The sequence below is a fragment of the Haemaphysalis longicornis genome, unplaced genomic scaffold (assembly GCF_048455015.1).
Source record: "Haemaphysalis longicornis isolate Haplotype H1 unplaced genomic scaffold, Haemaphysalis longicornis Haplotype H1 scaffold_4, whole genome shotgun sequence".
In the NCBI taxonomy this organism is placed as follows: Eukaryota; Metazoa; Arthropoda; class Arachnida; order Ixodida; family Ixodidae; genus Haemaphysalis; species Haemaphysalis longicornis.
The window spans coordinates 59,324,569-59,396,258 of NW_027526361.1; the positions used below are offsets into that span (position 1 = coordinate 59,324,569).

A 71,690-nucleotide genomic window follows, 5' to 3' on the forward strand; every position below is an offset into this window, starting at 1 on the left:
TAAATTTTGCGAAACCTAGAGCTGAGAATCCAGAGAGGAGTCATTAAGGAATATAAGCAGGGCTCTAACGTTTAAACTTTCCTTCCTATTTGTCAGCCCACGAGCACCAAAATCATTTGTTCGGACAGAGGGCGACTGTCCAAGCGTAGTAATGCTGCCTGAAGGTTCTTTCGCCCACTAGAGTACCTCGGGCAAACGCTAATAAAATGTTCGATAGTCTTAGGACAACCGCACAGAAGGCAGTCTGGGCTGTCCTCTCGTCCGATTGTGTGAAGATACTTCCGAGTCAATGCCACTCCAAGACTCAGCCTGTGTAGCAAGGTCTCTTAACTTGTGCGAAGTCGAGGAGCATGAGTGAGCCAGAACGTTTGCTCTGGATCAAGCCTGTGAAGCCGCTCATGTCGATTCTGCGGGTCCGACGAATGCAAGGCTGCAGCTTGTTTACGTGCTCGGTAGAGTATCGCGTTAGCATCCTGCCTTGTAATGGGTATAGCCAAGATCGTTCCATTGTGGTGTGCCTGCTGTGCTTCTGCATCCGCCAACTCCTTTCCAGCGATGCCACAGTGACTTGGTATCCACTGAAGCACCACCGTGTGGCCCTTTTCACTCAACTCTTTGAGTAGGATAGACACATCAGTGGTGAGCTGGTCACATGCGCCTCGCTTCATTGGGTGCCTTAGTACCTGCAGCGCTGGTTTTCAGTCACAAAAGACAGTCCACTGCTGTGGCCTTTCACTAGAAATGTTGCGGAGCGCTTCGCGTAAACCGACCAGTTCTGCTGCAGTAGACGACGTCCTGTGAGCGATCTTGAAACGTTGGATCAGTTCCTTCCCACGCATAACCACTGCCGCTGCCGACGAAGACGCCGTGACCGGTCCGTCAACGAAAACATGCGATGCCTCCCCGAACATATCACTTATGTAAAAAGTGAAAGTTGTATTAAGACAGATTTTTACCGGTTCCATGAAACGATAACTGCACAAGTAAATCAGGTACAGCCTATATATATACTATGTATATATAGAGGTACCTCTGAGATTTTGGCGGCTGCATATCTGGAGGGCATCAAATGTTGTTGAGCCGCAATACTCCGGGAGTAGTTTGAGCTCGGGTGGTCCTTGAAAATACTCGACAGTAGATGACCCTGATGTCTCGTCACATGTCGGAGGTGCACAAAAAGAGGTTCTTGCGCGAGGTTGACTTGAACTTGGCAGGCTCAAGCTTCTGCGATCGTCCCACATGTTGATGTGCACCGAGGCTACCCCGACGGTTTTAGTTAAAACAATATACGCATCGATCATAATGAAGGAGTACTATAGTGTACCTTTATTTCATAAACTACGTATCGGTATACATGTAGATCGTTCCTAAATGCGTTTAATTAGTGCGCGAACAATCGTCGCATGGTTTCGTTCTTCGTTTGAAATTTGTGCCTTCGAAGGTTTGACGATTGATTTGACGCACTTTCAGAGCAGGTTGGACACACTTTTGACACAGTTCTGGTGTGAGAAAGCTTTCGTACTTCTTTCGACTTTTTTTTAGGACGGGATGGTAACTTTTTCAGCTGGCTCTAGAGACTTGTGTCCTTTTTCGATATTCACTGTTGTCTGACTGTTTATTCTGTGTCGTTCCTTCCTCATTTTTTTAACTAATTCAAGTGATTGTGTTTAGAGTTATTTGTGCGCGGCCTCGGTTATAATTAAGCCCTGCTTGTATTTTCCCTCACATTGTTACAACGACACCTCTGTCGCCATCCCAGGGCTTCAGCTCCTTTTTTCTCTGCTACCGGCACCACAGACCAATCCCTCATCATCATCATCATCACCAGCCTATCTACGCCCACTGCAGGGCGAAGGCCTCTCCCATTATTCTCCAATTACCTCGGTCCTGTGCCAACTGTGACCAATTTATCCCCGCAAACTTCTTGATCTCATCTGCCCATCTAACTTTCTGCCGCCCCCTGCAACGCTTGCCTTCTCTAGGGATCCACTCTGTTACCCTTAATGACTCTGTTACCCTTAATTAATGTTACCCTTAATAATATGATGCAGCGATGGCGTAGAGGTAGAACACCCGCCTCGCGTGCAGAAGGACCGTGGTTCGAATCCCGGTGCCGGACAATTCCCACCGGATTAAAAAAAAATCCGCGTATTGATGGAATTGCACAAAGGGGCTTGGGGTGCGGCCTGACCCCGGCGACCATTGCCGGCAATGCACTCCCTCACCAGAGCAGGATTGGCCACCCTGGTGTAGTAACGGCCACAACCTCCCATGAGTACGCCAATTAACCAATCCCTCGTCTCTGGTCAAAACGGATGATTGGTTCTGCTGCGTATCAGCTCGAAGTCGTGACGTTGGCTAACACATACCTCCGTGTCACGAATCCTCGGGTATCAAATATTCGTGGGGCCATTCGCCAACATTTGTGCAGATTATGCAGACCGGTAGTAAGCCTCGTACTTCTTAATAAGGAACACTGCCCTCTAAAATGCAAAGGACACTAACTGGTCCGACGCGTAACACCTGCAGACATGGCTGTACAGTGCGCGACATGATAGGACATGCCTCTTATATTTCGTTACGCCGCTTGCTCTTGGACCCATTGTTTTTTCAACTTTTACATCCCGTCTGCATTATTCAGCACTCGATCGTGGCCGCCAAGAGATTCGTCATTATCGGAACCATACCCAATTACCAGCTAAAACGAAAGCAACGCCACAGTGGCTCAGCGGCTAAGGCGTTGTGCTGCTGAGCCCAAGGATACGGTTTCGATTCCCGGCCATGGTGGCTGTTTTTTGATGGAGATGAAAAGCGAAAACGCTAGTGTGTTAGAGATTTCGGCGCCCGTTAAAGATCCCCAGGTGGTCAAAACTACTCCGCAGACCTCCACTACAGCGCGAGTCATCGACTGAGTAGCGTCGGCGTGTTAAGCCTTATAATCAATCAATCAATCAATCAATCAATCAATCAATCAATCAATCAATCACTCAATCAATCAATCAATCAATCAATCAATCAATCAATCAATCAATCAATCAATCAATCAATCAATCAATCAATCAATCAATCAATCATTAAATGAAACAAAAGCAATAGCAGAAGCCGTTAACCCCCTTTTGCCCTAGATGAATACTATGACAGCCCTCACGGGCAGTTTAACAATTCGCAAGCTGTTCCAGCGCACCTCCTCGATTTATCAGTCAAAGACGGTCCGCTGGCAGTCCTCGGACTGCCCTTGGACCGGAAGCGCCATAGGAATACATGGGAGAATCGAGCGGCGGATCGCGTCTCGGGTAGTCCGCGGACGATCCGGGACTGTTAATTGAGGAAGCCCAGCATTTTTGTGCTCTGTCATTCTGAAGTCACCGGACGACGTCATCGATTTTCCAGTGCTACTGCTGTCGTCTTATCTCAGCTGACGCCGATTCCCACAAATCTTTTCTTTTTGTTACAAAGTAGGAGGACGTCACCCTTTCGTGGACCGTCAGAGTTTGATTCTCGCGCCTTTTGGTTTCTTAAGCGAATCCTTCAAAGATCACCGCACGGGTTCCAAGATGTCGGCGCATTTTGAGGAACGCCATCAATCAGGAGCTCCACACTTCGGTGCAGCTCACAGCGCAGGTGCTGCTTTTTGCGACACATGTTGTTGTGTTTGCGTTTATTTAATGGCCTCAAGGTTTAGAGACATTAAGCGAGTCCTAGGTTCTTGCGACACTTGTTGCGACGTATAGGTCATCTGGCAGTTATTGAAGAAATGTGACCTTTTTTTTTTCTAATGTGTGGCGTTGCAGCAATTTTCCCGAAAGAACCACTGTGGCTTGGAAGGTTGAAGGTTTCCGATCTCGAGGCCCGCGCTCAACGCTTCCGGCGGATGCTCTCGATTCCAAGGCAGAACACGCTTCCCCGGACGACTGTAGCCCTGCAGACACAGAGGTTCGAAGTAAACAAGAGAGAGAGAGAGAGAGAGAGAGAGAAATTGGGGAAGGACATGTGGAAACTAGGACTTTTGTTACATCTGAATTGGGCTTTGGGGAAGATCTGGCAGTGACCAGCATTGCTATAGCGACTTCGTCAATCTAAGCCTAACTCAGGAATAGCTGGCGAACGACCAAGCTCGCTCAACACAGGGAATGAGAATGGGCAAGAGAAAGAGACACTATTTGCAAAGCTTCCCCGAGTTTAGCACATAAGTATCAAACAAAGAAAACAACAGATTCGGCTCCTGTTTAGATAAATTTCCTTGGTTCTTTTATAAGGATTTGCGAAATTGAGTTTCGATTTGGAAACACAGTTATAAAATGGCGTCGGCTGAAAGAGGAAAGAAGGAAGTTAAGAACCTTTACAGAGCACTGACTTTTTACTGGCTTACTGCTGCTTTTTTTTTTTTTTCAGAAACAGTACTCTCTACTAGTGTTTGACAACGTACTTTAAGCCTGGTTCACGCTAAACAGCTTGGAGATCTATTGCTAAAAACCACACGGTAGCAGGCAGGTCAAGGGGTTTCGCCGCGCCGATAGCCTTGCTCACGCGAATGAACATACGTGACCCAAACAAAACAAAAAAAATAACTACGAAATTCCACATGCCATCGGGACTGTGGACTGAAGCTTTCTGCAGTCGTTGGCTTCGCATCTTGTTATGCAGCAGCGAACAGCTTAACAATCTTTTAAGTCTCAGTGACAATTGCATAGCAATTCACGCAATTAAATTTTTTGTGTGACCACATACACCCTCATCCAGTTTTTAAAGCTCCCTCCTGTCGTTGAAGTGCTGACCGCGATTGTGGTCACCTAGCATAGAGTATAGCCGACCTCGGTAATATGACTGCAGTCGCCAAGCGCGGCTTTATACAGACGCGAAAGGTTAACAACCTCCCCCCACTTTCAAACCTCCCGTCCACGGCCTCTCGACCAATAATCTCGAACGGTTCCCTCCCACGGTTTCTTACCCAACTTGACCTTGACCTCCTTTCACCTCCTGTTGCTTCGAAGACCACGGAGCAGCCACTGCCCCAAAATCCTCAGTAAGCCTAAAAGAAGCCAATTCCACTTGCTTCATGTACCTAAACAAAACACCTCAGAAGAGCCGTGAAAACGCGGGAAACTAAAAATCTTGCACGTGGACATTCGAATTAGGGGGTAAGCAAACTGTCTTATGCATCTTGGTCACCCCTTTCTCCTTCCACTGTTGAGTGTTATACCCTAACTATGGCGAACGGTTGGTTGGTTAGATCAGCGAAGTACCCCAAGGCTGCAATTCGCCACTGTGGGAGCCCTTAGCGCAGGAATAACTCCTTTGTCCTCGTTAAGGCACAGCCTATGTAAGAATGCTGTGTTGCAAATGAATTAGGCCGGGTTCAGACTGTTGCCGCAACTGTCGTAATAACTTAAAAGAATGACGTCATTTCGCGTCTCAGCCAACCGAACTGCGTGACACGCCGTTTTTTCACGTCCACAGATCACGATATGGCTTTTGCGTGGTAGTCTGAACATAGCCTTACGGTTGCTATACCGAGCATGGTAACGGCGAGGTTTACTTCACACGCTTTTAACTGCGCCCTGTGTCTTCCCTCGCCGCCGCTGTGCAGCCGTGCAATCACTGCAGACGCGTTAGTGCCTTGACTCAGATTGATGCGGCGTGCACGCTTAAGGCGGTGCGCATAGCGTAACGACCTTTCTGGGCAAGACGCAGCGTTAATTAGACCAGATGCGTGGGTTCCTCCCGCATAGACGTCGCGCACAAGTACGCCGGCCTCTTGCGCATTCGCGAGAGTTGGCGCTCGTGGGGCGAAGATGTCTAGCGCTCGCAAGCACGATAAACATATGAGATCTAAAGGAACAAGGTTTTTGTTTTTTACGTGTGTACTGCGTCTGTTTAAAAAATCAAAAGAGATCCTTTCGGGGGTTGCGAGATGCGAAGCATCTGCTCACTCGATTTCACAAAAATAGTCGCTGTGGGCGATCGCTTGTCTTGTTTCATACAGGTACTAGTTTGTACTTGTATGAAATGAGACAAGCGCGATAACCCACACCGACTATTTTGGTTTAGTACAAATTTGTTTCCTTGTGGGTATGAGCTTACGTCCAAATATTTTGCGACCAGTCAACTGAAGATGCACGGTCCATTAGAAGACCGGCGTGACTTGAGTGGCGCTGTGTACCCTCGTCTGCCGCTGCTGTTTTCCTTTCCCGACGCGTGCTCCATGGCTTGCGGTGCTATTTTTTGTACCTCACAACGCGTTACAGAAAACATAGATATCTGGGACTTTCCCCGTAAAAGCTTCAATTCTGCGAAAGTGTGAGAATAAAAGATACGTCAATTTTAGAGAGAATCCCGTAAATCCGGCCAGCAAATCACATGAGTGAGCTCATGCTCAGTTCTTCTGTCCACACCTGAAATTGAGTTCATCGAGTCGCCCGCAAAACCATCTGCTCAGGAAAAGACAGAAAAAGAAAGGAAATGAATAATCACAAGTTCATGACGTCTTTCGGCTCATTGCGTCATAAGAGGAAAGTTGGCCATAATTTCCTCCTTCTCATTTGTACTGTGTACCACTTTCCTGGTGTTTTGATACCCGTGCCAACAGCGTTCCTCCTTTTTTATACGTAAATCTGTTGATAGAAGCGTGCGTTGTGACTCCTTTGTTTCTGTGTATCCTCACCTTTTTTTTGTGTGTTTATGATGTGTATAACCTAAATTTCAGCGAGGTTGAACAATTGGACAAAGCAGTCTTTCTAATCAACCAAACTTTCATTCTGTCTTAATGGGCCCTTTGAAACCTTCGCTCCACTACACTGCACGGTGCGTAATAGTCCTCAACTATTCCCAGAGAGTGACTGTGTGAAATATGGTTACAACTGGGGCTTCCCCTGAGTTTCCTCGCACAAATCGCAGTTTCTATAGGAGCTTCGTTTGCAGTAATGAACCGTTCCGTCTTAAACGCTGCGCGGTGCTATAGCACGCCACGGGGCTTAGTTTCTAACTATTCCCCGAGACTAATCTGCCCGGACAACTAAGCTATGTGTGGTATACGTATATAAATAAATAAATGTAAGAGATGCTTGCTATCGGGGCTTTTCCTGAGTTTCCACTAACAATACATTCTAGGAAGCTTCGACAAAGCTGTCTTTGCATTAATGAGCAATGTTGACTACAAAAAGAGGGTTTCAAAAGACACGTGCTTCGGAACTCGCGCGCACAGCACAGACTTTTGTTCTTGGTAATTGCATTTAGGAAGCATGGAATGATACTAGCACTTCATTTCTTGCTGTTTTGTGCTCTTTTGGGAAAGCGAGAGCATGTCGTTTACTTTTTTCCTGCTTAGGACAGACGCATTCGTCTCTCATTTCCTTTCTGTAGCGTTAGTCCAAGGAAACAAGTCGACTGAAATAATGTTCCAAGCTTAGTTTTAAAATACGGTGACGAATGGAGCGGATGAAAGATGGATTAAAGGGAAGACACACGCAAGCGCTTGTGTGTGCCTTTGCTTTCATTTATCTTTCGGGCCGTCCTTTTCGAACTGCACTTTCTTTTCAGCTATGCAGACGATTTTTTTTTCGACCAACTAGCTATTTTATACTATCTTTTCATGATAAGTGTTTGATTAAACCGATAAGTGAATTCTTTTGGCGGTTTATTGTTTTTAAAAAAATGGCGGATCCTATGCAGAACTAGCAATCTGCTATTACGCGAAGCTTTCAGCGTGGTACACTTGGGAAAAAATGGACTGGCGGGTGGCATTTTAACACCGGAGCTGTTTAAGCCGGCCGTAAGTTGCCCAACGCAAACAGAAAGACTCCAACAATTCGAAAGAAAAGGAAACGCGTCTCTTGGTGGGTAACAAACCAGGGTCCCTCGCTTTCTGAAGCCGGCGTGTACCCGAATGAACTTTTTTGTTTTTTTTTTTTGCAAAAAAACAGGTTTATTTGCATAATAAATATTGAGTATACAGGGAAAGGACACATGGCGGCACATTCCGATACATTATGTTACAATGTTGGCGACACATTTTGGACTGGCGTGCTTGCCTGGTTAAGACCAATCATGCTCAGACAATATGGACAGCAGTTTTACGGGGGAAAAAGCAAAGGGGGTTGGGTTTCGTTGCAACCTGGCCGATCACTGGCTTAATTAGCACTTAAACCATGCTGCTTCCTTTCTATCACCGCATTCCGGCCGCTCATTATTTATTCGTAGCTTTGGCTTTGGACTTGGCCGCGGGTTCTAGCGCGTGCTAACGCGGTCCAATTTAGGATAAATGTGAAAGCCTGGGGGGAAAAATTACACCATCTTCCCGTAGGGGATCCCTGAGTAGTATGCGAAGCAGCCATGGGGTCGATTCAAGCGCCCATTAGTTTTCAGTTCGTCGTTTCCATTAGGTTGAGGTACGTAGCTACCGTTATATTTACCGTTTGGTTTCCATGGTAACTACCAAACTTTTCACTTACCGGAACTACGAAATGGGAAATTGCGTTGACCCCATGGCTGCTTCGCATACTACTCAGGGTTCCTCTACGGGAAAATGGTGTAATTTTATAGGAGGGGGGGGGGGGGGGGGGTGTTAGAGTGGAGAGGCATTAAACAGAGAGAGAGAGAGAGAGAGAGAGAGAGAGAGGGGTATGAGTTTGTCTTTATTTAGGCATTATCATCATCATGTTCAACGTAGGTGACGTCGAGCTGTGGTTGCCGTTCCGCTTTGATTATGACCGCCTTATGGTCTGTGAAATGTAAAGTCAAGGGCTGTTGTAGTGGATGAACCCTAAAGTTGCTGAAGATGAGGTCGATGCATGTTCCCCGGATGGTTGTGGGCTGCTTGTAATCCCGGCCTGCCGAGACTCGCCGACGCACGCCGCTGCCGACAAAAGAGAGGGAGAAATAACTTTATTGAACCGATTTTACGACGTCTTCTCCCGGCGTCGTTGATGGGAGTGGTTCCCTATTCTTGAGACCCATATGCCTCTCTGGCCTCTTGTCTCCTGGCAACCAGCTTGATTTGGTCTTCCAGAGTGGGGCTGATCAGCAAGGTCTCCCAACGCTCGGTGAGGGAGGGGGTAGCGTGGGAATGGTTGAGGGGTAGAGGGGTGTTTTTGGTGAAATCACATTCTCCGATTATGTGGCGGAGTGTGCCGAGTTCTTGTTTACAAAAGGGGCAATTTCGGGTGTAGCGTTCAGGAAAAATCTTATTTTGAAGGAGAGGGTGTGGAAAGGACCTAGCCTGTATCTGTCTGCATATTGATTGTTGGTCTCGGTTCAGTGACTTGTGTGGTTCAGGGAACCGCTTTCTTTGTTCTTTATAGTAGTGCGTTATATCGCTGTAGCTAGTGATGGCGCGCGGCTCTGACTCCTCCATCCGGTATTCCATTTCTCGGGCGAGTTGGTGAGCTAGTTCATTGCCTTCCAACCCGGAGTGTGCCGGCGTCCATATAAGCTCCACCTTTTCATTGGTGGGAGTGTGGCATTTCTTCAGTACTTTAAGTGCTTCGAGAGACACCCAACCTGCTCTGTAGCAGGCGTATGCCTTTTGGGATTGCGTGATTATTTTTTTTACTTGTAGTTGTGTTATTGCAAGCGCAATTGCGGTTTCTTCGGCCACCTCTGGATGGGACGTCCTGATGGAGGCGCAGGTGACGAGTTCACTCTGTGTTGTTATCGCCAGGGTGGCCCTTGTAGTGCTCTTAGGTATTGTTGCGTCGGTGTATAGCGTTCTGTAATCTTCTTCTCGTTCTATTTCCTTTGCGATGGTCTTCGAACGCGCTGCCCGGCGGCCATCGTTGCGTCCTGGTTTCATGTTCCGGGGTAAGGGGTACTCCCTATTCTGTTGGCCCATTCTTCGGGTAGGCGGTCTTTCTCTTTACTCTCTGCTTCTTGCCATCCTACCTTGGCGAGGACTCATCGACCTGTCGGTGCTTGACTGAGTCGCACTCTTTGGTTTGATAAGTGAGCTTCGATTATTTCTTCTACCGTGTTGTGTTTTGACATGCCAAGGAGTCTTTCCGTTGATGAGTGCATTGGTATTCCCAGCGCCGTTTTGGTGGCTCTTCGTATGATTGCGTTGAGCTGATCCTTGTCTTTCTTAAGTAATTTGAGGTAAGGTTTCGTGTACACTATGCGCGACGTGATGAACGCATACCAGTGTCAAGGCATCTTCCTCCTTGAAGCCTCTTCTTTTATTGGCTACCCGCTTGATCATATTGATTATTTGATCTGTCGATTGTTTGAGCTTATAGAGCGATGCCTCTGACTTTCCGTTATTTTGAAAGATGACTCCCAGGATGCGGGCTTGGTTGGTTGGGTCTATGTGGGTGCCGTCTAGGGTGAGACGTATGCTGTCTTTTTCGCCGTTCTTGCGTCTTGGTTTGATGATCAGAAGTTCTGATTTCTGCGGTGAGCAACTGAGGCCGCACGTTTTTGCGTATTCATGCACGGTCTCTGCCGCCCTCTGTAGGTTTTCCTGAATCCACCCCTCCGATCCTGCTTGTGACGTCCAGATTGTGATATCGTCTGCATAGAGGGCGTGATCTATTCCCTCTATTTTTTGGAACAGGCTCGGAAGTGGGAGAAGTGCCAGGTTAAAGAGGAGCGGCGAGAGTACCGACCCTTGTGGTGTTCCTCAGTCCCCCAGGGCTATCGGTGATGACTTTTCTTCGTCGCCTATCTTGATCGCTGCGGTGCGATTGCTCAGAAAGACTTGTATATATTTGAACGTTCTTTCTGCGCAGTCCGTCAGTCTTAGGTTACGGAGGATGCTTTGGTGTGGGACGTTGTCAAACGCCCCTTTTAGGTCCAGTGCCAAGATGGCTCGTAGTGCAGGATTTTCTGCCTTCTTGATGACCAGTTCATGTAACTGAAGCAGTACATCGTGGGTGCTCAGATGTATTCGGAAGCCGTACATGGTCGAGGGCATTTGTTCGGAGTTATCTAGATGCCTTAGGAGTCTCTTGTATATCATGCGCTCCACCCCCTTCCCTACGCATGACGTAAGGGAGATGGGCCGCAAGTTGTCCACTTGTGGCGGTTTCCCTGGCTTGGGAATGAAGCGGACGTCGGCGACCTTCCATTCTTGTGGTAGCTTTCCTTTTTTTCATGCCTCATTGGCTAGCATCAATAGTTTCATTCGGTCTTTGTCGTTGAGGTTTTTGGGCAGTTTGTTTAAGGAGCGTGAAGCGTGCTCGTCTCGTGCCGGCCCAGGACGACACCGGAAACACTGTCGCTCCAGGAGCACACCACCGGGCGTTCAGCAAGCCGAGCATGCGCAGTGGGGGTGTGGACGCCCAACGGGGAAGGGAGGGACATAGCCCCGACCATAAGATGCTTCGCATCTAAAAAATTAAAGCCGTTCTACTCAATGTGAAAGCTGTCGGAAGTGCAGAGCAGCGCCATAACGGGCTGTAGCGCCGTTCTCCGTTCACTGTTACCACAAAATGCAATTCCAATTTCCCGCCTTCGCAGTGCTCGCGCACCCCCTGCCTGAAACTGCGCCAGCGGGAGTTCTGCTCTTCGTGTTTTTCTCCCCGCACGTGCCGGCGTTGCACTGCCACATTTTGCGTTTACTATCTTAAAAAGCAACCCAACGGGCGGCCTTAACTAACTGAACGCGGGCGCGGCCGGTTAATTACGTATATTTTTCCTGAAATGTACCTGTAGTTTTCTTTGCGCTAAACAACGGGAAGATGTATGACAAGCGCCAGCGTTTCGCGAGTTTCTAGCGCTTATGACTATATAAATCGCTTGGCTTTCGAAGCCGCCGGGGTACGCCGCGAACAACAGCATTACCCCGGGACGCCGCCTTGGTGCTCTATATACTTGGGTCGAGCGAGCGATATATAGGACGACAAGAGAGAGAGAGAAACAACATCTTTATTGTCCGGCAAAAAGACGCGGCCTAAACGTCACGCTGGACGGCCACCCGGCGCTCGCTACCTACTCGCACCCAGCCTCCGAGGAGACAGTGCTGTCGGCCGCTGGCGCTCGAGGGCCTCCAGCGCTTGTTGGACGGCCTCGCGCTGTGCGTCGTAGTCCACACTCGCCACCGCACTCGCTAGGCGCGGCGGCAACGCGTCTGTAACATCGTCCTCCACTTTGCAGTTCCACAGCATGTGCGCCATGGTGGCTCGGTCCTCGCCACACACCGCACACACGTCACTCGCGTACACCTCTGGGCACACATGTTTCGCCACCACCGGTGTCCACACCGCTCGCGTCTGTAGCTGCCGCGGCGAGCGCCTAAACTGCTCTGCATTAAAAGCGATCCAGGCCTGCAGTCATGAGGAACTTCCAGCGGCAAGTTCGGAAATAAATGTGTTTCAACAGCCAGTCGTTCGTTCGTTCGCTCGCTCGCTCGATTAGGCCTTACCGCCGCAACTGAGCCACTCTGAGCCGCTCTTAACAACAGAGATGTTTAAAGGGGCCACGCAGACAAACTACAAGTTTGTTTTTGTGAGAATATTTCGTGTTTTGTAGTGCCCCCAGCGCTTGTCTGGAAGCAAACGATGCTTTATTCGCTTAGATATTACTCAATCTAAGTTAGAATTTTGATTCTACGGACAAATCGTCTGTTTTCACGGCGTCTGCAATGACATCACCAGAACAGGTCTTCAATGTAAACTTGTGCTCCTGTTTACCGTTAGTCAACCTAGATGGAATCCCCACACCGCGGCGGGCAGTTTTCTGCCTTTGCATTGTTTCTGACCTGGCTTAATTGTTTTGGTTCAGGGAGAAAATAATCATTTCGTGAAACATGGTGTTCGCTCGACAGATATAGTCATGTAAGACACCGTCGCTTACGCCAATCGGCCAGTGTCGCCTCAGACAACCCCAAAGCCCTGCATTGCTGTGCAGCTAAACCAAACATAGTGCGCGCAGTACCAACAGCAGTACGCATCAGTACTTCTATGTTTACTGTGCTTTCGTAACTTCCACTGTTTGTCCCACCATTCTTATTGTTTTAAAAAGAATGTACCCTGAATTTAAGCACAAATAGCTCGCTCTGCAAGCTTATAAGCTCAGCCTAACTTGCGTTTGCCTTGGCCGGCCTCCGCCAACCCCAGCGAAGGCTGGTATGACATCATACGTTCTATTGCAGGAAATGAGCTAGTGGGTCGCAAGGCCATTGTCTTATTTCTTAAATATGTAGCTTATTTGAACGAATTTTACTTTAAAAGTGGTGTCAGTATGATTCTAACGAGGCAATCTTTCGAATGAACCTAACTTGTGTTTTGTCTGCATGGCCCCTTTAAGCTTGAACTTAGTCCGGTGGCGTGGCGTCGTCCAGGCTTGCTCATGAACTTGCACCACGTGAGGAGCTAGCAAAAAGAAAACAAGAAAACAGTTTAATGGGGAGCACAGAGGCCGAGTTCGCGAAGCAGGTTGCCTCAGGTTCTAGTGCGTGATAACGCGGTCTACTTCGGGATAGATGTGAAAGGCTGCGGAAAAAACATTCCAGTCCTGCAGACATCGAGAACTTTCAGTGGTAATTTCAGAAATACATATCAGGTGCAACCACCGTGTTTCCGACGAATGGCGAGGGGCCACCAGATCTGCTGTTTCTCTATCCTCGCTCCACTTGTACAAGCTGCGCCATATTCTTTTAGTGATATCGTGCTTGGCGCAACGTCCGGTTATTCAGAAGGGTGAACCGTGACGAGTGCGTCGAGAAATAAGAGAAGTACGGAGAAATGGGGAAAGTGTTAATCTCCCTGGCGAAGACACCAGCTCCAAGAGCAGAAAACGTTGTACTTTGTTTCCTCAGCCGCCTTCCCCACTTCTTCAAGTCGCCGCACCAACCGAGGCTTCAGGCGCTGTCCGAGGAAGCGAAGGACATCACTTATAACAGGGTCTAACAAGCAGCCTTAGCCGCGGTATCATACGCCTGTTTATCCGCTACACGAGTAAGGCATAGTTGACGCTTCGCGGTACACCAGCAGTGAGACTATCGCGTCAATTAAGATGGATACCGTATTTATTCAATTATAATGCGGTCACTATTATAAGGCGAGGGTGCAGTTTGAAGAGTAAAAAACATCGTCATGTCTTCGAATATAAGGCGGCGTCCGTATGACTTTATGACTACGGATTTTGGATAAATAGAAAGCTCGCCTTATATTCGAATAAATACGGCATTACGGGATCACCTACCGGAAATGCACTTTCCCGTTCCGGGACGAGGGAGCCAGCCATGTTAGGCGCACATCGAACTTCTCGTCGGCGTTCGCGTGCGTCACAGCAGAGCAAAACTGCTTCGCGATGATGCCAACGCCTTCCACGAAACGGCCCACGCCCTCGCCTCCGGAGTCCAGCGCCCGCACCAGGAAACCCGTGAACATAGCCCCCCGGCTCTTGAGCACCACTGCAACGCGGCGATTCAACGAGGCCGAGCCCCCTTTAGTGTCCAAAGCACGCCGCTATTAATTAGCTTTGCAGTAGGCTTCGAGTGGCTTAGCGGGCTGCGAGGCGGAACGAAGCGCCCAAGCCGCTGCTTTTTATCTCATTAAGAGAGCTTGGCGAAAGCGTTTTAAAAGCCTATAGCGCTTAGCAGGGGATTGGGTGTGAAGCGTTATTTTTACCCGGGCTCCAATTTCGCAGCAGTGACAACGGCGCATGTTTCGCCGGAAAGGGGTTGTGACAATTTCTCCCGAATTTACACACACACGCGCACACGCGCACACGCACGCACACACACACACACACACACACACACACACACACACACACACACACACACACACACACACACACACACACACACACACACACACACACACACACACACACACACACACACACACGCACGCACGCACGCACGCGCACACACACACACACACACACACACGCACGCACACACACACACACACACACACATACACACACACACACACACACACACACGCACGCACGCACGCACGCACACACACACGCACACACACACACATTGAAAAAAGCAGTATTTTGAACGAAGAAAAAGTGTGTTTGGTTTTTATCGTGACTTAAGCAACAAAACTTTTTTTTCGCGGTTCACTACTAATTCAGGCCCTTGAAACGGTGCGCGAACCGGTTCGGCGCGGGATTTAGTGGAACCGTAACTGAACCGGAGCGAAATGAACGCACCCATCATTCATTCCGTTCCGGTTCAGTTACGGTTCCACTAAATCCCGCGCCGAACCGGTTCGCGCACCGGTTCAAGGGCCTGAATTAGTAGTGAACCGCGAAAAAAAAGTTTTGTTGCTTAAGTCACGATAAAAACCACATACAATTTTTTTCGTTCGCAATACTGCTTTTTACAAAACAAGTGGTGAAGTTTTGAAGTCACGTTTAATCAATTGGGCCAGATAATTAAAGAAAACCTACCGGCCACTTTTAGGGTCGAAGCATCTTAGGGGCTCGGGCTGTCGGCTTCTCATGGGGTCACAGTACTAAAACACCGGGAGACTCGTTTTCCAACGACTCGCGCTAGAACGCTTCGAGCTTCAAAGACACGAGACATTTACAGCAAAGCTGTATACCTCTACCCCCCAATGTTTTCACCTCCGTAAGCAAAAGCTCCAAGGCACCAAGGCCTAAGACGTCAAGCGCTCAGCATCGAAACCGCATTATACACTTCATCATAATTTCGAAGTAGCCTCATACATTGAAACCACATCACCAAAACCGCATCATACACTTATGCACTGTAGGTTTCACCCCTTCCCAGGTTTCACGTAGTTGAGATGGCCCGGTGTTTTTTTCGCCCAGCTTTTGTGTCGTGAACATGCCGCCAAAAGGCATGACTGTGGGATTTATTGATGTTTCTTCTTCTGTTTTATTGCACCATTTGAATGCTAACAAGGAATTAACACGCTGCTAACACTGTTTTCATTATTTGACTATTACTTCGCTGCTGACAATGTACAGCGGAAAATTCGGACGTTTCTCGACGTTTCTAATCTTTTGTGGTGAACACAACGTCCTTGAGGCCATAACAGAGTTGAGTGAGTTAATATAGGCAATTCTTTTCAAATAAGGCAAGGTGCGCTTTGTCTTCGTGGTTCATTTAGCGCCTCAGGCCAAGCGTATACGAGGAGACACAGCAGAGAAATATCGCCGACCACGGGCTGCGGCCCCTTCGGCATCGGGTCTGCTGCCGCGTCAACGCTGCCTGCATCCCGACACCAAAACAATCTACAAAAAAACTTCCCCGGAGACTTACACGCGCACACAAGAGGGCGTTCCATCCGCTTGTGAAGAGCAGACATTCCTGTGCAGGAGACTATAGTACAAAAGACTATAGTGGGAATCTGTGAGCTCGAACGTTTGGTGCACAACTCTGGGCACACCTTTCCGTTCCAAAGATTACAATCTCTCGAATTTCGAAATGACGCTCGAACTTTTGCATTGGCACGTGTCTCCTGTTTCAGACATTTTTGCAATTAGGTACTAAGTCGTTCGAGTTAGAAACCAGCGATGCCTGTACTCATTGTATACGGTACCAAGAAGCCTCGTGGAACTTTAGGAGTTTGAAGTACATGTGGTAAAACGTGATGATAACAGGTGCACTATATGTGTGCACGGGCTCGAGCCGACCCTAGAAGCCCGGCCGCGGCCCGGCCCGCGACCCAGGCTCGGGTCGACTAACTTTCACCCGGGCCCTGGTCGTGCTGGGCCTGGGCCCGAGTCGAAATATTAATGTTTCAATCGGGCCTTTCTGGGGGCTTGGGTTCGGTACGGTAAAGTGAAGCAATAATTAAGGTCTTTATAACAGCATGGATTCTGCACTTAGGCTACGCAGCCTAAGTTTAGGCCGCCTCGTAGTCGTACGTATCCATCATGCACACTTCCGCAAAAAGAAAATTAATTATTCCTGCCATTTATAGTTTATTTTTATTGTATTCTTTCCGCCGACCACTTGTAAATTAGTTCTTCACTGACAAAGAAATATTTTGTTGTAGTATTGATTGTATTTTCATTGCCGGGCCCGGGCGGTGTCCCGCTGTTGTGTGTCTTTGAAACTTCTCTCCGTGGCCCCCTTCGCCATCTTTTTATCTCTTTCTTGTTGCATGGGGTTCGCCTCGCTTGTATAAAGCCGATGGGCTAACCAATAAAAAAATCAAACCACCACGCCGGAACGCACGCCGATCAACGAACGCCCGCGCAGCTCCCCTGCCGTGGTTTGAACCGTGGCGACACCGACCGGAGCGGGCGGAAACTATAATGGCAAACTGTTCGCATGGCGACGCAGTGAAACATCCCCCTCGCGAGGGGCACGATCAAATGCAGAGCATTTCCGGGGGCGCACGACGTTAAGTAGTTTGCGTTACGTTAATGTTGTTTCACTTGTGGCAACTGCTGACGAGAGAGCGCTCGTCAGCAGTAATTTGAATGAGTCAAGGATATAAGGCGCGTTCGTAGCCTCCCAATCTGTGTCGGCTTTGTGGCGCAGTGGGTAGAGCACCATGTACATTGCGTTCCGCCCGCAGGGTCGAGGGATCGAAACCAGGCGCCGGATAGTATTTTTTTATATAGTGTAGGGGGAGGGGTGCGGACTACGACTACGGACGCCTACGGACGTCAACGCGGGTGACATCGTGAGTTACTGAAATGCTCTGCATTTAAAAGATATGGTCGCTATAGTGAGCGCAAGTGTGCGTCTCTTCCTCCCTGTGTCACATCCGTCGAGCTGTTTAGATTATAACGATTACGTTCCAACCTGCCAAAATTTCAGCACTTTTGAGGCGCACGAAGTAGGGGAATTTAGTGTATCAGCCTTGGCCGATGCTCAGTGCAGCAGTATCGCTGCCTGATTGCCCCTTCACAGTCCCAGAGTGGGAAGGGCAACGTCGGTGTTGCAACCTTCTTGCGTGACCAGACGACACATACCATTGCAGTATTGGTGCACAACGTTTTTCCGATGTTACGACCGCGAAGGCAACGTTTCGTTTTTTTTTTAATTTGAAAAGGAAAAGTGCGCGAGGGATTGCGAAGTTGATGATGCGTGGAAGGGAAAAGCCCCGAATGACATTGACCACACGTTATCAACGATGGATGTTTGAACTATTTAGTCGTGTACCGGTAAGCGTTATTTCTCGTTTTGGTTCAGTTCCGGTTCACGTGCAGAGGGCTTAAAAATAACGGTTCGGGTTCGGGTTCAGTTTGACACCCCGATATATATATTCTGACTCAAAAAATTCTTCATCTGTTTCTATGACCCACCACAACATCCCCTTTGCTTTCCGAGGTTTTCTTGACTGCCAACCCTTACTTTCTGTCATATTTCACCGAGCCCCTCATTTCCCATTTTCTGATTCACTATATATATATATATATATATATATATATATATATATATATATATATATATATATATGCTTTCCTGCATAGTTTAACTGGTGTTTGATATAATGTATGGCTACAGTAGCCGCTTGGTTTTTGGTGCAGTACCGTTTTAATCCCCCAGTTTCCTGGGATTTCGTATGCGTGTTTCCGGTGTGGCCTACAACCACGTCCTCTTATGCGATGATCCTACCTTGAATGGATACGTGTTATACGTTTTTCTCGGCTTTGTATTTCTTATTTTTTATCCCAGTAAAAAATGTATCTTTAGAATTTAGGATGGTAAGTTGGGCAAGTTGATTAACACGATCTTGTTGAAACAGCCCGGGGGACAAGAAGAGGGGTATACAACACGGGACAGGCGTTGAAATCACAACCGACGTTTAGTGAAAGCACGTGTAATATATATGCGCGCGTTAAATATCACGTTGTTAGCCAATACAAGGTACAAATGAATGAAACGTATAGCGACAGCATAACGACCTAAGTGAGGCTGTGGTCCCAGGGGCGCCAGCTTTCTTTCCTAACAAGAAATAAAAAAAAGCTTAACTTTGCTAATTCTAATATAATCTTAAAGAAACCTAAACTATTCCCCTATGCTTTCGCGTTCTGGACTGCTTATTTTGTTAATTTATTCCTTCAAAAAGCCCTTCTATCATAACGATATCGAAAAGTATAAGCATATATCGCTTGTGGGGCATTATCAACTGAGCAGCCTCCATATAGGGTCAGCGAGACACGGGCGTCAACGTGGCACGTCCTCCACAGTCATCCACAGACTGTGTCATCCCCAGGTCATCCACAGACGCAGGTCATCCACAGACACGGCGAGGGGAAGAGCGGTCCGTGCGCAATCTAAAATGTACAGAAACTAGCAGAGACCAAGAAAACAAAAATTTTTCGCCTAATACTCCGGGGACGAGATCGATTGGGACCGTCATAGAAGTCACAAACGGCGGTGACCCCCACAACGACGTCAGAAGGAGATTCGGCTGCGCATTCGACGAAACAAGTCAACGCCAGTCAGATAAGCCCGCGTGATGCGCGAACTTCGAGGAGAAGGTTTCCAACTTCCACACTCATTCTTCAAGAGCAAACGGTAAGGGGACAGGAGGCGATTAAGCTTAACAACTGCCGCCACCCTATGTCTTCTTGTGTCGACAGAATAAAGGGGCGATGTGTGTCTTCCCCTACTCGGGAACTTACGCCCCCACCTTCTTTTATGTACCTTGTGGGTTGGGGAGCGACAGTATGGGCGGGCTGGAGCGCCGTGCGGTTAGTTCCTTGCCTGGGACACGTGGAGACATGGCGGTCATTGCTTCCCAGCTTTCTGAGAGCTAAAAAGAGCAAAACTGGGAGCAACGAGGTCGGAGGCGGGAACGGGCAGCGCCCGCCACTTTCCCGGCGGGAGACAGCGATTTTCATTTGTGGCCGATTAACCGTTAGCTGTCTCCACGATGTCACCGGCAAATGGGGTCGACAACACGCATACACGTCTCTACAAAAGCCACCACAGGGAGAAGGGCCACAGAAAGAGGCGATTGCGCGCTTATTGATTCGTGCTGCTGCACGGCCCCGCGAGAGTGGGTGACGTCTGGCAATGCGTGGTCTCCGATCGAGCCCTAACGGCGCAGCGTACAGCTGCTGCCTCACCCGTCAACCGTACGGACACGCTTGTACAGCGACGTGAAACACACAACTAGCTGTACTGCATGCGAACAGTTACCACGTTGCCGCTGCGTTTATTGCAGCGCCAGTTTGCTGGAAGGTATGTGGTGGATGTGGAAAGTCCGAATCGTACCAGTGTTAGAGAGCCAGTTTAACTCTAGTTTAATTTCGCCCTAGATTTTTTCACGTGGTTCGCTGTAAATTTGTCCGTGGGTTACAGAAGAAATTAAATGTTGTGAACAGATTTTTCCTGGATGGCCTAGTTGTTTTACAAATGAATTACAGAAGTTTGCCAAGTTAACTGAAGGAAAAATTGCCTAGTTGTCTGGTATACCCCAGATATTCTTTCTAGGGCGCAGTCCTTTGGCGGCCGTCTCTGGGCTGAGCCGTGTTGTCGGCGTAACCCAGTGAACGGTGGCAAGACCGCGACGAGTGAAAGAAAAAGCGAATGATGCAAAGGAGGAGAGTGTCGCGAAATTGGGAGGCGAGGGCGGTTCGCCATGGCGGTGCGAGCCAGCGCTCTCCGCAAGTGTTCGGTGGGGGAGGGGAGGGGGCAGTATGCTGTGCCCGCACGAGGCGCTCGATGGCGCGACGCTTGGCGAAAACGTGAGGGGGGCGTGCGCGTGACTATGATGTCCGTTCGCTTCCTAAGACGCAGTTCGCGGTCCCTTCCTGAGACGCACTTCGCGCTGCCGACGCAGAGGCTCATCATCGCTGCCGTCGACAGAACCCACGAGTAAGTGCTGCCTCAGGGCGCTGCTGCTGCGCCCAAACATCGCGTTAGGGAGTATCGTAATCACTAGCCGATTTTTTTCACTTGGTTCGCTGTAAATTTGTCCACGGGTTATAGAAGGAATTAAACGTTGGGAACAGATTCTTCCTGGATGGCCCAGTTGTTTTACAAATGAATTACAGAAGTTTGTCAAGTTAACTGAAGGAAAAATTGCCTAGTTGTCAGGTGTGCCCCAGATTTTCTTTTTTAGATGTGGAAAACAGCCGGAACATTTTTTTTCCCGCGACATTTCAACACCCGCGCAAGGAGTCTCAGGATACAGCACATCGCATAAAATCGGGCGAAATACTAGGCTAGGCATGCAGCTCCTAGAAATTCGCGTGCTTTGAAAGTCAGCTTAGCAGAACGCTATCCACCAACGCAGTGCATCGCTTTTGCTTGTCATGCTAAGTAATAGCCCATTTCTTCCGTGTTATATCGGCTGTGCTTTTGGAAACGTCCGAAAAGAACCCGCAAGTTCGTTTCTTTTTCTTTTTTTCTTTTAAACTGCCCTCTTTTCAAGTTTAATTTATTCATCTCGAAGCTCCTGCTGTCGTCCGAGCAGAGGAAACCTTAACAGAGACTCGAAGGCCAGCTAAGCCATATTGGTTTGGAATGTTTATTTCCAGGGAATTTTGAATTAAATGTTGCCGGATTTATGCGGGAACGTGTATTTCCTTCCTTACTTCGATAAAGAATAAGCGAAAACAGGTAGTATTCCCTAAGCAATCTTTACCCAAAAACAGCGGTATACTACTGGAAGAATAAATTGAATATGACTGGAACGACGAGGGGCGGGACGTGGATGGTTTTCGTCCGAGCTGCGCCTATGCAAGCAATTTTTCGTTGTAGGGCAGCTCAGTGTAAATAAAGAAAAAAAATTTAAGATTTCTCAAAGCAGTTTGTTCATGTTTACTTTCTCGTGTATGGCAAGGGTGAACTTTTCGAAGAGGTATACAGCATCCCGCGGTACTCGGGACGTTATTCCGTTATAAAACTCCTCCTATTTTCCTTATGTTTGGTCTTTTTTCTGTCTGCTGTCTGCGATTACTTACAGCGAAAACCTTAAAGTCGAAGAGAGTGGAGACATGAACAAGCAGAGCGCACCAGCGGGATTTATTCCGCGGTGCGTTTTCTACCGGGTTGTTAATGAAAACGCGAATACACGTGCTGCCTTCGTTCTTGCTTTAGAGCATCTGCTTTTTCTCACCGTTGAACATGGGGCGCAAACAGACGCGGCCGCGCATGCGCGTTCATCTTGCCAAGCCTAATCCGACGTTCCAAGCAAGCCGGTAGCGGAGCGAGCGCCGTTTTATACCGAGAAAACGCTGGGTGATGAAAAATGACGGCCTCCATCTTTGCCGCGTAACGAAAAGGAATGTGCTTTAGAAGCCTCGCAGGTGACTACGCGCAGGGGTAAGAAAAAAAAGGCTGGCCGCGTACCTGCTTCCAGTGATGTTCCGTATCGCGGAGAATAATTTCCATTTCCAGATGCAGAAACGTCCTATTTTTAGCAGTTTTCCCCGCAGGTTTCTCAAGAAACCCCTGTACGTTTCCCTGCTTGCTCTTTTTTAGCTGACTGATAGTTCATGTGGATCTGCGGACGCTGAAGTTGTTTAAAATGTTGGCGCGAACCAAATTCCAGCAGCTTAATAATCTTACAATAACACGCATTTATCGTTTTGTGCGAAGCAGCACGCTTACCTAGCATGCTAATGCTCTATGTTGAAACTGCCCGTATAAAAAAAAGCAGAAACATGTTTTGGAGTAACAAATTTAAGGGAATTTATTCATGACATAAAATTATAACACACAAGGTAGCGTTTTGAATGAATGATGGGAGGTTCGGTTTATTGACTTTTTTTTTTAATTCCGTGGCTAAAATTTTTTGTGTCTATCGAAAATTCCCTTGATCTCTTTTGGACAAAATTGCAGCTAACCCCGAAAAAGATAAAATTTCCTGCACAGAACATGACTGTCCACGAGCTCTATTTTTATTGATTGATTTTTTTATAATAATTATTTATTTAATTATTTATTTTTTCATTTTTACTTATTCCTTTTCATTTATTTTTTTTATTTATTTATTGATAGGGTTAACGCGCCGACGCGACACAGGTGATGAGAGGCGTGGTAGTGGAGAGCTATAGATTAATTATGGAGGGCTATAGACTAAATCTCGAACACGCCGGAGTTTCTGCTTTTCGCCACCATTAGAAAGGCGGCCGGCGCCGCCGGGAATCGAACCCACGTCCTTGGGCTCAGCAGCCCAACGTCTTAGCCACTGAGCCACCACTGTGGTTCGTAGCGCGTATTACCGCAAATTCTAACCGCATGTTGGACTATCTAAAGCGAAATTACTTCATGGCACCAGCCGACTTAAAACTCCTTCTTTAGCTTGAACACTATAATACTAAATCACTCGCATATGCTCTAAAAGCCGTTGAAAACTGTGCTGCACGTTTCATCCTCTCCAACTATCCTCTAGCTTGAAAGAGGGCGCTTGAAATAAAGGGCTTGATATTTATACAACACTCCCGCCAACCGGAACACTCAGCCTCGGGTCCCTCCGGCTGCGTGACCACATCTGGGGACGGGCCTAGTTGAAGGGATTTCGTCTTCTCTTTCTGCGGCCGTGCCTGGCGGGGCGGTGCTGATACGTTTTCTTCTTTTTGTCTTTCGCTCGTTCCATTCTGGCGCCCGTCTTTCTTGCCTATTTTTTCAGAAACTAACTCACAATACGTATTTTAAACTACAATAGCACTGTGGGGCTTAGTTTTGTACATGGTTTTTTTTCCCCCTCGAATGAATCCAAGGCTACCTGTGCGACAAGGAATATTGACAGGTATGAACCATGCCAACAGTAATAGTAGTTGGGGAAGGTGTTGCCGATATTTACTCCGTCTTCGCATTCGCTATTATAAGAGCCACACATACGCCGCTAGTGGCTTCTCGCGGAACGAAAGGGCGCGGATGAAATTTGGTTCGAAAACATGAAAACCCCACGATGCTTGCCAAAAAATGCTACCCAATAAATTAGCCGCTTATCTGAGCGCCGCACTGCAAATGATGTCTTAAGACGTAATGTTCCAGCCACCCCTACCCTGCAGGTGACGCCCCTCTCTCTCTCACCCCTCCACAACATACTCCATCCCTTGTAACCCTACCACCCCATTCCTTTTCCCTTCCCCATCTTTTCCAGTGTTCGCTACGTTAACCATTCCATTTCGTAAATCCCTCTGCCCTCTTCTTCGTCACTCTCTCCTATTCGCCTCATTCTCTCCCCACCTGTACAACTCTCCCTCCTAGCCTCTGTCCCCTCACCCTTTACAGCTATCCCCCTTCCCCAGGCCACGCGATCCACCGGTCACTTACTAGTGACCCATGGGTACCATAGCACTACCATGTGGTACCTAGTAACCGTGGGACTGTTCAAACAAGGCCTTCAGAGCAGTGCTGGCATTCTTAAAAAGCAGCGGTTTGGTAGCTGGTTGTAGCTCGATCACGCTGTGGTGAACTAGTGAACATGTACAGGCATTCTGTACCTGTCACCCTCCATCTATGCTCTGTTTCCCCTTCCCCCGCCCTGACATAGAGTAGCAGGTCAGAGAATATACGAACAGTCCAACCTCTCTGTGTTTTCCTTCCATTCAATCAACTACTCTCTCTCTCTCTCTCTCTCTCTCTCTCTCTCTCTCTCTCTCTCTCTCTCTCTCTCTCTCTCTCTCTCTCTCTCTCTCTCTCTCTCTCTCTCTCTCTCTCTCTCTCTCTCTCTCTCTCTCTCTCTCTCGTGGGACTTGGGATAATGATCGGTGAAAATTACCGGGTAATTCGGGGGACGGACGGACAGACAGACAGACAGACAGACAGACACAGTAAATGAGGCAAAATAATGCAAATCAAACTGCCTTGACCGCGGCACCGCCGAAGTATGGCCGATTTATACCGGATTGGCCAAAAGGCAATAAATAAATTGGCCAAAAAGCAAGTGGAATTTTGACCTAACCGAGGCTGGAAATAAAATAAGAAGTAAAGAGACCGAGAGGCAGAGACAGACAGACAGACAGTCCAAAATTTGCCCGTTCACACAGACAAAGCAAGGCTATCTGCGTTGAATTTTGATCGATGCCTCGATTTCATTCCCTAGCATACAAAACTAAGCCGTTGCTGTATACCAAATACCAAGAGGTCGTTTGACTATTCACTCCCATGTCTGAGGACAACTTCAAGGGAACCGGCGATACAAGGAAGTACTATACGGACGTGATGTTGAGGTAATGTTCACTGGCCTGGGCAGCATTCACAGCCTATCGTCGCTTCCTTCTGGGAACTTAAACAGGGCAACGCGAGGCCGATCCGGTTACGATTTGGTCACTATGGATCAAAAAGCCATGAGAAACCTAAACGAGTATCGGAACGGCACTCCACACACAAAAAAAAAATGTGATCGTAGTGTTGTTCCAAGGCCCTTTTACAGAGGAGAAGGCGAGCCCACCGGGTACATCGTATGAAAGAGCCAAGTGGCAAGCGTTCTCGCCAAAACGAAATCCTGAACGCGCGAAATAACCGTTTGAGATGAGGGCTCAGAGCGAGACAACAACTGAAGTCCAACGGAGCATTCCATGCGTGTCTCTATTGCCCGGCAAAGGCGGGTCGCCGCTCGAACAGCTCTCCAAGTGGAGCCTGCCATTCCCAAAGGAATACGACCGCCCGAGGCCATGGCGGAAAAGGGGCGTTTCGTGCAAGTAGCACATATATGCAGCTAGGCACGCGCGACCTGCAGAGGACGCACCGTGGCATTGTTTCCCCGTTGTTTACCGAAGAATCCTTTTTAAAGACGATAGTCTTTCTTGGGCTACTTAAACCCAGAAATTTTGGTCTGTCCGTATGTCGGTCTGTCTGTCTCTCTGCCCGTCTGTCTGTAACTCGATTCAGCCACCCGGCCAAAGTAAAATGCTTACTGCGCAAAAGTCTTATATACTCACAGCCAAATTTAAACGTCTAAGCCCGGTTTATATGTTCATACTTGTCAACTTTGTTGAACAAGGACAAGACAATACGCAAACATAAGACAGGAAATTGGTACGCAAGGGATGTTTACAGTGCTCCTTTATTAGAAAATTCCTGGGTGCTCGGTTTTTCGATAGCAAATGATATTCTACATCTACTGCAGAAAACCGCCGCCTACTGGCGGCATACGAAAAATCACGCAGCAACCGCAACGAAAGGTTCCACTAGCTAGGTTCCACGTTCTGCTTGGAACGCACGTGGAGCACGGCCACGAGGTTCTATAAACCTTGTAGTCGGCCGCCTCCATTTACGTGTGTCTCCGCCGTACTGCAGCGCTGGCATCGATGAGCCCGGCCTGTATCAGCGGAACGCGGTAAATTCAAATCGCCTTGCGCAAATCTTTAGTGTATTTACCTTGGGATGAGCGCGACGGTATACCAGGAACAGCATGAGAGGTGAGCGGGAAAGCAAAGGGGGGCATTTCCTTGGCAAATGTCTACAAAGACTACCGTCTTTTGACGACATTTTCAACGAAAGGAGCAGATACGCGGCCAATTTTTGTTTTTAGACCTACACACGTGCCGTGAAGTGAATGAACGTTTGAAACGCTCTGCGTAAGCAATCCGCCAACGTCGCCGAATCATTGAGAATGAAGAACCGGGACAGAAACGTTCCGCTGTGCAGTGACAGAAATGGCACCTTCTGCGTTCACTAAAGTAGGACCTGAGAAACGAATCACTGAGCATTCTTATTTGCAAATCAGTTAATAGATCCTCACGTGAGTAGAAAGTTAAAGAGAACATTGAACAGACCCTCATTCGCGGGCCCATTGCTGACCTACCCCGAGGCGTGCAAGGTTCGAGGCGACCCTCAACTTAATCCCTCACGCTGGAAGCTTTCCGGTCCCTGCCAAATAAATATCTCAACTTCGAATCAATCACAAGTTATATTTGTTAGTACGCGATAGAACCCTGTGAACGACTTTTTTGTTAACGATGCAGCCTTTGCAGTACGTTGTCGAGAGGGAGAGAGAACTATATTGTTTAGACAGCCCTAGTCCGGGCCATCATGCCACAGTCTCTTCATTAGGAGATGGCCAGTCCTTAGTTCTTCCAGAGTCCTTCACTAAGTCGAAGACAGTGGGCCGACAGGAGTGCTTGCGTCAACTTGACGTCTCCGTACTGACCCTGGTGGTCGAGTAATACGACTTAACTTTACTCGTGTGATTTAATGACGATGGCAAGATACGGTGCATAAAGGCATTTCTTTGCAGATATCACTATTACTGTGATTGCAGATATTGCTTTGAGTTCTGCGCCCGCTGAGAGCACCCCAGATCGCAGGCGACTGTTGCGCAAGCAGGGTGAAAGGGCAAAAGCGGTTGGAGTTGGAAGCTCGGCGCCCTCTCTAAATGCCCGAGCATTTGCCGTTTTATTTCTGAAACACGTGCTATAACGCGTCGCAGCCAATGGAGTTCATGTGCCGGTTTCTGGGATGTCGCCGTTTACGCTCAATGAGCGACTTCGCATTAAAATAGCATTGTGCGCTACAAATAAAGCATAGTGCAACCGCAGTTGGACTTTTTTATATTGCTTTCAATACTGGGGCAGTTCTGCCCTTAATCATCGTTAAGCAGCACTGGTACACAACGAATTCAATGAATATGGCCTTCTACGAGCTTGAGGTTGCGTGACAGCCTTGCACGCTTTTAACGTCCTTGAACAACAAACTATACTGATACCGTTTTACTTCCACGCCTTTTAACGCCAAAAGCGAGGAGGTCTTACCATAACACGGAATAAGTTCCTATTGTATCATGATGAAACAGTTTAGCCCCTTAATCTCTCGCTGTTTTAATGTCCAACTTCCTCCTTGCCTTGGTCAGTAACGCTACCTGCATTGCTTTGGCCGGAAAACTGTTTCGAGAGAAATGTAATAGGGCTGTTTCTTCCAGCTTCGCCAACATAAAATCTTACCTTCCATGCTGTCATCCGGGGCGTAAGAGAACCTTTCTTGCTCCAGGTCATAAGGGCAATCCTCGGCGCGCCCTTGGCTTGCGAACGGGTGCTGAGGAACCATCGAGTCGCAGGCCGAATCGGGTGCTCCCCAGGGGTACGCCAGGCATCTAGTAATGGACTGCAGAGCGAGTAGCCACGTGACCAGAGCCATCTAATGACCACGCTGGTTGACTCACAACAGCGTCGCCATCGAACGATCAACGTGCCAACGCCTCTGCATGCCGCACGTGTCACGAGCGAGCATCACAAGGTGTTCTCTTTAAAACGTGGCTTCGTCAATGCCACGCGGCATTCACCATATACGGACTATGCCAGCACGTTAGCCGAAATTAAGGCTCCTGCATGTTCGGCGGCATCCTGTTCTACGGGTGAACATGAAGGCACACTATGCCTATGGGAGACTATTCGAAACGACTTCTGGCACAACATGCCTATCGGCGCACCAGCTGTTGTCAATATTGGGGCACCCACGGTGTTAAACTTGTACTTTCAGTCGAAGTTGGTTGGAAACAGCGGCCACTCTAGTAGGCCGAATTTTCAATGAACGGGGGGTCACTTCGGATGATACCACGAAGAGTGCAATTTAGAATCAGTTATTACACAAATAAGTTTAGTTACGTAAGGTTGTTGAAGAGAGAGAGAATGTAGTTTAAGGATACTGACGAGGTTTGTCCAGCAAAGGGCCTGACATGCTACATCAGGTGAAAAATGAAACGAGTGAAAAAAAGAAAAAAAAAGAAAAGTAAAACAAGAAGGAAAGAAAAAAGAAGGAAAAGTAAGAAAAAGAAAGGTGAGAATTGGAGTCTGAACCCAGTTCAGTAGTTCGGTATAAAAAGAAATGTTAAAGTATACTCGAGGAAATGTTTGCATGAAGTTGAACACAGTTCTGAGACCACGGAGTAACCACACGCGAACACGGCACGTATAGCGTTAACATAGCATCAATGCCGAACACCGCCCCCCCCCCCGCTAAATGTTCACTTTGGCACCCCACAGAAATTAAGAGTTGAAAGAGGAGGAACGTGGTCTATATCACATGCATCATCGATTTTCATCACTGTTAAACAGCGTTGATAAGTCCTCAACTGCGGAGGAAGCTGAGAAACGCTTTAATCGCACGTGAGGCCATTTTAGCACATGACCAGGGACCAAGCACATCAGGCAATGTAAGACGCGATGTGGGTAGTTCGCCCAAAGTCACTGTCAAAGAGAGCCTGGGTGTATCATATCGCTGACACACACAGATGACATGGTGGATATCTTCTGGACAGTCGCAGTCTTTGCGAAGGCGAGAGCTGGCCTGGTGAAGCTTAAAACGACCACCCGAGGTTGTTGAAGGAAAACGCGGGCATAGGGAATTCAGAGATGAGAGGAACCATGCAGTGGGCTCCAGCGGCTATGGCGTCTGACTTAATTGGCCCTCCCTAGCAGGTCGAGTTGATCCAGTAGGGAAATAATGCTTAGGGCTGCTTCCCATGATTCAGCGCGGGGTTTCACTGCCCTCCAGCCGACGGGGTCGAGTCGAACCGCCTCAGGTGCCGCGAACAATTGCAATCTGATTTGAGTTTATCATTGAGGACGACGGTCAATGAAAGTGAGATCGATGCAAACAGCAAAGCATGCTTTCCAACAGCGAAATGTTGTGGCGGGAGCTGAAGCGCGCTTTCTTATCTGCACATCCTAATAGCAGAAATTTACAATTGCGGAAGCTATGCTTACGCGGTTTACTGTGGTGCCACCACTTCCTTAACAACGCGGCGGTCCATGATTTTGCCCTCTTTTGTGGGAGAGAAACAAAATGAGCTTTACTGCTAGTAAAGGGAAAGATTAGTGTGTAATTAGGTGTTTTCTGGGGCAGGCTCTACGTGGGACTCTGCGCGTGACCAGGCGTTGCCTAGCAACGCACGCTCGTTTTCTTTGTTTTATTTCTGGAGCGCGCGCTATGTAACGCGCCACAGCCCATGGATATTTAAGCCTCGCGGGTCGCGGACGGCGGCTTTTTCGCCTAATGAGCCAGGTAATGCTTTCGCATTAAAAAATTTACCTAATGTAGAAAAATGAATTGATAAGTTAGTCCAACTAACGCTACATGTCAGACCACCGAATGGAGCCTGTTATTTTATTTAATACTAAATATGTTGAAGGAATGACACACAAAGAGCCGTAAATTCGGCATGAATATTTTATCTCGTCAACGGCAATGCGAAAAGCCAGAACCCCACCTGGCCTCTTTCTGTCGATAAGTTGTCGCCTCTGCGTCTGTGAGAACCGCCCGTGGACAAAACGATTATGCCTGTGGTGAGTGTTTTGTTTCTAATCCCAGGCATTTTTGGAGCATATTGTCAGCTCTACAAAGTAAGCGTCTCTCTGAACGGGATCTCAACAAAGGTGGCTTTCAAATGCTGCATCGAACGTGTCTCGATCGGAAGTACGTCACGGCATACTTTTTGTTGTTGTTGTTCTTCTTCACCTCTCTTTGTGTTTCTCTCTCCTTTGGAAGCTCAAACAAAACTGAGTGCGAAATAATGGACGGGACGAGCTCTTGCGCTTCATATTCAGGCCGGAAAGCTTTAAGACGCGAAGGCCGCTCTTCTCGTCTTTAGTTGATTTTCGAAGGTAATGTGGGCGTAATTTAAAAACAAGTGGCAGCATTTGAAAAAAGCGCTGTGAAGCTTGCTTCTGGGCTCAGGACCACATTTGTAATGCAAATAGCCTGGCGGGGAACGTACGAGCAGATAAGGAGAGACGCTTTTAAGTAGCAAGCTGGCGCGGAGGATAAGCCCTTCTATACTGCAACCACGAGTCTCGCCGAGAGAAAGTGCAGCGACAGCAAGTCGTCGGCTGGTGACATACGCCGGTTGTGCGTTCTCATGGGAGCGTATTATGAGCTCATCACGTATATTTTTTAACTTAACCTGACCTTTTTAAAGCGGAGTTTACGCGGCTACGGTTTCATGTATCTTCTATGTCTGCGAATAAAAGGTCACTCGTCATTGAAGCGCGAGGCGTTCTGTATCGCGTGGCGTTGCGTACTTGTTCTATTAGGAAGCGGTGACAATCAGTCCCACGCGGTTTAGAACACTAATTTAGACGTCGCGTTTATGCGTCTTGTCACTTTGATATCCAATTCGAGTAGATTAATTTTAAATAGGCCCCATTTTCAAATAAGTAGTGTTACAGGTATACGTAGCAAAGGTTTCTCAAAGGTTTGCAGCTGTGCGACCATCGTCGGCCATGTTAACGCTCGCATCGCCTTCACTTTGACGGTGTTCCAAGCGCTTGCGTGTTTAGTTTCCTCCAGCTCCTCGGGGCGGCGGTCCCGTCGCCAAGGCAAGTTACCGCGCTCCATTTTAAATTTAACTTATCTTCTGTAGTGGTAATGGGGACGCACGCAGCGCATAGTTAAGCTATGCTGGTCATACATCTTCACAGAGCTGAATGACTCACGAATTCTTTCTATTTTCTCACACAACTTGATATGATTCCCCCCAGCCTCTGCAGTAACAACTGGAAATGTATGTGGGACGCCCAACTCTCTCTGTCATATAGTGTTGGAGTGCAGGGGTATCAAGGAACTCTCAAAAGTTCCGGGGCCATCAACGGGGCAGCCTACTGTGCAGCGAAGTCCTAAAGTGCCAGCGCGGCCTGGTGATCAGGGTCAGGCGAACAGCTGAAGGCCATGGCATCCTGGACTGTAGGGACGCCACCTACCTTAGGTAATCAACGCTATAGCACTGTAGATCATTCGTTGCTCCATTTTTCCCTTGTTGGGCACAATGAACGTTTACTTCCCTCTCTCTAGCTTAGTTTTCTTCTTTCCCTCTTTCTTGTCTAAAGCGACCGACCTTTTCCTGCACCTAACATCTTTCTTTTCATATAGAAAAAATTTCACCATGTTCCCGTAGGGGAACCCTGAGTAGTATGCGAAGCAGCCATGGGGTCTACTAGAGTTCCCATTAGTTTTCAGTTCTATCGCGGCGCTGCGGGAGAAGAATGAGGGGAGCGGAACGCGCGCGCGTGTCATTCATACCGCGGAGCTACAATGGCGCCCCCGGAGTATGCAACGGCTACCGTCGCGTCTCTAACCCTAAGCTGCTTCGCATTATCGCGCGCGGAGCCGCAGGTGTTGCCATTCGTTGCGCAATCCCGGAGAGGAGAGGAGGAATGCCTCGCATACTACTCGGGGTTCCCCTACGGGAAAATGTCGACGGTGGTTGAACGCGAAGATATCTCGATGGATTCTTTGGTTGGCCAATCCCTAGGGGCATCCTGCCACAATCATCATCAGCGGTGCCTGGCCAGGCATGCGCAGTGGGGTTGTGGTACTCAGGGTTCCCCTACGGGAAGATGACGACGGTGGTTGAACGCGAAGCTATCTCGTGATGGATTCTTTGGTTGGCCAATCCCTAGAGGCATCCTGCCACAATCATCATCAGCTGTGCCTGGCCAGGCATGCGCAGTGGGGTGCGGACGGCGGACAACGACAATGAAGAGGGAGGGATGGATTCTTTTCGGTTGGCCAATCACTAGGGGCATCCTGTCACAATCATCATCAGCGGTGCCTGGCCAGGCATGCGCAGTGGGGATGCGGATGGCGGACAACGACGAGAAAGGGAGGGACACAGCCCCGAGCATGAGATGCTTCGCATCTAAAAAAGTGAAGGAAGCTCACACTAGAGCGTAAGACGAAGGTAGCGAAGGTGTACGCAACCGTAGCGCTTTTCCTCTTTTTCGCCTCCCGACGTTGTTTAAGCCTCGCCCCTGTACGAGGGACCACAGCTGGATGTTCGCCTTCCTCTATCCCACACGGTTCTGCACCGCACGTGACCTCGTGGCCTTCCTTCGCTGCGCGCGCTTATCGCTGCGGCGGCGGCCTCCTCGCCTTCCTCCACCACGTCCCGCGCACGGGTCCCGCGCACGTCTCCTTTCCCTCCTCACCTATCTCTCCCCTGCCGCTTATCTCTCCCCGTTATCGGGCCGCTGCTCAGTGCCGGGCGCTTGCGGAAGGGGGTGTGGTTTGACCTACAGCGTTCAAGGGCAAAACTAATCACCCCGCGACGACTGCCCAAGGTAGCGTAGTGTAGGTTGCGCTACAAAGACGCGCGTGTGTGCTTAGTAACTGCGGACGTACGCTATATATATACAACGAGGGTGCTCTTAATACAAGATTAGTTGAAATTGTTTGGAGATAAGCTTTCGGAAATTCGACATGATTTAAGCATGCCGCATTAAGTGGTAATAGGGGGCCAACTTTCTTTCCTTGCCGTCTCTGCATCTTTGAGCGACGGGCCTGGGGTTGTCTGCCAGTGAAAGCTCTGCCCACTTTACGTGGTCTCCCCATGTGCCTACATTGTGATCAATCAGCCCGAAAACAAAAGCTTACCATCGTGCGAGGAACGGCGACGTCATCGGCAATTTAGCCGCTATATCGTTTCGAGCTTATTTAGGCACAGCGGAGGACACAGAAGAGAGCGCTGCGTCCGTGTCTCTCTTTCGTGTCCTGTGTTAAGCGAACTGCGCCTAAAACACCTCTCCAAACTTCAGCCCTCTTCACTGGTACCAGGACGTCACGCAGGCGGCTGCCCGCCCGCTGTTGGGGCGACCGTCCCGCTTTCTCGAGCACGTCCTCAAGGTACTTTTAACCTGAGGCACGGAGGTACTGGCAGTATGCGGTGGGCTCACAATCCCTTGATCTTCTTTACGCAGCTACTCGGCTTGCGAACATCAGAAATTCGGGACGGGTTCTTGGACGCCCATCTGCGCATGAAAACCATCCAGCCCGCACGTGCCTTGCCTGGCGCAATCGTCGACGTTGGATTGTCTATCTCCCGGATCGGCCAGATCATGGTTTGCAGCCAAATATATCAACGTACAGGCGGCGCCAACGTGCAACTGGGCTTCGTATAAGAAGCCTTCGTTCCTCACGCTCAGTGGGCACGGCGGCACTGGCAGCATGTGGTGGGCTCACAATCCCTTGATTTTCTTTACGCAGGTGAGACTACAAAACGATAAGTGTATCCATTCTGGTGACCCTTGCTTACTGGTGCTGCCGTGCCCACGGTTGTGCCTTACGATGTGTGCCATTACTTCCCTCTTGAAGAAATGGTTAGTACTACTCGGAGGAGACATCGAAACAAACCCTGGGCCCGAACTCGCTCAAATAAAAAAACAAAAGAAATTGCCTGCGACATTAAGGAGATAAAGGTAATGCGATTGGTAAACATAGAAAGCAAAATGGATGCCCTAACACGACTAGAACAAAAGGTTGAGTCTTGTCAGAAAGAAGTGACGTCCATGAGAGCTCATATCCAGGTTCTAGAGAACAGAATTGATGAAGTAGAAAGCCACATAAGGAGATCGAATTTAATCGTTTACGGAATACCTGAGGTTGAAAAAGAGACCGGCGAAATGCTGGAGCGTGCTGTGATCAATGAAATCATTGAAAATACTTTGGAACTAAAGCCAGTCGCAATTAAACGCATCCATCGTTTGGGCGGCCGGACTCCAACAAGACAAGGCCTGTAACTTTCAAACTTCTTGACACGCGGGACAAGAGCAGCATACTAAAGGACGGCTATAAACTGAAAGGTACGAATTTCTCGATTGGGGAAGATTTTTCCAAGAAAATTCGAGAAGTACTTAAGAAACTGTGGGATAGGGCCAAACCAAATAGCGAAAAAAAGGATCAAGTTGCATTAGCATTCACCAAATTGTACACAAACGACAAAGCCTGTCTAGGACAGCGAGAAGAATGAGAGAGTACATACGAGACACCACAAATCAAATGCTTTCACCCCATATTTTGCTGCTACTGACACATTCAAATATTCTTTTTTTTCCGCGTACGATACTAGAATGGAATGACTTACACACTGTATAATTGCCTTGTTGTTTGTATTGTTTGTATTTTTCCTCGTCTTTTATCTTTTTTTTGCCCCACTGCTTGGACCTAATGATGGCCTGTAGCATGTATTCAATAAATAAATAAATAATATTTGTGCCGGTATTCTTAAACTGAACCTTATGCTTTTAGGGGCGAAGCATCTTAGAGGCTGGGGCTGTTGGCGCCACCTGTCGTCAAACAAACTTCCAACGCGGCGGAGGCGGCGGTGGGGTGATGGGAGAGGGGGGCAGAGGGTTTCACTCACGGAGCACACTAGAGATGGCGCGGCGAATTTACTCCGCGTTCCCCGCGCGGAAGTCCCTGCTCGCCGGCGGTGGCGTCGGTGGTACGGCTTTGTCGTCTGCTTTAGCGAGGGTTGTTTTGGGCCTGTTTTTGGTGCAGCTTCGCGTCCATTGCGCGGTGCCTTCGCACGGCTTGATTAACTTGTTCGACAGCACCTCCAGGGTAGCCCGCACCCAACGGAATTAAGTGGCCCTACGGCAAACATACGTTAAGGAATGTTTTTCAGGGCGGGAAAACAAAATGTACAAACCACATACAGACATCTGGCCGCTAGGTAAACGCTACCTCTTGCGCACTGCTTACCACGAATGGGACTCCGCTTTCTTAATTGGGAAATACCAATTCGGTTGTGTTTTAAGACGTATTACAAAAAGCGAAAGAAGCAACTGGTTCTGATAAATAGCGATTATAAAAGCTCCCTCAGCTTTCTCGCAGTTCTCAAACTTACTAAACGAACTAGTTTAAATCGGTATAAATGGGAATCGCTAAGCTCACATGCCGAACTGTTTCGGGGTCCGCGCTTGTGTCGCGCGGTGGTGTGTCCCCGAGCGAGTACATCAGAATGGCTAAGTTCCGCTGTCTCGCCCTTCGAAAGTCGCTTCTGTCCGTTTTCTTCCTACTGACTCACGGCCGACCTACAGCGGCGGCGGCGTCCGCCGCTCTAGCCCGGCCGTGGCCGACGCTGCTGCTGCGTTCCGGATCCGGACGCCGCCCTCGCGAATTCCAGGTAACGGCTGGCACAATCTCTGGTTTCACTCCTTGTAGAGCCACGTGTGTGAATTCAAGTGACGTCGCATGAGCAATTGTTGTGGTTGTCGTTTAAGGCTTTGCTTTCCAACCACCTCCCCAGCGTGGATTGGAGCCATTTTTTTTGCCCCCCCCCTCCCCCCCCCCCGCCGTTTAGTAGTATAGGCACAAGTTCACCTTAATAAACTCCTTTTGCTTTGTTTAACACGAAAGTGTTTCATGTCGGGGTCCACCAAGATCTAACTGACGTCATATCCGTCACTGAAACGACATCGCCAGAAAAACTTCGATTGACGCGGCGGCGCCGAGATTCGAGCAACAAACCCTTTCGCCGCAACGGGAGGTACGAAACGCGCTCCCGACTGCGCTATGAACAGATGGGTGAATAGGACGACAAACGCGCCTTATAGCCTTCCTTTCAGATGGCGCTGCCACACCGGTGTCAGCATGACGAACGCTTACATCCTTCCCTTCAGTGTGTGTTGCAGTACCTTCTTGTCCGAAAAATCATTTTTTGTAATGACAGAAGACGGCCCAACATCGCAGCACATCATCAAACGTGGTGTTCCTCAAGGTGGGGTGCTAAGCCCAACCCTCTTCAACCTAGCGATAATCGGGCTTGTCCACGCTCTATCGAAGACTGTCCGTATATCCATTTACGCCGATGACATCTGCCTCTGGGCTTCGGCTGTTAATCGACCTCAGCTGCGAGCACGGCTTCAAAAAGCGGCCAATGTGACGAGGGCATACCTCCGAAAGCAAGGACTCAGTATTTCTAGTGAAAAGTGCGCGGTCGTTGCGTTTACCCGCAAAACCATGTCCCGATATCCCATAACCATCAATGGAAAGTCGATACCTTACTCCAGAAATCACAAATTTCTTGGCGTGATCATCGACAGGGACCTGTCATGGAGCGCACATGTGTCCTTCTTAAAGGAGCCATGAAGAGAAAACACAAGTTTGGTTCATTCGAAAGATTGCCTCGTTAGAACCATAACGACACCACTTATAACGCAAACTTCGCTCAAATAAGCTACATAATTAGGAAAAAAGGAAATGACCATGCGACCCACCAGCTCATTTTCCGCAACAGAACCTATGATGTCACTTGGGAATGCTCTGCGATTGGCGGAGGCCGGCAAAAGCAAACGCATGTTAGGCAGGGCTTACAGTTTGCATAGCGAGCTAAATGCCCGTGAAACATACTGCACATTCTTTTTATGACAAAGAACGGTGGAGTAAACGGTTGAAGTTCCGAACGAACACGCAAGCGTGTGCGCCAATGCGTACGAAACTACCGCCTGGCCGAGCTCGACATCTCGCCGTCGCGCAGACGAATTTTCGGGTTCGAGGCGCTCTGACCTTGGGGGAAAAAATGCCGTAAACACTGTGCATTGACGCTCGTATCTTTCTGGTCGAAGCAGAGAGCTCGCGCGAACGGCTTTCCATACACGACACCGGCCAACTGGCATAAGCGATACTGCTACTGAAGTTGAACTATTATTAACCCTAATAAAAATACGGCACATACGTACCAGTCTGTATTCGTCCATCGCGACGGGGCTGACGAGGCAGCGGTGCCGACGGCAGGGCGTTCGTCTGTTGTGGCTATCGCGGAATGGTCGCTTTCACGTCCACCGCGTATCCCACAACTCTTGCCGCTCGTGCACTTGGAAGCATTGAGCGTTCAAGTGGTGTGAGGTTGTTAAATGCAAGCCTTAGCTCCTCGGCGAGAGTTTTGTTCTCCGGATGAGGCGATTCCATGACTAGGGCTGCGGGTGCACTAGGTTTTACAAGTATTTTTAAAATGGCCGCCGTCTCGGTCGACTCCCGCGTGTGGGTGCTATACGGAGTCGACATACTAAGTATCTGTTTCATGGACCGGCCCGTGTGACGCCATTGCTCACGTCACCAAATGTGCAATTTTAGCGGGAAATTTAAAATTTTGGCTTAAATTGCCTTATTTCTCAGTGAATAAAGCATCATTTGCTTCCGGGAAAGCGCTTGGGGTACTATGAAACACCTAACCTTTCGAATAAAACAAACTTTTGTTTTCTCTTCATGGCTCCTTTAAAGAAAAAACTCACCGCCATCGCCCACATTTTCAAATTTCTCGCTGGGAATACGTGGGGCACATCGGTCACAGGAATGCTGCAACTGCACCAGGCACTCTTCTTGGGAGTTTTGCGCTACAGCTTGCCAGCGATATCCGGTACAGGCTCCTCTAACCTTCGGGTGATCCAGAGCATCCAAGCGCAGGCTCTCCGCACGTGTCTTGGTTTGCCGCGATGTGCTTCAACAGTGGGCACATTATACATTGCCCAAGACTATTCTACAGCAACTTATGTGACCACTGAGACGCTACGCCTACACATCAGGCTCCTCACGAGGCTACCATGTCACCACCTTGCGCAGCTTCCTCAGAGTCGACCACGCTCTTCCTTTGCAGCCATTGTCGCAGCGCACAGGGCTGAGGTACCGTCAGACTACACGCCTGCGGTCACACCGTCCTCCCCGTTGTTCTGCCTGACAACACCGGACATTCGTCTGCATGTTCCATGCATCGGAAAAAAGGCCGACTTACCACCACTGGCTCTCAGACAGTTTTCTATGCAGTTACTGTACGAACAACATAAGGACCGGAAGCATGTATACACAGACGGTTCTGTGACGGCTCGGCAGGTGCGGTGGTTATACCATCAGAATCAACCAAGATTCGATTCCGTGTCGCCCATGTGACGAGCTCGACGGCTACTGAACTTGCAGCCATCCGTGAAGCTCTTCAATACATCATGGAAGCTTCTCCCCAAAAATGGTCCATTTTTACCGACTCCAAAGGCGCCCTGCAAAGCTTCCGAGCAGCCCTGCGCTACGGTCCTTTGCACCAACTAGTGACAGAAATTCGGGAATTATTTCACCAGGCTGTCATGAAGGGCCATAATATTGTGTTTCAGTGGCTGCCAAGTCACTGTGGAATCACCGGCAATGTCTCGGCTGATGCAGCTGCCCGGACAGGCCATGACAGCGAAAGGACCATCTTGCTTCCGCTTGCAAGGACTGATGCCGCTAGGCTGCTTCGTCAGTTCGCTCGGAGGACCTCCATTACCCAATGGAATACACCGGACTTTGTGCACCCGCGCCTCCACAACCAGGACCCTCTACTCCAGCGTCGTCTTCCGTGTGGGCTAACTCGATCACAGTCTACTTTACTTTGTAGGCTGTGGTTGGGAGTGGCCTTCACGAAAGCCTACTCCTTCCTCATCGGGATGGCCAGTAGTGCCCACTGCGACGCCTGCGAGGTTGAAGATACAATCGACCATGTGCTTTGTTGTTGCCCCAAGTATTCATCGGAAAGACGCGTTTTGGCAGCCGAGCTCAGAAGATTGGACAATGAACTGTTCAAGCTAGGGACTATTCTAGGACAAAGACCCCTACAATCGACTTCGCAGAAGGCAACAAAAGCCCTTCTGCGTTTTATGAAGGACACAGGTTTAGCTGAGAGACTGTAGTGCCCACGAAGGGACTAAAGTGTGTGCGCGACCCCGCTCCTATCCCCCCTTTTTCGCCTGCCATCTCTTTTATCCCCTGAGCACCCCTTCCCCAGTGCCGAGTAGCAGTCCGGGCTCTAAGCCTGGATAACCTCTCGGCCTTTTCTTTCGCTTTTCTCCTCATCCCCTTTTAGGAGAGGCGAAACAAGTAGTGCATCATGACAATAATGAGAGCCGACAGTCGTCGCCTCGATGCCAGCGCCTACGTGTACGGGATACGCGCAGCGTAAGCTGCGGAGAAGCCGACTTGCGGATGTCGCGCTCGTGACACGGTCCGCTGCTCCTTTCGCTGTAGCGCACCGTGTGTTCACCAAACGATTCGCTGACAACCCGTTTAATTTCGTTCGCACGGACGGTTTCCGAGCGCCGGCTATGGTTTCAGTCGGATTTACGCAATGCGACGACGCGGACAATCCAGTCTCTAACGTTTATGCGTCTGACGGTGTCATACCGACGAAATATAAGTTGCGACGTGCAAGTTTATATCGATGCACAAAAAATATACAACTGCTCCTGTGAAGGCACATTACCGGTTCCTATTAAAGAGGGAACAACCACATTTTTTTAAGAAACCGCCGAAGCACGGTCGCCATTTACCACAGTATAAGATATGGATATCTTACACCGTGCTGTCTTAATAATACGGCTGGTGGCAGTCATCATCACATACAGCGTATCAAAGAATTCTGCATCCTTGCCAGGTGAACGTTTTAAGGGAACACTTGCGCAACAAAGTAATCATTTTCTATCATAATTTTATGTACACCTGGTTCCAAAAGAAACAGCATCCGTCCCCTTCCCCTCTCAACTATGTTCCGATCGGTGTACCTTCCCACGTGGTGGCTCATAGCGCCAAAAGTGGAGCAAGGTTTTGGGAAATTAATCTGGTGCGCGAGTTTCTAAGGAATATTCCCTATGTCACTTGTATACACTTCATCATAGTGATCCCATTCGGTGCTCTAAACAGTTCCTTCCAAAGAATACTTACCACTTTTTGTTCGAACGTTAAGTATGCTAACAAACTATGTCGTCCAGAGAAAAAAAAGGGGGCTTTTATTTCGACAGAAAATTCACCATAATAATAATCATGGTGTTATTAACGCCTATCGTCTTTATTAGGCTCCTCATATTATAAATGTATTGTCAAAAAGCTTATGCAACCGCTATCTCCAACCTGACGGCAGCGAGCCGGGGAATCCAAGGTTTCGACAAAGCTACCGAGGTTATTTCACGATTTTTCTTCGGAATACTGACGAGAAAAACTGGACATTCTTTTTTCAGCCAAAATTGGAAACATTGGAGCAAGGAAAGGAGCCAGGATTTGCCCTTTGGAGTTCCTTTCTTGCCCAAGTACTCCCTCAATAAGCAGGGGAACGCAGTTGCGGTGTGGAGACGTTTGACCTACCTCCCACCAAAAAAGCACAAGACGAGATTAGGTGAGTTCGTGATTTATCTTTATTTGCTTAAGACGGTAGTGCTTCACCCGTTGTGTTCAACACTCGAAAACAAAACAGAGAAAAGAAATGCCACGTCCGAATGATGTGTTTGCACAGCGCAGCCTGGATGGTTGGGAGGAAGGAGCTTAGGCCACGGTGCTCTGAAGCCCGGTGATGTATTTGTGGATGTCGACAACAACGGTGGCCCTACAGTGCAAGAAAGCAGGCAAAAATACGTCAATATACTGGCAACCTATTCAACAACATGTACAACTATATTCCAAAGGAACCAGAATAGCACTTGATTGCGTGAACGGCATGTTCACGGTCTTACATTGAGGTTGCCTCCTCATTTTCACTGCATGGCCTCTCTGAAGCATTTCCTCGGTTTCATTAAATTTTATTCTCTCTCTCTCTCTCTCTCTCTCTCTATATATATATATATATATATATATATATATATATATATATATATATATATATATATATATATATATATATATATATATATATATATATATATATATATATATATATATATCCATTGCATAAATGCCCGTGTCTACCAGTGTTCCTCCGAATTCTTCTAATCTCCTCTCCTTGCCATGTACGATTTTTTTGCATTCGCCATCGCCTATGACTTCGATTTGACGTGTTGCATGGTCCATTGATGCCGCTTCAAGGGGCCACTATTAAACCACCTCGAAGATCTTACGGGAATCCGTGCTTTGTGTTGACATTCACCCCTGTTTTTGGCGCGGTTTCGCACTAACAGGCTTTGAACTGCCCCCGGACTGCCCGGAATGCAACCCAGAACTCGATTATCCCATGTGTATACAACCTCCAGTCCGAGCGGGGTCGACCTCGGACTGCCCGCGGACTGCACAGGCCTGAAAAGTCGAGAAAGTCCGGTTGCAGACGATATAAAGTAGGGCAGAATGTCCCGCCATTCTTTTTGCAGAGCGATATCATGATACCGCTTTCCGAAGATAGTGAACTCTCCCCCGTATACAGAGATAAGAGAAGTCCTCTCCCGCTGTGCACCCGAGTGAGGAGTAGATTGAAGAGACGTGCGTGCGTGCTCGAGAGCGTATGAATGCGCCCTTCACATAGCTGTGATCGTATCCTGAGCTCTTATCTATTCTTCAGGAGAAGAATTGACGCTGACCTTAAACGTTTTAGTTTCTCCACTCTTAGTCGGTCACTGTTGGAGTGTGCCGGTCCGGTACGGCAAGTTAGCGAGCTTGAGTGGAAGTTCTGTCTTTTTGGTGTCTTTGTCTTTCGCGCTGTGCATTCTAGTCGAATATGAAGTTAGAGAGACCAGTGCGCAGTTACCTCTACGTATACTACTTAGATGGCGTCAGTAAACGGCGGCCAGAAAAAGGAATAATGATTCCGTTACTTATCTCCATTCGGTAACTTTTATGATGTTTAAGCCCTATACCCGCGGGCATTTATTATAATTAATGAAATGAAGGATAAACGAGGCGAGTCGCTCTGCTTACTTCAAACAGAAATCTCTTCGTCTAAACAACAAAGTGGCACACGTCACTGACAAAGTGCGTAAAATTGAGTGCGCGCCGGCCGCGTGCTCTGTGTACCACATACTACTGGCACCGACAAAAGAGGGCATGCTAAATACCACGGCGGATCGATGAAAAGGACCTTCTTTCCATTGAGCGGCCGTGCTAAAAACAAACGCCTCACACGCCAGGTGCAGAAATTCTCCCATTGTTCGCGCTTTGCAGGACGTTTTGCCGCATTAACGACCGCACAGCGTCTAATTTGAGTTTCCCGGTCTGCGCAAGCACAGTGCCCGTTCCGGGACTAAAAAAAAAAAAAAAAAAGGAAAGGGGGGTGAGAGTGAGCAGCAACGAAAACACGTTTTCTACAAATGTGCCGACACGTGCCCCATCTTTCATAGGCTATGTGTTCTGACGGTCTCGGCGGGTGTTCGAAAATGAATGTTTTGCGCTGGCGCGAGTGCCAGCTAAAACGCAGTTAAGATGCAGATATAATTACGCCGTCTCTCGCTGTACTAAGCAAGCTTTCCTTTGATGTACGCGGTACCGTGGTTTATACATACAGGCAGGGGCTTGTAGGAGCAGACATTATGTCGCCTGTTCAGCGGCCTCGTAAAGTTCTCTGTGCGCAGGAAATGAAAGCGTCCTCTTTTGCGCTTCCCGCTGATGTTGGAAGAGCGGAGTAGGATACACGTGAAGATAACAAAGCGCAAGTAAAAAGGAGGAAGTATATGGTGTTGTGCAATACGCGAGTGCGGAGGGGCGTGAGGTCCACTGACGCGCGCTGTCGCAATTCGCGATACAGATTACGCGGTCTGCACGTCACATTTCTGCTTTCGAAACAACACTGTTCACTTTTGGCGCTGCACAGTTACTCCATGGGTTTCTTTGAAGAAACGCAAATGTTTAACGAGAGAGGCCTGAAAATAGAGGTTGACACGAAAACTAAAGAACCATCTGTTGCATAATTGCTATAGAAGCGCGAGCATGGTTCCGCTTTTGGAGTACTGCTGAGACACGTTGGTTTGCTTATGACGCTTTTGTTTTGATCTGCCGAGACCCGTTCGTTTGCTTTTTACGCCCCTTCGCCCAAGGCGCCAATAGCGATCGTTGCACGACATCATCCTTTTGCACACAGCTCTATTCCGCTGTGCTGGCTCTCGGCCGCTGACGTCATGCTGCCCCAACGCGCGTGCGTGGCGCTCAGTCCCGGAGGTTCCGCCTCCCATCCTTAGAAACAGATTCGGATGGTTTGAGCCTCATGTGCTCAGACATAATATTAACTAATGGCCAGTATAATACGATGATAAGACAGAGATAGAGAAGAATAGCAAGAGATGTAACTGCTCGCTTCTATTTTCTAGTATATAATTATATTGGGACGTAGCCGTCGCAACACGAGCAGAAATAAGCCGTCCGTGTGTAAGAGCGGACCGAAATGGCGCGTGTAACAAGCAGAACGTACGGGGCACATTCGTGTCATCAGAAAGTTACCGGAAGACTTGAAGCGTCAGATTTCTTGAGCAGTTATAAAAATATGAATTCGTTGGTAAGGGCGGCTACAATGTTGCAGCAACATCAAGCGAACCGCAATTTCCAAACCAAATTTTTCTTGAAACAATATTTCGAAAAAAATTTTGAATTTTATAAAATTTTGAAAATTTTCGAAATATTAGTTACTTAATTATCATGCTAAAGTGGTGGGGAGCACAACGTCTGGCTAGAATTTCTGTAAGGTTGAGAGCGCGGGAAATAAGCATAATCAGCTTGGTGCTTGTGCTAAGCAACAGCGGCCCACTGCACAACGTTCACTTCGTCGCGTGGTAAGGGCAGCGCGTTTTGACTGGCATACTGAGTCGGGGAGGAGATTCAATATAAATGGTTTGCAACAAGGGTGCTACACTGGAGAGAGAGAGACAGAATAACGTTATTATTTTCAGTAGGTTTAAGGGATCTGTGCGGCCGCACGCTCCAGCCTGGCGGCGACTAGCGTAGCCCTGTCTACGAAGGAGAGTTGTGTCCCTAGGTCAGAGCTACCCAGCTACTCCCACTGCTCTTCGGAGGAAAATTCAGTACAACACGGACACTATGGCGCTTCTAGGAACCATTTTCTACTTCTATCCCAACAATTAAAATATATTGCTGGTTGTTCTACCTGTCTTCCTGCTGTTCTCTGCGGGTTTTTTTTGTTTTTAGTGTGATTGATTGATTGATTGATTGATTGATTGATTGATTGATTGATTGATTGATTGATTGATTGATTGATTGATTGATTGATTGATTGATTGATTGATTGATTGATTGATTGATTGATTGATTGATTGATTGATTGATTGATTGATTGATTGTAGGGTTCGAACGCGCCGACGCAACGCAGGCGAGGAGGCACGCCGTAGTGGAGGGCTCCGGATTAATTTTGACCACCTGGGGATTTTTAACGTACGCCCAAATCTCGTACACACGGGCGTTTTTGCTTTTCGCCTCCATCAGAAAAGCGGCCGCCGCGGTAGGGAATCGAACCCACGTCCTTTTATTGTGATTCGTACGTTCTGTGTATAGCCTCTTCTGCTAGGGCCAGATTAGTGACTTGAAGTGCACTAACTCCTTGGGCCCCTCACTACTAACATGCAATGCCAAGCAGTGTTTGTATAGTTCACCCAGCTTGCCCAATCAAGCCAACCATCAACCTCATCGCATCACTCCTCGTCAAATCACATCACATCACATCATCACCTTGTCACAGCTTAAGTTATTTAAGAAGTACCACACATGCGGAAACACACGCACGGCAGGATTGCGGATTGCTTTTCCTGTACAGATCCAGTAAGTCAGATCTTTGCTGGATGCCTCCGAGATACTAGCTGGTAATTCTGCCAAGACGAACAAAATATCAGAGTCAATTCTTCCTATAATTCTTTATTTCATTTTCTGTTAATCTTCTGAACGCCGTTATTTTAGGCAACACCAAAAAATACGCGACTTCGCAACTTTTGGCGAACACTAAGTGTTTAAAGTGAAAACTTTCCAGGTGAACATTATATCATCAGCTGTCTCGTATAATACCAGAACTAAACACCAAGGAACATTGGGAGCTTTAAAGTGTATTTTTTATGATTTGCTTACTTTTATTATGTTCTTTTCTCAGTGGCTTTTCTCAATAAACGTTTATGCAATCAATAAATCAAATCAATCAAACAATAAACAATGTACTAATGAATAAATGATTCAGTCAAGCAATGGATGAATCAATCAAACAGCGTGTTTACGAGTTTTCCCATTCCCCAGAGCCCACGTCATCCATTTATCTTTTGCGTCACATCCCTACCGTCGCCTTCTTTTATCGAAAAGTCGACCGCCGCTATTCCGAGTCGACCGCTAACAAAGAGCCCAGCGGCGGGTACTTGCCTGAAATGCACCTTGCCGGAGACTCCCTCTGGTGCCTTCCAGAGCACCTTTACGACGGTCTTGTCAGCAGGGCCCGTGTGCGTGGCGGCAGAGCACTTGGTGATGGGCTTTGAGTCCTCGCTGGCCTCAAACTGGCCGACCTCCTGGTTCTTCTCGTTGAACGCCTTCACGAGGAAGCCCTTGAAGGCAGGGCCGCTAGAGGACAGGGTCACTGCGAAGTCGTGCACGCGCAGCGGTCAGTGCTACGGCTCGGAGTTCTCTGTCCCTTAGAAGGTACGGATTAACTCTGTACTGGCCTGAACCCATTCAGGCCCTTAATATGTACGCCACATTCTAAACTTTCTGCAGACAAGCAGCTCGCATGTAGAGACCACCAATAACAGACCGCATACTCACAGGCAAGCCTCTTCTACCAGTACTTAACTTCAAAAACCTTACTGTTGGGAAACTCGGCCCTTTGTCATAACTGATCAATATCGTTCATTACAGTCCAAGAAGCTCGCTAGCGGCCCTCCCCTGGAAACTTCCCTCAAGCACTACAGATTGCAGTTTGGACGATTCTCTGAGTGGGCACTAATGCGAGAGCTGGTGTGGATGCATATAGGGATCACGCAGGCAGTTTTTACGCTTCCAGAGAGGAAAGAGCTCGAGGACACACTGCAGCGTGCGCGTACCTGCGACGGAGTCGCCGCCCTTGAAGTCCCTCTTGTCCTGCACCAGCTTATAGGGCGTCGCGGGGCTGGCCTCCTCGTGGAGCGAGTCCTTGTGCACGGGTTCCATGGTGGCGCAGGCCTCCTCTGGGGCCCCACCCGGGTGGGCCCAGGTGACGCCCACCACGGCCACGAGCAAGAACAGGGCGTACCTCGGGGATACCATGGCTGCTGCTGCTGCTATCGTAGTGTCCGCCACCATGAAATGGGGACACAAGGGCGTGCCAGTTAATAAAAACAAACATTTGCGGTCCCTTCACGCACAATATATACTCGTGTATATACACAGTCAAACCTCATTAATTCGAAATGTGAGGTGAGAGAAAATATGCTAGAACTGACCGGATAACCGGAGTTTGAACTTGGGGAGGGGGAGAGGGGGAGGGTCCGTTCGAGTAGCGGTACAGCGCACGATAGCGATATTAGCAACGATAGCGCAGTAAAGTAGGCCCCGCGGCACGTTCTTATGATAGCAATGTGAATACTCACATACTGCGAAAGTACGGCCAGAGAAGCAGGCGCGTACTTCCCGATTACGAAACGTTGTGCTCAGGTAGCACAGACTGGAAAAAGACGCACCCATACACGAAGAATATCAAAAATAGTCATAGAGGCGTATGAAAACTGCCAACGTCGAACAACATATGGTAGGATGCACGCGACATTCCGCTTGAAATTGCACAAAAAGTACTCAGTGGGAATGGGTATTTTTGTTCGAGCTAACCCTGGCGCCTGTTCACGGTTCGAATTAAAGAGCTTTTCGCTGCTGAAAAAACGCGTTACTTCCCGCGACCAATCGGACCGTTCGAATTGTCTGTTGGTTTGAAGGATGAGAGTTTGAACTAAAAAGGTTCGACTGTGTAATGACACCTTCAGCACCCAAGAACGCCAACTAAGGCTTGGAAGAAGTAGTTCGCCACCTTCTTTTTTGTTGTTGTTGTGTAAAATAAAACTCTGAAACGTTTGCAAGAAAGACAGTGCGAAAAGTATGAGCCCCTGGGGGGATCCGAACCAAAAAGCTTCGGATTACGTACGCGTCCGATGCATTGCCGATTCTGCTGCCGGTACGGCCGCAAATGCCCCACAAAATAGCGGAGAATACAGCCGCCCAGGTAACTGGCCTGGTAAGGCATTGGCCACGGGATCAGAAGTTTGTGGGCTCGAACCCCACCCGGAGTGCATGTTTTTCTCCACTTTCTTGCAAACGCTCAAAAATTCTTAATCCCCCATACAGTGTTCGTTAAAGCCAGCTTCCATTTACAAGAGTCCACCCTTTCGACCATGCTCGCAGTGAATTGTAATGACTGAACAAGACTAAAACCTTCGCTTCAGAGCGCAGGCGCCTGTGCCACATTTATCCGTCGCCACGCTTCAACGCTTCAAATACTTTTTTTTGGGGGGGGGGGGGGGGGGGGATTGGAGGGCGGGTTCGATTCGTGGGCAGTGCACGTGGCAAACATGAGCACGAATGTCAAAAGCTGTTGCTAACACCTAATGGAGGCTTACATTTCCAGCAATCCCATTCAACACGCGACTGACGGGATTTCGTTCACGGGGCTGCCTGCGCAGTTGGCATCGCGATTTTTTTTTTTTTTTTTACGGGCAAAATAGACGCTCGGATCTGCGAAGCCTGTTTGGAAGAGATACCCGGTCCGAGCACATACGAGGAACCATCGTGATGCTGAGTAGAAACCCGTGTACGGCAGAATGGATTCCTTTAGCTGACTGTGCATACTTAAGCGTAGGAAGTTTAGGGGATAGGAAGCGGGAGTAGAGGACGGTAGTGGGGGCGTGATAGGACACGACAGAAAGCTTATGCGTCCCCAAAACACCCACCAGGCACTCTGGTGCATCCGCCCCTATAGTGTCACAAAGTTACACCAGCTGGTGGACTTTCCTTTCAATGTTTCTGTCAATACATGCACGCATACATACGTAGGGCAGAACGACGAGTGGGGGGGTGGGCGGCAATGTGCGATAGGCCTGTTTTTGTGGTGCGCCACCAAGCGGGAAGCGTAACTACAAAATAACGCTAACCTCGTCACCGCTGCTTTCGCTACACGGCGGCGCTTTCTGCGGAGGTCTAAGGCAGTGGCTTTTCTAAACTGCTACTACGCTGGCTCGATCCCTAGTTGCACGAAAAGCGCGAAATATAAAATAGCATGCCCTGCGGTAGAATAAATTACTGCACGACCTCTCAGTGCTTCTTTTTGCGAATCTTTTAGTTAATTTTTGTTGTCATGGTTTTCACGTGTCATTTGTCTCGTAACGTGCAACCTCGCGTCGAATCGATACTTATGTCACTAAGGTTATCGTCACCATAGAAGCTCAGTAACGAAACTAAGCGGGCTATGCAATCGGTACAGCTGCGCGTTGAAATCGCTGCGAGGTAGGAGTCTCTTTCGTCTGTCGCCCCACCGGCGCCAATCAGAGTTGGAGGAATCGGGGGGTCGCGGCCGCACATTGTCGCTGTGGTGATCAGTTCCGGCGTTACGCCCCACCATGACACCAAATATTTAAATTAACGCAAAGACAAGGTCGCTGCGAAACATGGCTCACAGTTCTTGCAGGAGGCTCGCCTGGGCGGGATCAGAGGGGAAAGCAGAACTTTAATTCCTATTTAACGTGCGAAGGGTATCTGTGGCTGGTTTCCCGGCGTCGCTTTTTGAAGCCGGCTTAAGCTCACGGTTACTTTCATATCACCAAACAAACAAAAACAACACTTGTGCCGTAAATTAAAGTCTAGCTAAGCACATAGTTTGTATAGGCAAGATGTTTCCGAACTAGCAGTGCAGGCATGCCCCAAAATATCAACGCTTTTTATTTACAAATACACGTAGGGTTGTTTTTTTACGAAAATAAATAAGCATTCCCGCTAAACATTGGCAAGATCAAAGCGCAGCAAAGAACTTACCCTTCCTTCCCAAATAAAGTTGAAAGAAGCGCGAAAACTTTCTTACATTGGCACTGCATCAAAAGTGCGTCCAACCTTCGCCGAAAGTGCGGCTAATCGAACCTCACACCGTCAAATACCCAAATCGCAAACGGAGAACGAACCCGTGCGACGACTCTCAGTAAGCGCACCTACGAACGATCTAAATGTAGTATACCGATACGTGCTTTGTGTGATAAAGGTATACTATGTATGTACTCCTTCTTCATGATCGATGCGTGTAAATCCTTATCTATAACCGTTCCTTTTTCGCGATTTTCAAGTAGCCGTTTTGACACAATGGAAAAAACCCGGTTCGACGCACGTGCAGTGTGTCCGGAGATCTTATCAGAGCTTTTCGGTCGACCAACCGGACTATGTGGAGATGTGCACTAGTTTCTGAACAGGAAGCCATCGGTTCCACTAAGAAAGCTTTCCCTTTAAAGTGTATTCTGCCCTTGAAGCCGTGGCGTGTTCACGCACTAATAAAGATAAGTCAAACATCCGCGCAGCAGAACCAGCACGTGTCTCCTACACTGCGCGCCCTGCATACATATATGTCTATGTTAGTGTGATTTTGTAGCGGGTCCTCTGAAGTCCCTCCTTATTCGTATGCCACAGCGGGGGCCAAGAGGGATCCGCTATAGTGCAGTCGTCGATCTATCTCACGGCCAACACACACGCCGGCCAAGAAGGAAAGCCGGGCGTCCTTCGGCTCGATGCGTGTCGCGTGCCGTGTGTGCCAAGTGAGTCTGCGTGCAGATGTAGATCACGCGTGAGGGGCTCCCAGCTAAAGGAACGCGAGATAAAGGGGAGAATAATCGGTCAATCGGTTACCTCGGAAGAGCAAGTAATGAATAACGTTGTCAGTGGCCAGGATTTGCGAGTAAGGCTGTTTCGGTTCAATAGGCGGCCGATCGCGTCCGAGATAACGATGGCCGGGTTCCCTCAATGCTATTGGTTTTTCATATTAGCGCGGTATCTCTTTTGATAACTGTGGCTCTGGGAGAAAGAAGCCTTGGTTCCCAGGCGTGGCTGAACTGACTATGTCCTCCAAAGCAGTACAAGATACTATGATGACAAGTGAAGGCTGTTATATTATTGAGACTTTTTTCTACGACAAAAACCCTTTGGATATCCCCTAAATTGATTATTTAGTCAATGCTGGGCGATTGGTGGCAATATTGACGTGTGTACGTGGCCAGAATGTGCGATGGAACCTGTATACGAGGCTACGCTTGCCGATGCCGCCAGTCCAGATAATTCCACACCCAACTCCGTGCTATTTCAACGACTAAACACCTTTAAAGTAAAAACCCTCGGCGCACCGTAATTATGGACAGCTGCTCGTGTACAAAATCACTAAAAAGGGAAGTATAGTCAGCGTTCCCACTCCAGAACAAGACGCACGTCGGCTTAGTCCACTTATCAGATATGCGAGGCTGTATTTTTTACTATGAAAATATACATGATTGATTGATTGATTGATTGATTGATTGATTGATTGATTGATTGATTGATTGATTGATTGATTGATTGATTGATTGATTGATTGATTGATTGATTGATTGATTGATTGATTGATTGATTGATTGATTGATTGATTGATTGATTGTGAGGTTTAACGCACCCACGCTACACAGGCGATGAGGCGCACTGTAGTTTTGGGCTCCGGATTAATTTTGACCACCTGGGGATCTTTAACGTGCGCCGAAATTGAATACACGGGCGACGATAAGATATAGGCACATTGCGCTGATGTTCGACTCGTAAGCGGCAGCGCCATTTTCTATATCCTGGTGGTTAGGGGGGTCGTTTACTGTAGGAAAGATGCCACGAATATAACAGGCGCGGTTCGTAGCATTCATATTACGTAAGTGTCGGCGCCCTGTCCTAGACTGCAACAGCCTGAATTATCACGAGTCACGCACGGGCGCCAACACGAAGAAGGCATCTAAGAAGGCGCCATGATAACAAGGCTGAGAAGAACGAACAGTTTAAGTGGCGCAGACGAAAATACGTTAGCTGTTGATATTGTAGCCGACCAGTCAGATCGCAGATCATACAAATGGCAGGGAGGAACCGATGCATTCATCACGGCCGACTTTCTTTACACCATGTTTCAGTGTCAATACCATAGATCGTTGGCAGCGGGGGATGCTGCAGGCAGCGGGTGATGACGGCACGAAAAATCGACTCTTTTATCGATGCCCCAGCGTGCGCTACAGACAACTTTAGTTGGAAAAGTGCTGCGCTCACAGCGGCCTCTGTGCGGTGCAACGTGCCTATAGCAAGGAGTTACATTTACACTGTTCACAAAGAAGGGAACCACGGCAGCCAAAAGCCTTCAAACCGCTGGTCGTCTCTATGCGAAACGTCACCGTGACATTACTGTCCCCACCACTGCTCGTGCTGTATACGTAAGACGGATGATGTTACGATCGATATCGCCATTTCGTATGCTTCTGGAACGACAGCCGGTGTTACATTGCCAAGATGCGGAGATGTAGAGCAGGGAAGCGCAATCTGCGGATGGAATTCCGTCCATTCGAGGTCGTTGAATCGGACCGTAAATGTCATAGTTAAGCCACAGGCCACGGAACCCGCGAGATCCTATACTCCAGAGAAGCGCCGCTTGCGTAAGACACTGAAAAGAAGGATTCTTTTCCCCACGGAGATTTGGGTGTCTGTCGGACGCAGCCGTGCTCAATCCTTTTTGCTTGCACACGTCGGGTTTAAAGAGCGATTTAGCACTACACGCTGGAAGCCAAAAAGGTGGGAACAGAAACGTGACGGAAAAATCTGAAAGTCTCCCCGGAAAATCCGTGGGGTATCTTCATACATCATCTGCGAAACAATGCACTTGAAGCGCGCGCTCTGTAAAAGCCGATTGTGGCGGCGTAGCTTTGACAGCGTACATACCTTCGGTTCTCTTCGGCGTACTGGCAAAAGTGCTTTCAGAGTCGCAAGGGGCACGGACTTTCACTCGAACTGGCGCTTTTTTATAGCGCCGCGGACCCGCCATCTGGCGGGCAACCTCAAGCTACGAGCCATCCGCGAGAGGAGGCTACGCGGGTACAAAAACAAGCAAAACGAAACCCCCCTCTTCCCCCCCACCAAAGTAAAACTAAACCCGAGAAGAAAGCGAGGAAGAGCAGCAGCAATCGAAAGCTGCGACATGAGCTAGCCAGGCGCGAACGCCCTCGACGCGGAGAGCGTATGCGCTACGTTAGGCGGTGACATTGACGCTACTCTTCCCCTTCCGCCGAGAGAAGGAGCCTAGACAAGGCGTCCGAACATGTGCGGGCGTCTTGAGCGAGATCGCCCCAAGAAAACAAGCGGGGCCAATCGAAAGGCGCAGTGAGAGATCATGGAGAGGGCGGGAGATGGAGTGGGAAGCCTTCTCCGGTTTCCTGCCTGACCACAGAGAGATGACGTCAGGGCTGGAATCCAACAGGCCCCTGATTACCTGTTCTGCCTGGTCCTCCGCCTCGAATCGGACTATGCAAATGAAGGCAGCGCGTCGGCCGCTCTCATCGTCCTGTCGCTCCCCGCATTAGGGGCGCATCGTGTTTTCGTGTGTCATGTGTCAAGCGAAGTCATTATACGCAAACGTGGGACCAGGAAAAGCTACGCGGGCGCGCATCTGGTGCCAAGAAAAGGCTGACAGATGTCCGCTCGTGGAGGGGGTATCGTTGCCAATCAAAACTGTGCTTAAAAAATTTTGAGTGAGCAACGGTTTATGCATAACTTCGGTGTTTAACGCACCTGTATGCGGAAAGGATCGCATAAACGCGTTCAGGTTCCCGTAGAGCGCACCATAGTAGCATGCGCTTGTGCTTTTTTGGGGAGTGTTTTGCCTCTATCAGAAATTGGAGAGTGCAAAAGTCAGCGCCCTTCTATTCTGTGAAGAAGGATGACCAGGGATGCTGTGTACGTGCGTAATGTTAGTGTTGTCTTAGCGGCTCATTGTCCTATAATCTGCTTCCAAATAGTTCTGGTAAAAAAAATAGTTACAGCCGTTTTCTGTAACCATACTCCCTCCGTGGATGGTCATGGGATTCTGTAACGTTTACAACTTCACTGTGAACTAATTACGACAAGTAATTGAAGTAACTCGGCGTAATGGTAGAGTCGTCTTAGTGGCTAATTGTTATGTAATTTGTGTAGTATATTTTCCATAACACGAGAGTTGGAGCCGTTTTCTGTAATCATACTCCCTCCATAGATTGCCATGCTTCACGGTGCAAAACACAATGTGGAAAAGGCAGCTTACACAAACCAAGGGGTACACGGACTCCCTTATAAATCGGCTTCACCTCTAAACACATAAGCATTGCTGGGAAGACCTTCTTTAGGGCAATATAAGCAGTTTTACATCAAAAGATGAAGGCTGCAGGCCCTTATCGTATGTTTTATTATTTCTTTTCCGTACGATGAAGGTGTGTCACACAGTTTTATGGTCCCGCGAATTTGAGTGGGCGTCGCAAAGTAGAGCTACGCTTTCGTGCGATTCTTGTCTGCATCGCTCTGTTGTCGGAGATAATCTGCTGGATCCTGGCCATAGACGGCTTCCCTGTAATAAAACCGATAGACTCAAAACCTAAACCGCTACTTTATTGTCAGAAGCTCAACGGCTTAGCTGTTCAGGCACCACCGCAGACCTATTTACGACCAAATCAATGTCTATTTGCCACCAAAGAAAGCCGATATTGGTTAATCTCCAACGCGGGTATACGATTCAAGTGCTCATACACGGGATGAATCTGAGGCACTTTTTTACACCAGGTGAGTGTTCAGATCTATGTCACAAGGAATTAAACCTAATTCTTTATTCGATCCCCCGCTAGGTATGTGTCGTGAGTGTTTACGTGGATACGGGTCTGAGGCAGCAGTTTTCGGCTTTCGGCTGTATCTAGAAGCAATAAAATTATTTAGTCAGCTTTATGGATGATCGCGTGGCAGGTTCTACAACTTGCGTACAAAAACCTTACAGCCTCAGCTTCTAAGCATCAAATAATACTGCGAGAGCGGTTATGCTTCCGCTTTGTTGAAGGTTGGACATTTCTATGGCACCCACGCATGCCCTCACGCGCTCACTAGCAAAATTTTGAAGGTGGTTTAGATACTCCCAAGAACGTTCCAGACGTTGAATTTCGGTTGACTTGTGCCTATGTTGAACACCAGGGGCCCTATTTCGACTGCAGAAATTCCCAGGCAATTCGCCGGGTTTTTTTTTTTTTTTTTTTTTTTGCGTAAGGATGACGTCAGCAATCAGTGACGTAATACACATATAGCTATGACGACATGCTGTGTAATTTGACGCTTCACTCACAAAGATCGCAACCAAGGTGTCAAATATTGCGCATAAAAGATATAAAAACACCTGGCACGTACTATAAAAAATAATACGGTAGCTGAGGCTGGCAAGAGAAACACATTTCTGCAGGTCAGAATTGGCGTCAACACCACAAGGAGATCCAGTAACGTTGATCCAAAAGCGACCGAAAGGCGGATGTTGCGCTAAAAAATATCAAGCAATTTTTTTCCCGTATCTATTTATTTATTTCACTCGCCTTTAGTAACATACTTGGGCTCTCTGATTCAATGCAAGCTTTGTTGCGTTATAACCTTCCCGGCCGCCACCACCGCCACGCTATCGTCTGCTGCTATGTTACAAGTTTATGGCGTGATCACAGGAAAAGACGGCCGCGACCATCGCTTGTATGACACATAAGAGCAGCGAAGAGCTACGCCGGATAACCATGGAGCGCACCGATGTCACCGGTTCACCCATTCGTCAAGATCGACTTCATTCAGGGCTGTAATAAACAGAAGAGTCACTTTTTTTTGTTATTTTTCTTTTGAGTTTGATCATGTGACCCAGCACATTACTATAGGAAAAGTGCGGACAAATGCCAGGCATTGGGTTCTCTTTGTCATGGAGAGGCGTGTACTGCCCTCTTATGTTGCTGTTACGCAAAACAAATAATTTTTATATTATTGCCAAATATAAAAGAAAAATACTGCACGTCATTTGTATTCTCCGTGACCGCTGACTTGGAAACAGTCGTCGAAACTATTATTTCGTTCGGTAGACAACATGCTTTAAACCGCGCGTCATGCGAAACTGCGCCTGCTGCAAATTCCCGGACATTTAGCGGCGCCGAAGGTCGGCGTAATGCTTTGCCCAATTTCGCTGCAAAAGCAGCCGCCATTTTCAAGCTGTTACGTAACATTATGTCACTTTTACGCAGGCTGAAGTTGCCAATGTGTGACGTGATCGTTCCCGCCAATTGTTTAAATTACGTCACGCCTTCTCAGCCAATCACAAATATGGCGTGTATTACAAGCAGTATTGTTGTTGAATAGCAAAGACAGGCCTACGTTGTCATGTCCGGAGCATTTAGTGTAGTTTTTCATTGCCGGCTAAGAATTATTTATGATTGATTGTAGAGTTTAACGCGCCGACGCCACACAGGTGATTGAGGCGCGCCGTAGTGGAGGGCACCGGATTAATTTTGACCAACTGGGGATCTTTAACGTGCGCCGAAATCTCCTACACAGGGGCGTTTTTTCTTTTCGCCTCCATCAGAAAAGCGGCCGCCGCGGCCGGGAATTGAACCCGCGACCTCGTGCTAAGCCTTAGCCACTGAGCAACCGCGGTGGGTCCGGCCAAGAATTATGCGCTTTCAGTAAAGAGAAATAAGGCAAACTTTAGCACTGTTGACAGTAAACGTCATGAAACGTCAAAATGACGAAGCCACACACAACCGCTTTGTCAACCGGAAGCACGTGACCAAAATTGAAAGCCAATCAGAAAAGACTTCCGGCAAATTCCCCAGTTCCCTGGAAATTTGTGCAGTCGAGAATAAAGCCCCAGGGCCTTTTGTGGCAGCTTAATCAAGCAACGTTTTTCTTAGCCCCTTTTTAGAGGCCCTTTTTTCGTAGTCGATTGTTTACGCATAATTCACCGATTATTCCGCAAAGTTCTTTCGCATAGTCATAGTTTGATGCGCACAAGGTGCAACGTCTCTGAAATGATTCCACTAGATTCGCGACGTGTACATTCGTCGAAAGTGTTAACAACAACAAATAATGACTTGTAAGCCTGTGCACGGAGCGGCAGCTTACGATAGGGTTCAGGCTAGTCACCGAGCTAGTGCGCATGCGTTGCTGCAGCCGAGCGCAGAATGTCAGCCTCGTTAGCGCCGAATGCCAGCTTACGATAGCCACCTGCGTATCTTCAGCATGCTGAAGATACGCAGGTGGCTATCGTAAGCTACCGCTCTGTGCATAGACCGCCACTGCCTTTTTTATTGTTGCTAACGCTTCTGACAAGTGTAGTACGCCCTGTATGCGAAATAACTTAGCATTAGCTCAACACAGGGTCCGCGACCATCCAAGAACGACAGAACTACAGCGGTACACTCGTGTTCTTTGTTTCACGTGTGCCTGCGCGTTAAGTTTGTCTTAACCTTTCTTGCCTTCGCCGCTGTAAGCGCGCTTAGTAAGCGCTTCCTGTAGCCTTGCGGGACAAGGTCAGAAACTGAAGGTGCGTCCCCAGAGGCCTGTGAAATTGCCTGGCGTAACCACTTAATCACCACTTCAGTATCCCTCCAGCCAAGCGGATCGCTCGCCGGGACGGAAGCTCTGCCAAGGCGAATGCCCCAATCATTCTTGGCGCCAAGTCTGGGTGCCGTCGTGTATGCATTTCTGCCAGTGCACTGGCCAACAGTCGGTGTTTCATACGTACGGCTGCCGCCGCGCACTGTTTTTGGGTTTAGGGGAAACCAGCTGAACACTGAAAACAAGGGACGAAGTGTTAACAAAGAAGTTATATGGGGACACAGGGACAGGGACACTGCCCGGAGTGTCCCTATCCCTTTTTTGTTAACACTTAGTCCTTTGTTTTCAATGTTCAGCTGGTTTCCACTAAACTTATTATGCATCAACTAGCCCAGCAATAAACTCTCTTGTGCTGTTTATGGAGCCATGAAACTAACTACACGTTTGGTTCGTTAACGAGATAGTAACAATGACACCAGTGTTATCGCAAGCTCCAAACAAATAACATAGACATTAAAGAAAGCAGATTAAGCAGTGGCGACACACCATCCACTTTCGGGCGAAGTTTCTGTGACGTCATAGAATCTTGTTTGTTTGATTGGCGGCCGATGACCTGAGCCGCCGACAAGAAACATGACTGGGCGATCTCAGTGGGGACTGTAGTTCAGTTTGATCCTATCGCTTGTATGCTAACTCGCAATTTACACACTGATAACGACTATGCTCTGCATTGTGTCACGCCTGCCCGTATTAAGCCGTCGAAGCGCGAAATTTGAAAATTTTTCCAATATGTATCTCGTTTTCTTTTTGAACGTCTTTCGTGGCTGCAATAGAGCTGAGTGATTATTAATGCCTTGCGCCTACAAGCTTTAAAGACACCCCATCATGTAGAGTTTCAGAGTATTTCTGCCCACAGCGCTATAACTGGGATTGTCAAGGCGGACACTGCGGCATCGATCATGCATGGTCTACATGGGCCAGTGTTATACCGTTCTCCAGACAAGATGCTTCCGCTCTTGCGTCAAAGGTTGCTGGAATTTTCAGCGATCTGGGCGGGCTGCTGTGCCGCAAAATTACGCGCCGCTTCACTCCATAGACCGGCACGGGAACTCACCAAGCATTACGAAGCGGTTCTTCTCCCCGTGCGGCTGAATGTCGCTTACCCAAGTCCTTTTCTCTTCAAGCTGCAACAGGCCACTTCCCCCCTATGCCCTCTTTGGGATGTGCGCGAGGATTTAAACCACGTCATATCTGAATTTGTGCGGTATACAACGTCCCTGGGCCAGCCGATTCCTAATACACTAACGCTAAGTGGTATGTTAGGCCCATAGTTTAACTCTAAACAAGCACCCCCCGAAAAAAAAAAAGGGGGGGGGGGGGCATCTCCACTAACGTGAAACTTGCGGAAATAGCGCAGTGGTAACACGCTATTTTCTCCTACTCTAGAGGCCCGCGTTCGAATCCCACATGAACTAAAATCTGTTTTCGTTTACACTGCAGCCTGCTGCGGTGGCCCTTTGATGTACGAAGAACAACAATGTTGGTTTTACGCGTAATTGGACAGCTTAGGCTGCCAAATAATATTTCCTGCTGCCACATAAAGTTACAATTCGCAATATTATACAGTCAAACCCGTTTATAGCGAACTGCAATATGCACTGCGATTAGTTCGATATATCCAATAGTTCGATATAGCCGAACCCGCTTATAACGAACCTATTTCACGAGTTCGCAATCCGCGGGAGCCACCCCCCCCCCCTCCCAACTCCGCCATCCCCGCATGCAGAAACGAACACAGTAAATTAGCCATTACCATACACAAAATAATCCATTTATTGCAAATAATAAAGCTACTTTCCGCCTTAGTTGCCTACTTTGCAAAAAAGCGGTGATTTTTGTTTTCATTTTCATTTTGGCGGCTTCAACTAGCATATCATTCTCTACACGAAACATTATTTGTACCAGTCCGCGTCCTCCAAAATCTAAAAAAGCATTGGCGGAGCACATCGACTGCCGAAAACGCTTCATTGTAAGCGTCGGACGGCTTTCACTCGCGACATCATCGAGAACGCTGGCGAGCTCTTCCCACAGTTCACCGATGCTGCTGTCTTGTTCCGGACTCGCGGAATTTGCGGGTTCCATCGTGAGTCGGTCGGAAACAGTTACGGAAAGTGTCGGGCATCACGTCACTCCGTCCGAGGCGCAATGTCTCAGTCGCGGCTCTTGCTCTGTGGTCGTGGCCAATCCACATCTCAATCGCCGCTTCGAGACCATGCATTTCGGCAGGCATTCTAGGCGCCCAGAGTTCGATATATCGGATGTGAACTTCGTTATAAGGAATATTTTCCCCATGTATTTCCGTAACTGAAATATTTTGGTTCGATATATAGCATAATTCGCTCTATCCGGGTTCCTTATAGCCGGGTTTGACTGTATGACCTGATTGGCTCTCACAGTGAAACCCGGTTATAGCGAACTATAATATGCGTCGCAATTAGTTCGATATATCCAATAGTTTGATATAGCGAAACCCGCCGATAACAAGTTTTTTGTTGCTAGTTCGCAATACGCGGGACACCCAATCCCAACATGCGGAAACCAACACAATATGAAGTATGTCATTACCATACACAAAACAATCCATTTGCTGCAAGCAATAAGGCTACTTTCCACCTCAACTGCCTACTTCACAAAAAAAAAAAAGATTCTACTTTTCACTTTCATTTTGGCGGCATCAACTAGCACAGCCTTCGAGTCCGTGTCTTTCAATATAAAAGTAATAATGCCTGAGCATATCAACTGCCGAAAGCGCTTCATTAAGCATTGGACGGCTTTCACTCGCAATATCCTCTGCCTCTTTGGTGCTTTCAGCAGCTCCAGCTGCCATGACATCGGCGACCGTGTCTGCATCAGAGGGGCTCAGTGACGGCAACCTGGTCGTCGACGACACTCAGAAAATCCCCGAAGGAATTCTATGGTCCCGTTTTTTTGTGCGGAGTTGCAGTCATGAACCATTTTCTACTAGCCTGGCTTCCCACTCTGCTTCAGTTACGGAAAGTGTCGGGCGTCACGTCGCTCCATGCGAGGCTCAACGTCTCAACGGTGGCCAATGAACATCTCAAATACCGCTGTGAGACCATGCATTTCGGCGGCAATTTTAGGTTCACTGAGTTCGATATACCCGAGGTGAACTTCGTTATAAGGAATATGTTTCGCATGTATTTTCATAACTTATTTGTTTTTGTTCCATATATAGCATAATTCGCTCTATTCGGGTTCGTAATAATCGGGTTTGACTTATTAGAGCAAGTGATATGCGCACACGTTGTAAGGGTTGTGTGTCTCTGCTTATTTGTTTAAGCGCAATTTTTTTCACTTCACTGTTGTCTGTAAGTTTATTTGCTTGATGATATTTCTGCGCCCTTTCACAACGTCGCGGCTCCTATCTTTTAATGTATGCTGACTGTTCGAACAATAATTATCTTACCGCAGTGAGTCTAAAGAATTTGTTTTCAAGTTGTTATAAACTGTTTGTAGCGGGGAGCCATGACTATTATTCGGTATAGCAAAAAACGTAATAATGACGGTCCTACTTACTATTTTCCCCAACCAGATGCACGACCCCGCAGCCTTTGCACCTCTCGGTTTGCACATGCTTTCAGAAGTAGCTTACTTCAGCGAGATGTATCAAGATTATTTTCGTTGAACGAATCATCCCAGCGTGTATTGATGGAGTTGCTTTAACCAATGAAATGTTAAATTTATTTGAAGCCCAAATACTATAGCTACCAGCATCAATTAACTCCACTGACCACCATTTGCCGGCGAAACACACGGGCAGAATTCGGCTTCGAGAAACTGGCCGAAAAATCGATGAAAAAAAAAAGCGATGCAAATTGTCTGCACCAAAAAACCCACAGAGAGTTCGAAAAATGCTTCGCAGATAAACGAGAGTGCTGCACTTACGGAGGGGGTCTTACGCTATGTATAATATAGTGCTGCCTGAGGAACCGCAGTTACGGCTAGATAATGTTATCTATGAACTAAAATTTCAACATAGTAAGAACCTTAGGATATATATCTGTAGTCTGTTATCTAAACTGCAAGGACACTTCATTCATTCACCTCTTTTCAGCGGGGCTGGCCTCTGTGTGAGTTATCTGTAGCACTTTATTCGAGCCTCCTGACGTCTCATCTCTGCTGAATTGGCAATGCCCTAAAGATGCTGCCAGTGACACGCTTCTTGGGCTGTGGTCCTTCGCGAACGAGGCCTGCCTCTTCAATAAAACGTGAACTTTGGCGACCGTTCCCTTCCAACTACTCCCCCTTTTCCCCAACAGTCCGGAGTGCCATACTTGTGCGATGAATTTATTAAGGTGAAAGCCTTAGATGCCTCATGAAACGCGAAAAGTGACCGTAGTTCTCAACGTTAGTCAACACGGATGGTACCAAAATGGCCGCCGCTGTAAATGGAAAACAAGCAAAAAACTTTGGTTGATTTCTCTCTAATAATAATCGGTAAAACACGAAAGGGAAATGTACAGCGAAATCTGCAGCAGAGCATGATTTGCGGGTAGGCGGCTGTCTTGTAAGTGTTCTTGGCCAGCGACGTCCTGCTGCCGGTTCGCTTCTGCAAAAGATGTACTGGCGTCATTTCCGGGACGGATATGACGTCAGTGAAATCTTAGTGCATACCGGCATAAAACACTTTCGTGTTAAAATATAAAACCCGAAAACGAACAACCCTTAGTAAAACCAGAGTCCTTCAATGGTAAAACGTACTCTTTAGTACTAAAGGTTGCTTCCCCGCAAGAAGATCCTGTTTGCAGGGGTGCACCCTTTACAGGCCGCTCGCTCCGTTGTACTGGCGTCACTTCCGCTACGGATATGGCGTCAGCGAAATTTTTGTGTATCCGGGAATAAAACACTTTCGTGTTCAAAAACATTTGGGCTCCTGTTTGATCAGAAATATGGGCTGCAAGCGCAGGAGACAGTGTTCTAACCACAGTGTTATCTGGCACCGTGGCGGAATGGAAGAATATCTAAACGTGACGGAGCGTGAGTAAAACAGGTACACTCGGAAGAGACCTCGTGACTATGTGCAAGCTGCCGCGTGAATTGCGGCCAGCCTGCCTGTCGGAGTAATTAGCGTAAAAAGACGAAGAAGCGAAAGCGAAGAAAAAATTAAAGCCGTTCCACTCAATGTGAAACCAGTCGGAAGCGCAGAGCAGTGATTTGCCATAATGGGCTGCAGCACCGTTAAGCGCTCACTGCTACCACCCAATGTAATTCAAATTTCCCACCTTTGCAATGCTCGCGCGCCCCCTGCCTGAAACTACGCCAGTGGGAGTTCTGTTCTTTTTGTGCTTGCTTTTTCTCCCGCACTTGCTGGCGTTGCACTACCACATTTTTTGCTTACTGTTCTAAAAGCCAACCCAACGAGCATTCCTAACTAAATGAACGTAGGTGCTGCTGGTTAATTACGTATATTTTGCCTAAAATGTACCTGCAGTTTTCTTTGCGCAAAACAACGGGGAGATGCATGACAAGCGCCAGCGGTTAACTAGTTTCGAACGCTTATGACTATATAAACCACTTGGTTTTCGAAGCCTCGTGGGACGCCGCGACGACAGCCGCTACGACGAGACGCCGTGTGGCTCTACTTGGGTCCAGAGAGCGAGCTACGACGACAAGTCGCGGCCCTAAAGTGCTCTGCACTTAAACAAGACGCAAACACCACGTAGCAGTAAAGAAGCATTAGATAATCACTAGACTCTCGCCTTCAAAGCCCGTAAGCAGGCTTATGTTACCGAGGTATTTTTCATTCATTCATTCATTCATTCATTCATTGAAAGCGCGTGGAAGAGTCCGGTGGCGTTTCACAGCAACTCAGGTAGGATGCGTGGTCGTAAAGGGCAAAAGATAGAGGGGTGGGCTTTTAACATGATTAAACATCAATGAAAAAATTTTCGTCTTTTTAACCTCATTACATTATGTTCCTAAATATAAGATGCTGTGAACGAAATAACTGTGAGTAGACAAATAGGGTCCTTCGTTTCACGTTACATGACTTCCGAACAATCTTCAGGTAAAAATCTGTGCTATGCGGGCGTGTACCAAGTTTAAGCAGAGTTCTTTTTTGCATTTCCTAAACACGAGGGTTTGATTATCAAAAACCCGAAAAAAAATTCACCAAAACTAATACTTTTAACAACACACAAAATATTTACCAGTAACAATTACTTTATGTAATGGCCCGGGCCCTCAAAGGGGCTGTAAAACGCTTCCGATAAACGCTTTCACTCTTTTCTTCGTGTCGGGAAGCACTGCGAAAGCTATAGTTATCGCTCTACGAAGCTTCACTGCAGGATTTGCTTGTCGCAGCAGATGCGCCTTTCGTTTCTGCTTTGCTCTTATGGCTTTCCTTTTAAAGTGGCCATCGAATGCGTTCATTGCTGCAACTGCAGGCAAGCCGGCCGATAGCCGCTACACACCTCTGTAATGACATAATTGCAGCGGTCGAACAACGCCTAGAGAAAAAAGAAAAGAGAGAAAAATATTTTGAGCAAGTTTCAAAGTTATCTGATGGGCATAGAGTCGTAATTTTTGGCTGAGGTACTTTGTGACCCCTAATCTAAGTACTGGGTGTGTTGGCTGGTTACGTTCTGCAAGCATTTAAGATTTCGGAAAAAGTTAAAAAGAATGTTGCAAGGTCCCTTTAAGGGTTAATAAAAAAATGAATGTTGTTTTTACCTTCACCAAGTGTTCGAAGCTCCCCAGACAATTTGTGACATCCTGGGGCGAAGTTTTAGAACTGGTACCATTTATGCAATCATATATAAGAGAACTCTCCTACTTCGTCATGTTAGGGCTGACAGCTTCGTGATTAAGAAAAACGTCATGGTGGCGTAGACTGTTTCTATGGCGCCTGTGCTTGCCTTTTGGCAACTCTCCTGACAAGCACTGGCGAAACTCAAGCAAGTTTCAGTAGGCCTTGACCGCAATAAAGTATCCTGTAATAGCCAAACGATTCATTACGGCAGATTAGCGATTTGGGCAAGTTGGTATTTTATGATTGGCGAAGGTTTTAAGGCGCTGCATAACACGAAGGACAAAAACACGAAGGAGACACACAGTGCGCTGTGTAACTCCTTCGTATTGTTGTCCCTCGCCTTGTGTAGCGCTTGAAAACCTTCGCAATTCATTACGGAGACGTGTTTGGTCTACATTTAGGATCACTCGCATGGCAGCGTTCCTCTGTTTCATACGAATGCTTTCATTTCGGGCTTCAGGACCATTCTGTCACCGTAAATATTGCTTTGAGCATCCTTGAGATGGAGGGGGAGTGGAACGTATATTAAGTGCAATGCACTTCTTAAGCGACCCTGAACCTGCGTCCACCGGCGATGTCCGCGCACGTGGAGATGGGCGCGCGCTGCCTGGCCGCTGACATGGCACATACCCACGTGGGGGATTGGCCAAGAATCGGGCGTGAGAAGGGCTGACACGAAATTTCAAAGCTGAGATCCGCTCTAGCAATCAAGTACAACGACAACACAAATAGGTGTCTGTGAAGAAATGCATCTTTCTTTCTTTGTAGTTGTGTGTGTGTGTGTGATCTCTCTTTCGCGAACATTACCGAACCGCGCAAATTCAACTCGTGCATTCGCACTTTCACATTCTTCCCCTCGGGGAAATGCGGGGAATTTTTATCGAGTTGCGTGGTTCACTGTCACTTCAGCGGCCTGTCGCATGGCGACGAAGGGTGGTATACGGCGGAGGGTAGCATTACGGCTGAACTGAAACATGTTAGAGCAGGCTTGCTGGTACACCCTGATATCAAACAACAGCGCTTGAACGGAACAAGTAATAGTGGCGAGACTGGGCGCTCTGTCTTGCCACCCCCTCTCGTCCCGTTCAAGCATTGTTGTTTAACATTGTCACGAAGCCAAAGATGACACAGTCGTCTTGAAGAAAAAACAAGTTTATTGGAGCGAACTTGTGCTCCCCTAACAACTCAAAAAGCACACAGGCGGCGAAGCAGCAGTCAACAAAGTGACGTGCGTAAGCGAGCGTCGGCAATTCGAATGGCGCGGTGTCTGCTCTGCAGGCTTTTATCCTTCGGCACGAGTGTTTCTGGAAACGTCAATTTACATCCAGAACATTGTAGATCAAAGAAGATTATTCTAGGAAAGTAACGTTAGAGCGAAACGCTCTCCTATCGGAATGAGATAACCTGTGCGGCATAAAAATAAAGAATTGAACCCGCGCTTCGCTTGGGACACAGCTAACACAACCGGGCGCGGCCGGGCTGTGCAAACAAAACGTAAGCAAACCCAACGCATGGTTCGCCGCAATATCATTACGGCTGAGCGTGCACTGAGGCCGAAAGTCACACCACGAATGAGAGTGTGAAACGGTGGAGAGTCTCATTACGAGTGAAAGACTGTAGGTGTCCTTAACACTAAGAGCGCAAGAGGGCCTAAATCAATCCATGGCCACCCACTACGGCGCGAGTCATAGCTCATGATGGCGCGCAAAACCCCATTGTTTTGATCACTGCCGGAAAGAGTTTAAGCTCACTCGAAAGACTTAAAGTCATCTTACTTGGAATGCTCTAACTGTATCAAATGTTCGTTTATGATTCGTGGTTCAAGCTATCATTATTACATGAATGTTACTGCAAGCTGCTCGTAAATTCCATTAACACTGGGGTGTTTTGCACGCTTGTGCTTTTGCAGGAGGGAAACGGGGCAATAACGGAAACAAACAAAAAAACTTGTTCGGATTACATGTAAAGCGCACTTCGCCGTAACTAAACTGTCAGTCGTGTCCCGACGTTCCACCGCAACACACATTCAGCCAGATCACGAATGTCCGCCGTAGTCATTTGAACCGATGTATTACTCGACTACAAGGAATCCCTCGCTAAAGTGGTCGCACACACGAAAATAATTTATATACATTGAGAAGTGCATGAGGACGGAGATAGATTCAGGCTAGTGACACTACCGTTGAACGAAAAGTCATCTATGTCAATTGGGGAAATGACTGGTCTTCATGAAACCACATATGCGCAACTAATTCATAGACGTAATACAGGCACTGCAGCTATGGGGTGTTAAGAGGGAAAAATTGTAAATACAAAACGGGTATCAAGTTTAGGATTCGTAGAGAAGTGAGTACAACCCTGCAAATGGCCAGACCGGGTTATAGGTATGAGGTATGAGTTGTTAATACTAGCTAGTAACAAGTTTTGTCTCAGGCGTAAATATGATGCAAAATAAATACTGCCCGTAAGGACCGATAGGCGCAACCAATAAAAATGCACAAGAATGGTTTGTGAGAAGCAGCTAACCGTAAAGCTGCAGATTATGTGTTAAAGAAGTTTTAAGTATAGAACTAAGACTCGACTAAGGATCAAGTACTATACACTTATTAGCGGTTATAGCACAAGTTAAAGTTATGTCATGGAGATGAAAAGCAGTCTGTAATAAAAGTGCCGGTGAGGACATGAATGCACCACTAGTGAAAATGTATAGCACTGCCTAGTACAAGTCACAAACTGTTAACCGGCGCAAGAAAGCCAACCAAAAAAAAATGTAACGCTTATAGCCTTTGTTAGCTACAAAGGAGGCTATAATTTTCCTGTTCTTTTCTCTTTCGTGTATGCCTCCCTTTCATAACTGATACAAAAAATAGCTTCTGGAGGCAGATTTGTTCGTATACGGTAGATAGTGACTCCTACTCACAGCAAGTTTACGCTCTCTAACGGCCGGGCTATGACTTAAATAGGGAATGTGTATGGAGGCTCGGTAAATTGATCCGTACAGTAAAAAGGGAAATGTTGGGCAATTTCGAATACCCACTCAACCGCTGTTGGAGGGGCATTATAAGAGTGACTTTTGTTTCCGATTTTTATAACGGGGCGGGGGGGGGGGGGGGGGGAGGAGGGCTACCGTGCGTGGTGGCTGGCGATCGCCTCCTCGCACTTGAATCAACCACAGTGCATAATACTACCCTCCGAACAAATTGGCCGCTCCCAGCAGCTACTGTACTCTCGTTATGCATGAATCGGCGCTCTCTAAGAGGCTATAGAAACGCATGCCAGCTGAGACCTGGTCTCTATCATGAAAGCAGGCCGACCCAAGTCTCAAAAGGCAAAATGATCTATTCATAGTGTTGTAAAAAAAGTTCATACAATAAACCCCCATTATATGTAAGTCATAGGGAGAGAAAATTGAGCTCATTATAGCGATAGTTCTATAAAGACGGGAATGATTGGGTCTCAATTCATGGCAGGGGGAACCCCAAAAATCTTCTAAAAGAGCGAAAGTTCCAGTAAGGCGATTTCGTTATGAGGCAGTCTTGCTGTACTTTCGCTACTCTGGCGTGCGTATAGAATAACAGTACCCACGTGCGCCAGCTCTAGAGAGGCAGCTTATAGCTAAAGCCGTGCAGCAAACAGCTCTAGTGGCCGGGAGCTGCCTCGGCCCTGTCCGTCAAAGGGCGCCCTGGGAAGCTAGCAGCCTGCAGGCGTCCTTGGTTAGCGCGGCTTCTCGTCAAGGCAGTCGGGTCGGCCGAATCGTCTGCGCACACAACCGTTGGCCGGCGCAGTGGAAAACGCAGGCTCTTCCCCCGCCTAAGCGCGTGTCCTTTGCGGTAACGCCCCACGGAGACCGTTTTACCCCTGTCTCCGGCAATGGCTCGCTCCGGCGTTAATAGTGCGGCTCGGCAACATGTTGCTCCGCTCTGCGGATAACGCCCGTCCCCTCATCAATGCTTCCGGGAATTCTTCCACATCAATGCCAACGCGACCGGCGCGGTTAGCTCTCCTGAGAGGACATTAGAAGGAGCGTGGGGGAAAGGCCATACCACGAATTTGCTGCGCGTGATGTAACAAGGAAACGTGTGCAGTTATGTCAACTGTGATGAAAGCGCTCCCACGAGGCTCTATCTGCGGCGGCGGTCCTCTAGAGGCGAAGAGTAGGGACGCGCACATTAAACGACTCCTCCTCGCGAGGTCGATCGGACACTCGGCTGGGACGGTGATGCGAACGCACGCACACGCGCACAGCCTTGTGCGTCTGCTCACGATCGACGTCGTCGCGGAGAGGCGGCCAACCAAGCAACTCGCCCGATGCCACTGCGATATCTGCGGGCACGTGGAGAGTGGGTAGGTGAAGACGCGGCTTCTGGTGTCGAGGACAGCCGCCTGCGCCTTACCTCGGCACTGTCTATTTACCGGGACGCCGTCCTTTTGCGCGCCTCTGTGAGCGTGTTTGATGATGGCGTTTGTTTCTTTTTTCTCTTTCAGCCTTCGCTGTGGCCGACGTCTCTTGTCGTCGAACGTAGACGGACGGGCCTTCGCGAGGCAGTAACGTTGCGTGCTATTTCGGGCGCTTCAGGCTTCGGATGTGGTCCTCTCTTTTGAGTCCGCCTGCAACATTCAAGGAGTCGGTGTAGGAGTGCGCTCTGCTGGCGAGACAATTTCTGACTTCTGCTTCAAGTCACTTCTATCCTTTTCTTGTCCTCTTTTTAACAGCACAGCTGTTGAAGCTTGAGCTTGGTCCGGTGGCGTTAGCAAAAAAAAAAAAGCAACCGCACGTGAGCGTGGGCCTCGTGGGGAGCGCCCGGCATCATCCAAACTTGCACGTGGGCTTGAGCCACGTGAGGAGCTCGCCAGAAAATACAAAGAAAAAAGTTGCAGATGACGTCTGCGTTTAAGTGTTAAGAGGTATGACGCGCTAGCGTTACTCCGGCGTCGAGGGAGCGTTTTGGAACGGAGTTGCTGGATTTACCATTTATGCTTTACAAGTAGCAAAGTTCAGTGACGAGAGTTAGGCTAGCCGCAATGGTTTTAATCACTGCGGCACAGGAAACGCAGAGGACATCTACGTTTGCGTGGCTTAAAGATATGAGCGTGAAAAGTTGCGGCTGTGGTATTGGTCAGTTCGATTGAGAAAGCAGCAACATCAAAATTTGAAAGTGTTTATCGTGGTGGCCTCACTGAACGTTTGGGTTTTTTATAAGACAAGCAGAGAGAGAGAGAGAGAGAGAGAGAGAGAGAGAGAGAGAGATAAATATCTTTTTTTAGTAAGATTTATGGAAAGTTTGAGAAAAGGGGATGAAGGGATGGCAGACCCTACGGTTTAAGCCATTCCAGGGCCATAGAATCGGCTCACGCTGATCTTGAGGTGACAAGCTGTCCTGTGTACCTCAGCTAAAGTCCGTGTTTTTGTTGCGCTGTTTAGTAATGATGGATAACCAACTCGTCCAATACTGCACTTTGCTTAACTACGTTTCTAGTACATCGGGCTCTTTTCAGTGTGTAACCCTAAATCCAACCATGTTAGTAACCCTCATCGCCGTCGCGCTCTTCAGGGCACGTGTTTTGCAGCGCTCGTCCTGTGTACCCCAGCTAAAGTCCGTGTTTTTGTTGCGCTGTTTAGTAATGATGGACAAGCTGGTCAGGGCAGCCTGTCTCGTGTCGATATAAGTTGGATATGTAGTGCTTCAGTTGTTCACCCCTGAGCATATCCTTGGTCCTTGGATATGACCAGGTTTCGCAGAAGAGAGTGCGTGGTTGCCCGCATTTAGCACAGTTTACGTTAATGTCGGACATTTCCTACCAAACATCTTCGCCCATCTAGATTTGGGGATATATGCGTTGGTTTGTATTCTGATCAGAGTTTGCGATTCTTAAGCGACGAGATCCCCGTGTGGCTCGGGGAAGGATGGTATTCCTAGGCGTAGGATGAGGAGACGTTTTTCATATTTTTCGGAGAGGTGAGTGTGATGATAGTCGTGGTCAACATGGAGCACGGAATGCGGGTTCGAGTGGGTCTTGGTCGGCTGCGTCGCTCCATTCCAGACCCTTGTGCCCATGTGTTAATGTATTGTAAACTTTTATCATTGTGGATTGGAGAATCTCTCTCCAGCATTTAGGTACCAGTGCCTGTAACCAAGAGACTAATGTCCTAATGTGCGTATGTACTGATGCTTAAAGGGAAATCGCAAAGAGGATTCAATTGTCGTGTGTAGGAAGGTAATGCAATTACAGCGATTTCCACGGTACTCCAGTACGACAATTCGTACCTCCGTACTTTCGAACGTCGCGGCTTAGGCGTATACTGTTGTTTTCATGGTTTTGGAACTTTCCTCAAAGAAATTTTATCCCGACTTGCCGCCTGTCCCCGCGTAGGTTTGGATCTTTGTTTTTCAGCAGGGGGGGTGGGGGGGGGGGGAGATTTTATGTAAAGTTTCTGGATCGGTGACATATCCATCGTGGCGTCCAGCCCTTTTTTTTTTTTTTCGTACTGGAGGTGTGCCTATATTTTATAGGATGACTGGTCCCCATTTTGTTTGTCCCAGACGCTCCTCTTGTGCTAGGAGACTGGTCTCTCTGATTTCTTCCAAGGTATTATAAGAAACTATTTAAAGGCCCTCGTGGTGATTGTGAAAATAGGGAGGTTAAAGGCTGCCGTATATGCTGCCCTGATGATGGTGTTTATTTGACCTTCTTCCGTGCGGGTATGCCCGCACTGAAGAAGGCACAAAGGCTGTACGAACACGTTTATACCCGCACTCGTACAGCCTGCTTTACCAGAAGCTACTTATAAGTAGTTTCTGACACCTAGGCAAACTGCGCGTCAAAACTCGGACCAAAGAGAAGGCAGACAGACGTGAGCGCTGACGAATAACTGGTGAAATTTTATTACAGTTGTCCATAAATATATGAAAGATTCAACGTAGTCATACGCCGGTGCGAGAAAGAAAAACCGAGATAGATGAAGAGAGCTTAAAAATCGGCGTCGGCTATAAAAGCAGATAAAAACACACAAACTTTTTTTTTATCCGGCCAAATAAGCAATCCGCCGCTCATGAAAAGCGCCACGGAAGGCGAACTCTCTTCAGCTATCTCGGTTTTTGTTTCTCGCACAGGCGTAGGATTACGCTGAATACTTCTTCTATTCATTGCCAACGCTAATAAAACTTCACCAGTAGTTTGTCAGCCCTCGCGTCTGTCTGCATTCCCTTGGGTTCAAGTTTTGCCGCTCTCTTTGCTTATGTGTCATGTGTAGCCCAACGTCAAGCTTAGTAGTTTCTGGTACTGGAGGCCGTACAATATCCGGCTCATCATCAGTACCTGCACAAGATTTATCTCTTTTTGCCATTCTTGCACTTCCCCTGTACAGGCGTTTTACAGTGTGGCTTAAATGGTCAAAGGTTTTCTGTATTTTGGTGATTGTCAGATCGGCTCTGCCGCTTCTCTGCGGGGCCTGCCGATGATTCTTACGTGACTTCTTTTGGCGATCACATGCTGGCCGGTTTCCAGGGTTTCTTAAATTTGCCGCGTGGCGCCGTTCATCGTTTGCCGTACAGACTCTTGCGGCGGTGATACGACCGCTAAAATTTTAAGAGCGCAGCTGTTTAGCAAATCGTAATTTTTTTGTGTTCGCAGTTAAAAAATTGGCAGTGGCTTAGCTCGGCTATGCCAGGATATACGTAGCGTGAGCTAAGGTTCAGCTGGTTATTCTTAGTTTTCCTGGTTGTCTAGGATTAGCTAATTTAGCTAATTATCATGCTTACTGCTGCTCAAACGATTTACAATCCAATCCAATTCAATCCAATCCAATTCAATCCAGTCCAGTCCGGTCCGGTCCGGTCCGGTCCGGTCCGGTCCGGTCCGGTCCGGTCCGGTCCGGTCCGGTCTGGTCCGGTCCAGTCCAGTCCAGTGACTGCTCTCCGAGCATGCGCAGCACGGCTCTCCAGGAGCCACGCGAAAGGGCTGTCAAGCGGCTCCTGTGCAGAGCGAGGCAGGCGCCGCGCCAGTGCATCTGCCGCGGTTATGACGTCACTCCTC

General features: G+C 48.1%; 2 protein-coding genes across 3 annotated transcripts; both read right to left on the reverse strand.

Moving 5' to 3' along the window:
* Positions 1-14,129: 14,129 nt before the first annotated feature.
* LOC144179762 (putative defense protein) lies at positions 14,130-27,919 on the reverse strand. Its single transcript, XM_077708200.1, has 2 exons — positions 27,727-27,919; positions 14,130-14,344 (listed from the first exon to the last, which is right to left on the reverse strand). Exons 1-2 carry the CDS (start codon positions 27,917-27,919, stop codon positions 14,130-14,132), a joined length of 408 nt encoding a protein of 135 aa, XP_077564326.1.
* Positions 27,920-40,686: 12,767 nt separating this feature from the next.
* On the reverse strand, positions 40,687-52,330 carry LOC144178771 (putative defense protein 3). 2 transcript variants are annotated; one of them, XM_077706878.1, is made up of 4 exons: positions 52,178-52,330; positions 46,288-46,503; positions 45,614-45,824; positions 40,687-40,892 (listed from the first exon to the last, which is right to left on the reverse strand). In XM_077706878.1, exons 1-4 carry the CDS (start codon positions 52,278-52,280, stop codon positions 40,832-40,834), a joined length of 591 nt encoding a protein of 196 aa, XP_077563004.1. In that variant the 5' UTR covers positions 52,281-52,330; the 3' UTR covers positions 40,687-40,831. The 2 variants fall into 2 exon arrangements, with proteins under 2 accessions (XP_077563004.1, XP_077563005.1); XM_077706879.1 differs by having other exon boundaries at positions 46,288-46,500; positions 52,178-52,311.
* Positions 52,331-71,690: the final 19,360 nt, after the last annotated feature.

Bases quoted from the DNA above. Each gene is read 5' to 3' on its own strand.
- LOC144179762 (XM_077708200.1), bottom strand. From the start codon at position 27,919: ATGGCTCTGGTCACGTGGCTACTCGCTCTGCAGTCCATTACTAGATGC. The intron at 14,345-27,726 runs GTAAGATTTTAT...GCCGCGTTGCAG, and splicing joins CCCGGATGACAGCATGGAAG to TGGTGCTCAAGAGCCGGGGG.
- LOC144178771 (XM_077706878.1), bottom strand. From the start codon at position 52,280: ATGGCGGGTCCGCGGCGCTATAAAAAAGCGCCAGTTCGAGTGAAAGTC. The intron at 45,825-46,287 runs GTACGCGCACGC...ACGACTTCGCAG, and splicing joins GGGCGGCGACTCCGTCGCAG to TGACCCTGTCCTCTAGCGGC. The intron at 40,893-45,613 runs GCAAGTACCCGC...CTTGCACTGTAG, and splicing joins TCCGGCAAGGTGCATTTCAG to GGCCACCGTTGTTGTCGACA.